Consider the following 72,089-nt stretch of genomic DNA (forward strand, 5'->3'; position numbering starts at 1 on the left):
AGTGTTAAATTATAACTTTATGATCTATCAGTGGGGGCTAAACTGGAGGACGTAGCTTCTGCGGAAACTTGCAGAATTCCAGAATTACACACACATTGCCATCCAGTCCCAGCAGCGGGCTAGGGTGGGCCCAGCTGGTCTGTTCCCAAGGCAAAGAAGGACAGAGATCAGCTGAGCATGTGCAGTTACTCTCCCAAAGTGACTGATAAGAGGTGTTCCTCCTTCACCCAGTGGCAGGGTGCTGAAGAGGTGGTTTTAGGTTCATGGCATGCATTCTTGACAGGAAGAAAATGGGTCCCCCAGAAATCCCCATTTGTTTAAATCACATTTAATAAACTTTCTCTTAAGAAGCCCAGACTTAAAGTTATTAGTAGATGGGGAGACTCTGTTATCAGCTTAGAGAGCTGAGTAAAAGATATTGTCTTACATCTTATGTCATAAATCAAAGCTAAGCAAGGTAATAAGAGACAATAGGAGAGATTTGTTACAAATAAATTATGCATGGTGTGTAGTCAAGGAAAGGCATTGGCACTTCTTAGCTAAAAATCTGAAGTTAATCATCCAGTGCAGAGAAGAGTGGCAGTTATGTCTTTGGAAAATACAGAAATCTGTGAGCAGACTGCCAAATCATGTCTGGGAGGAAGACCAGCCTCGTGCCGAGTAAACACTGTCTGATCGTGTTGAGACCTCTGTCTTGGTTGGGCTGCCAAAGAGGTACCAGGTTCTTCCGTGGGACCTGGCCCCAGAACCTTCCACATCACAGAATGCCAAGGACCTATACTTCTGAAGAATAGCCCCATCTGCCTCCACCCCTCCCACTAGTCCTCTTCCCCAAGATAGGTTCTAGAATTTCTGTATAGGAGGGCCTAGGACAGTAGTCTGGATGGAAGGTAGGGGGGCATTCTCTGCTTTTTATTTTCTTATATCACAGGTCTCTTTGGCAGGACTGGGGTTGGGAATAAGCATGAGTCATGGAAGGACTCAGTTGCCTCAAGCCACTCTTAGCACCATCTCTCTTCTTCCCCCAACAGTACAGTTAGATTCAGAGATTGCTACCCATTCAAGAAGGTTCTATCCCACATAGCAATGCATCTCTCCTCTTCTCTTAAAATAATAACAATAGTAATTCATCAGAATTATATTAACTCACACTCTGAAAGGTGGGCTGTGGAATCCTACCCATACAGTTTCTCCATGCTTCCCCAGAACTGCCCGGTCACTCAGTCAGCCTGTGGCAGGTTCTCTCACAATTCAAAGGGACAATGGTGTTTTCTAAGGATGGTGGAGGCCTGTTGTGAATTAGAAAGTCCATAACTGGCATCTTCTGCAGGCCAGGGGACAGCTAAAATCAAAGAGGTACTCAGAGAGGTTCTCCTTGGCCTACAGACTTCAGAGGAGAACTCATTTAGGGTGCCCAAGAACCAATCCTGGGGATGGACCAGAGCTACCCCTCTCTGCAAGTTCATATATAAACTGGGAATTAGGCTGCACTCGCCTCAGGGTGATAGGCTTGGAGCCCCTCTATGCACTGCAAGGGAGAGATACTCACAAACATGAACAAATAAATTAAACGACGACAGTTTCCATTAGAGACAGTAAAGCACATAGAAGGCTGGAGGAAGTTTACAAATCATTAAACTTGTTTACTCTACAAGCTTATGCAATCAATTCAGAGTAATTAATCTGAAAGAGAATATTAGTTAGAATATATTAGTTATGTGAAGAAAGCCAAGCAGCTTAAAATAACCTCCTAAAGGAAAAGAAAATAGATTTGAGATAAACAAATACATATATTCTATGGACTTGATACACTTATAAACACAAGCAGCTACATAACGTGTGGAGCTGATGCAAAAATGAAAATGTGAGCCACTGTTCAAAAGACAGGGGAAAAAGTGAAGTTCAAAGTACTAAGAAACAGACCCTTCTTATTTAGAAATATTTTATTATTAATGAACTATTATAAGAGTAATTTTATGCATGAGTAACAATGCACACTTATAAACTGCAAAAATTATTCCAGTGCAATAATTTTATATAATAAATAAATGAGTAATAACAGTGTTTCATGAATGTGATGTCTTGATTGAGCGTAGGATTTCTATGGCTGTCTTTTCTGAAAATTCATATCTTAAGTCATTAAAATGTGAACCCACAGCAACCACATCTTCTCTTTATATGATCAAAACCAACATCACTTGCTCTTGGCAAATGTAAGATCACAAGTAATATTTGATAAATTTTAATTCTGGGTAGAATCTTTCTGCTTTCTAATGAACAGTATTATATATATTATGACAACTTTGGGATACATTTCTACTCAATTATGTTGAAGTATAAGTTTTACTACATCTAAAGGTAATGATTCTTATAGAACAATTTTTCTAAAAATATTTAACTCCTCATACAAATGAAGAGTTGTGTCTGAATTTGTTTTGAAACATTTTTAAGTAGACATTATACACTATAGCAATTATAGATTCACAGCAGAATTGAACAGAATGTTCCCATATACCCAGGCCCCTGAATATGCACAGTTTCCCCTACCACTAACATTACCCCCAGAGTGGTGCGTTTATTACCATTAGTGAACCTGCACTAACACCTCATAGTCATCCAAAGTCCACACTTAACAACAGGGCTCACTATTGTATTTTCTATGGATTTGGACAAATGTATAATGATGTGTTTCTACCATTATAGTATCACACAGAATTGTTTCGTTGCCCCCAACATTTTCTATGCTCCACCTCTGTATCTGTTTCTTCCCCTGACCCTTGGAAACCACTGAGCTTTTTAATATATCTATGGTTTTGCTTTTTCCAGAATGTCATAGAGTTGAAATCTTATGGAGTGTAGCCTTTTCATGTTGGCTTCTTCCACTTAGTTAAATGCATTTAATGTTCCTCCATGTCTTTCGATGATTGATAGCTCATTTCTTTTTAGAGTCTACATTCCACTTTCTACATGGACCACAGTTCATTTATTCATTCTCCTACTGAAGGACATCTTGGTTGCTTCTAAGTCTTGGCAGTTATGAATAGAACTGCTATAAACATCCCTGTACAAGTTCTTGTGTGGACTGATTGAGTTTTAAAGGTAAATGTTCATGATCCTGTTTTAATATGTCCACCCACTCCCCCTTGGAAATGTGTGGCATTCCTCAGGCACCCCTGACGGCCATAAATGAGAAACAAATAGTGAACTTGCAGAGATCACAATCCTACAAGACAGGAATCTCCCACTATCTTGATGTTAATGGCTTGCCAAAAGACAACATTGATCAAGCCTCCAGACCTCAGGTATCCAGGCACCTTGTAGGCCCTCTTTAGCATATGAAAGCTTGAAAGCTCCCTTGAAACCTCCCTTTCCCTCACCTTCCCCCAACTACAGGGTACATAACCTGCCATCCCTCACAACCCTGGGCAGCAGCTCTTTCTGCCCACGGGTCCGGCCCCTGTGCTTTAATAAACCACCATTTTGCACCAAAAAAAAAAAAATATCTATATATATATATATAGATATAGATATATTTATATATATCTATTTTTTTTATTTTTTATTTTTTTTATTTATTTATTTTATATATATATTTATATATATTCTATATATATCTATATTTATAATATATTATAAAATATATTTATAAAATATATTTTATATATTAAATATATAGATATATATAAATATATAGATATATTATATATATCTATATCTATATCTATCTCCCCTGGCATTTCCTACAACTTGTGGATATAATACAAGAACTCAAGAGTGGATTCATGATTTGCACACAATTTAAAACTCCTGCTTTGGTAGTCCATCCCTTTATCTTTGATAAGTTGGCCATTAATTTTAAAAATTCTTCCTCAGGAATAATAGATTCATCCAAAGCTTCATGTGAATATAATGTTCTTTACCATCAAACGGGATGATCTTCAAATTTAATTTCTATTTGTAAGCTTGTGGGTATTCTCTTTGAAGATTTGGAAGAAATCCCTGATATGCTTAACACGATATCCATACAAATGCCTGCATTTCGTAATAATTTACTGGCAATCCCTCCTGCCTGAGCTCCGCCAGTTTCCGTCTCGTCTCGAGCTGGAGACTGTAGATGCTTGTAAGCAGATGCTTCAGGCAGCAGCTGCCCTGCAATCCCAGCCCGGCCCACCCCCTCCCCCCATGAGGACCTGGGATCTCCTGAAGCTGTCACCTCTGCCCCCAAAGCTGCTGCTTCTGCTGCCCCCTCATAGGCACCTGCGGTATCTTGTCTGCTCTCGTCCTTTGCTCAGCCACGTGTCACTCTCTCCCCTCTCTTCCTTTTCCAGGCAGGGTGGATTTTGTATGCCTCTGTCCAACGGCCCCCAAAGTGAAAGGTGGATTCTCAGACTCTCAGAGGGGAAATTAGATGTCACTCTCTTTGCTGGCTTTGTCTGCATAGGAAGCTCAGTTCATCAGCCCATTTCCTTGCGTGCCCCTCCGAAATCCTAGAGATCTGTGCACCAGCTCTGCCCAGTGAAGACTGTCAGGTGTGTGAACCCCATTCTCCACCCCTGCCCCTGCCCAGTGTATGCACCCAATGCTTCCAGCACACAAATCGGCTAATCAGAGGTATGTAGACTTTGAAAGAGGAGAGCAAAGGAAAGAGAGAGACATGCTTATGTTTGTGTGCACATGTAAATTCACCAGATTGGCTCATAAAGTAATAAAAATTGTTTTCTAGGTCCTCTGTCTTCTTACTTCTTTTTATTTTAACAACAGGAGGGGCAACGGAGTGTAAACACCAGATCACCAGTTTTGTGAAGGGGCAGAGATTGGTTACAAAGAAGAAGTAAAAACTACAGAGTAAGAAAACATCGTGTCTGTATCCTGCATGTTTACCGTTTCCAAACCCTCAACCCATTATAGGTGGTCTTCCCTAAGATATACAAGAAACCTTGAGTCTTTTCATTTTTACATTATTTCATGTTGCCACAAGCTCAAGGTGATCTGTGGAGAATATTTAAGGGAGTTCAGCCATTGGCAGACACTAATTCTCTTTACCAAGTAAAATGAGGAGAAATTGATGATGCTGGTAATTATCTTAGGAATACAGTTGAGCTTCTTGGAAGTTTAGAAGCCTGGGGAAAATTGGGGCCAATTTGCAAGGCTTTTTTAATTGACTAACCATCTCTCTGTCTCTTTCTCTCTCTCCTTCTCTCTCACACATACTTTTTGGTGGTTGACATCTTTACTGCTCGGGAGGTGGGACACAGGTGCTCAGGAACTCTTGGTGGGGGCAGGACGCTAGCTCCTCATCATCAGAGGCTTAACTTCCTTGATTAACGCACATGACGCTAAGTAACTCTTGTCCTCTGGGGAACTCTGATGCCCCTTCTCTCCCACCCCCTTTTCTGACTTAGAATTAAATAGAGCGGTTACATAATATAAAGATATAACCTTTCCTGATTAGAAAAGTAGCTGAGGCATGAATCAGCAAAGGACAATATTGCTGGCTTTCAGCAAAAGCTAATAAAAAGAAAGTGTGGTAAAGGATGAGGGGAGGAACACCTGGGTGGTGCGGGCTGTTAAGTGTCTGACTCTAGGTTTCAGCTCAGGTCATGAGCTCCAGGTTGGGAGATCAAGCCCCACATTAGCTCCATGCTCAGCAGGGAATCTGCTTGGGTTTCTTTCTCCTTCTTCCTCTGCCCCTTGGCCCTCTCCCCCTCTTTCTCTAAAATAAATAAATCATTTTTTTAAAAGGATGAGAGAAGACATAAACCCCACTACTGAGACATCTAAGTTACTATGAGTTACAAATTAAGGTAAAACAAAGATCCCTCTATGTCTCCTTTTAAAAGTGGAGACACAATGTTGCTGAGGCCAGCAGGTGGTGTGTTTGAGGAGGAGAGAAGTGGAAGAAGGCTTACGGGCATTTAGAGAATTATGGCTGTAGAATAATTGTTGGCGTCCTGGCTTCGCTGGCTTTTCAGCAACTCTGTCTCCTGTGAGTCCAGAAACCCATGAAGAACAGGGCAGGTGGTGCATAGATTAAAGCCTGACTTCCCCCAGGTGGCCGTTGTTGTTCACAGAGGGGCCACAAAGACATCTCTCACAGGTCTTTTGGCAACAGTTTCTTGTCTCTCCCAACCCCCATAAAAAGGTGGGATTTAATTCCATTTTATGGAGAATTGGACCTGCCCTCGAGTGCTCTCAACACCAGAGTGGGGCAGAAGTGATGTTCTGGGACTTTCAAGTGTAGGCATTAAGAATATCGGGCAACTTTCACTCATGCTCTGGGATAAGCCAGCTACCAGGCAAGATGTCCGCTTTCCTCAAGATGGCCATGCTATGTTCAACAGGGAGAGGCACACGGAGGAAAACCTAGGCTCCACCAATATCAGAAGCCAAAATCAGAACCAACTTGCTAGCCGTGTGAATAAGGCCATCTTGGAAGTAAATACTAAAGGCCAGTCAAACCAGTCAGGTGACACCACACAGAGCCGAGAACGGTTTTCCCCTCTAAGCCCAATCCATGCTGCAGAATCATCTGTAAGTAAATAGTGTTTTAAACCATTAAGGTATTGTTTTGTTTAGTTTGTTTTTTCTTATTTTTTGAGGGACAGAGGAGGAGCAGAGTTAGAGGGCGAAAGAATCTTTTTTTTTTAAGCTTTTTTTTTTTTTAAGAGTTTATTTATTTATTTGACGCAGAGAGAGAGAGAGATCACAAGTAGGCAGAGAGGCAGGCAGAGAGAGAGAAGAGGAAGCAGGGTCCCCGCTGAGCAGAGAGCCCGATGCGGGGCTCAATCCCAGGACCCTGGGATCATGACCTGAGCTGAAGGCAGAGGCTTTAGCCCACTGAGCCACCCAGGTAACCAAAAGCAAGGGGCAACTTGATGTGTTGGAACTGTAGTGGGACAGCCCAGCAGAATGTGAAGTCATGATGCTCAGGGCTTTCAGCAGGAGCTGGGGCAGTGAAGGAGATGCAGCCAGGGTTGAAAACATTGTCTAAGGCAAGAAAGGGGGTTGGGGGAGGGCAGAAATACGCTGGTGTCTCCATTCCTTCTCCTTTTCCATCTCCTGACAGTTCCTTCAGTTGGAAAAACTGAAACAGAAACCAGATGACAAGGGAACCCTGTAAACAGAAGTGTTGTTACAGAGGAGCACGAGACGGAGCAAGGGGAGAGGAGGTCTGAAAGCAAACACCTCTGCCACCAGTACAGTCCCGCGGGCATTTGTCTGCATAACATCCTCATGACACAGGCAAGCTTGCTTCCCCATCACTGTACCATTCATCAGAGAGATACATTCTTGTCTCAAAAGCCTCACAATATTTTGAGGAATAGGACTTTGTTATGGGCTGATCAGTGTCCTTCCAAAGTTCAGGTATTGAAGTCTTGACCCCCAGGACCTCAGAATGCAACAGCATTTGGAGATTGAATCTTTAAAGAGGTGATTATGTTACACTGAGGTGATCAGCATGGGACCTAAGCCACTTATGGATTAGTGATTTCATAAGGAGAGAGGATGAGGACACAGGCATGCGCCCAGGGGAGATTGTGAACACGCCAGGAGAAGACAGCTATCAACAACCCAAGGAGAGAGTTTCAGAAGAAACCAGCCCTGCCGACACCTTGATCTTGGCCTTCTAGCCTCAGAAGTGTGGACAAATAAATTTCTGTGGCTTAAATTACCCAGTTGTTAATACTTTGTTCTAGCAATAGGGGCAAAATAAGAGACTCTTTTTTTTTTTTAATTGTTTTAAATTGATTTTGTTTTCCTTACCCCCCACACCGTTGTCTGGGGACTGAGACAGCTCTGCAATGATTGTTATATGGACAGACACACCCAGGGGCCCAATGTCACACTGTGTGCAGCGTCACCATTCCCGGAGCTAAACCAAAGCTGGGGCTCTCGGTGCCCACGCAAACGAGGGTTCTCAGGAAGGGCCCCAAACATCCAAAATGCAGATTGAGTCAGTTAACCCTGTCAGGTTAGAGTGTCTGTAGGGGGCCAGGGCGAGGTGATCCTGAGAAGGGCCCAGGACTAGATTCCTCCTTGAGAACATTTGAGCCGCGTCAGGGCCGGGGGGGGGGGGGGGGGGCTGCCCTCCTATTGTTCCTCCCGCCTCACTTCTTTGCCGCCACAGGTCCTCCCCAACTCCCCTTTTTAAACTCCCTCCCTCAACTCAACTTCAAAGGATATTCCTTAAAATCTGCCTTTTCTGTCCAGCGTGTACAACTTTTTCATGTTGATTCCCAGGGCATGGATATACGTCCGTGCTGGGAAGACGGCAGATGGAGGAGAAAGAGAGTGTAACTCGACCCCAGGAGTAATTTCACAGCGGCCAGGGAGGGGAGTAGCCTCTTTGCTACATTCAGGGTTGAAGGATCTCAGCCAAGACCCTATGGTGAATGAGGAAGAGGAACGTGCCAGGAGCAGACCTTGTAAACCCTGATTCGCCAACTGCAGTTCCTAACATGGGCCTCCCTGCGGCAGATCCCTGACACTTGTATGCCCTGCCTGCATATGCACATCGCGTGTAAATATAGGTCAGTCAATGAGAAGAGCCTTCCAAGCAATTACGTCCAGTAATTGGACGTTGGTTGGGACATCAGAGTCTTCAAGGGCACATATTTCATTGTTGGCTTGTGGCAGAAGGACAAAGAGGAAAAGTTATGAATCTGAAATATAGAAATACAAAATGACAAACAATGGTTTCACTGACCTTATTAAGACAGAGTGAGTTGATTTAAAACAACGTCTGCCTCAGCCTATTTTCTGTTTCGGTGGGAAAATGGCATCGTGTCAAGAATTGTAATTTTTTCAAGATCTTGTTATGAAATTTTTCAAAAACACAGAAAACTGAAAGACATTTATGATGAATACCCACATATCACACCACCTAGATTTTATTATCATATTATTACCTCTGCTTTATCATGCATCCATACACCCATCTATCTGCACATTCATTCCTTAATCTGTTATTCTGAAGCACCTCAAAGTAAATTGTAAACATCAGCATGCAACCTTTTAAATGCTTAGGTATGCAGCCATTAATTAGATTTACATATTTGTTTACATGTGCCATGTAAAATGCATACACAGTAAAAGGCACAAATAGTAAGTGGACCACTGATGTTTTTCCCAATGTATACACTTGTAACCCAAACGGCTATCAAAATAGGAAGTGTTAACTTTACCACGGGAAGTTCCCCAACCCGCCACTTCTCCACCCAAACTGGCAACTGGTGTGTGGATTTGTTTTCCAAGATCAGCTCGGCTTGTGTAGAATTTCATGTAAATGGAACGAAACCATATATTCTACTGTGTGCACGCCTTTTTGCCCAGCATGTTTTGTGATTCATCCCTGTTCCTGCAGGTTTTCCCACATTTGTTCCTGTTTATTATAGTGTTCCGCTGCAGGAACACACCCAAGTTTGTTTACCCATTCATCTATTCAGTGATACTAGGGACGTTTTCTAGTTTATAACCATTAGAAATAAAGCTGCTATGGGCATTCTCGGGCCAGTCTTTTTGTGAACATGTTTTTATTTATCTTGAATAAATAGGATCAGAATTCTGTGTCATAGAAAAGATACGTGTTTGAGGTTCTAAGAAACTGTTAGAATGTCTTCCGTGCCCAAACATTTCAAAGTGATTGTATCACGTTGCATTCCGACAGACATTGCATGAGAATTCCAGCTGTCCCATTCCTCACCAACATTTGGTATTGGAAGTCTTTTAAAATGTAGCCATCTTTGTGGTGATTTTTGGGTGTGAGATTTTTATCAAATTATGGATTATTTTAGATTTCCCTGATGACAAAAGAGGCCGATAATTTTTAATGTGTTTATTGACCATTCATATGGATTGCTTTGTGAAATGTCTATTTAAATCTTTGATCCATTTTTTATTTATTGTGTAATAAAAGTAAGAGCTGTATCTTGTCTTGTGCCTGACCATAGTGAGAAAGCATTTAATATTTGATTATTAAATGTAATGTTAATTGAAAGGTTTTTTATATATGCCTTTTATCAAGTTGAGAATGTTCTCTTCTATTCCAATTTTGCTGAGATTTTATGGTAAATGGTGGTAGATTTTGTCTAATTACTTTAAGCATACAGTATGAGATTTTTTTTTGAGATTTTTTTGTTCTCATAAAATGCATTAATTGATTTTTAAGTCAGCTTTAGTTTTTAGAGCACTTTTAGATTTACAGAAAGTTTGAGAAGGTGTTAGAGGTCATATCCCCTGTAGCCAGTTTCTCCTATTATTAATACCTTATGTAAGTATGGTTTGTTAAAATTAATGAATCAATATTAATATTTTATTTTTAGTTAAAGCCTATATTTTATTTAGGTTCTTTTTTTTTTTTTTAAGTGATGCCTTTCTTTCCTTCTTTCTTTCTTTCTTTTTTTTTTTTTCTGTTCTAGAATTTCATCCAGATCAGCACAATGCATTCAACTGCCGTTTCTCCTTAGGCTCCTCTTGACTGTAAGAATTTCTCAGATTTTCCTTGATTTTGATGAATTTGACCATTTCAAAGAGTACTGGTGAGGTATTTTATGGAATGTCCATGTATTTGAACTTTCTGGCATTCTTCTAATGATTAAACTGGGGTTATGGATGTGGGGGAGGAAAACTACAGAGGCTAAGGGTGATTTTTATGACATCATACCAACATGGGCACATGTTACCAACATGACTTATCACTGTTGACGTTGACCGTAATCAGTGGTGGAGGTCGTGTTTGTCAGGTTTCTCCTCAGTAGAGTAGCTCTACTTTCCACTTTCCATAATGTACTCTTTGGCAGGAAGTCACTGTGCACGGCCCATGTGTAAGGAAGGACGGTCACGTTCCCCATGGAGAGTCTATATAAATTATTCAGCATTCTTCTGCAGGTAAAATTGTCCCTTTTCTCTCATTTATTTATTCGGTTATTTATTTATATTTCTATGGACCCATGAATGTTTATTTCAATTGTGAGGTTACAGTTTAATGTTATTTTATTTATTTACTTATGCTGTTAGCCAGATCGGTCCAGTGTTGGCCATCCAGTGCTCTTTGACATGGCACATGCCCCCTTCAACAGCTATGCGATATAAGCTGCAGGTTTTTTGTGGATGCTCTTTATCAGGGTGAGCAAATTCTTTCACTTCTAGGCTGTTGCTGAGATTTTTTTTTTTTAAGTCGTGAATATATACTGTATTTTCCAAATACTTTTTCTCCATCAATTGACAGGGTCACGTGGTATTTCTTTTTGAGACTATTAATTTGGTGAATTGTACTGATTGATTTTTTAAAAAAATATTAGACTAGACCTTTGCCTCAGGAATAAACCCCCACTTGATGCTAGTGAGTTTTAGATGATAGATACATGGATAGATAGATAGATTTAGATTTAACTTGCTAATATTTTGTTGAAGATTTTTGTGTTTATGTTCTTGAGGAATACTGACCTATAATTTCACTTCTTTTTAATAAAATAATGTCTTTTGTAAAGTAATGTCTTTGGTATCAAGGTTTATTGTGTTCAAAAATAATTTTAGAAGTTTTTTTTTTCTTTCTCTCTTTTTTTAGGAAGAAATTACATACAGTTATTATTTCTTCCCTAAAGTTTGGTAGGCTCTACCAGTGAAACCATCTAAAGTTGATAATTTGCTTTTTTAAAGAGGGTTTTCAACCACTAATTAAATTTTTGTTATATTAATAGAGGACTATTCAGATAATTTGCTCTGTCTTGGGCAAACTTTGCTAGTTTGTGCTATTCACAGAATTGGTCTGTTTTATGTACGTTGTCTAGTTTATGTGCATAGAACTGTTTGTAGTACTACCTCGGTATCTTTTTTAAGGTCCGTGAGATTAAGAGTAATAGTTCCTCTTCATTCCAAGTATTTGTAACTTGGGTGCTCTCTCCCTCTTCCTTGTCAGTTTTGCTAGATGTGGATCAGTGTTATTGATCCTTTCAAAGGTTTAGTTCCAGTTCACAGATTTTTCTCCACTTCTCTGTTTTCATTTTCATTGATTTCTGCTCTTACTTCTTATCTGCTTCCACCTTTCTTTTGGGTTGTTTTGTTTTTTATCTTTTTTTCGTAGTAGGTTAGGTCAGTCACTGACTTCAGATTCCTCTCCATTTCTATGAGCTTTAACTTTCCCTTCCAGCACAACTTAATTCACTTTCCACATATTTTGATATGCTGTATTTTCATCTTCCTTCCATTCAATATGCTTTTCAAATTTCCTTTGAGACTTTCCCTTTGGCACACAGATTATTAGTTGTATGTTGTTTATTTTTTGAGCATTTGCTGGTTTTCCTTTCATCTTTCTGGTACTGATATCTGACCAAGTCACATTATGATTAGAAAATGTATTTTTATGATTTCTAGTAATTTATAACCTGTTTAGGTTTGTCTTATGAAGTGTATCTTGGTGACTATCCCTTGGGCACTTGGAAGAAATACATATTTTTATTTTATTTATTTAATTTATTTTATACTTTTATTTTATTTGTTTAACAAATTGGAGAGTTCTATAAATGTCAATTTGATCCCTTTTGTCAGTGCTGGTGTTGTTCTTCTGTATACTGTCTGATACTCAGTCTAATAGTTACACACATCAGCTATGGGGGACTTATTAATGTGCCCAAATAAAATTGTGAATTCATCTATGTCTCCTTTCAGTTCTGTTGGTTTTTCCTTAATGTATTTTAAATCTCCATTGTTTGATGTATGACCTTTAAGGATGGTTACATCTTCTTAGTGAAAAGCACTTTCATTGTCATTTAATGTCCTTTCTTTCTTAGAACATTTTTTTTCTCAAAAGCCTAATTGGTCTGAACCTCAGCTTTTGTTTGATTTCTCTTTGTATGGCATTTAAAAAATTATTTTCTCTTTTTCTTACATACATCTTTACATTTGAAATGAGTTTCTTACAGATGGCATACAGTTGGGTCATTTGTTTAAGTAATTCTCACAATTTCTGTGTGCCTAAACAATTTACTTTTAATGTACTTATCAGTATGCTAGCATTTAGGTTTGTCATTTTATTATTTGTTTGGATCATTGGTGTGTATAGTTTTTGCTGGTATATCTCGAACCTATATTATGCTAATAGAATTAATGGATAATATCTTCTTCCATGGATCTTAAAATACTTATTTTAGTAACGGGACAAGTGCTTACAGTAATGAGTACATTTGGAATAAAATAGTAAGAGAGCCTGGTAGCCTACTGATGAATACAGAGCTTCTTTTGGGTTGATGAAAATATTCTAAAGTTTTGGTTTGCCTTGGCGGGTGGCTCAGTCGATTGAGAGTCTGCCTTCAGCTCAAGTCATGATCCCAGGGTCCAGGGATGGAGTCCCACATCGGGTTCCTTGCTCAGCCGGAGCCTGCTTTTCCCTCTGCCTGCTGCTCCCCTTGCTTGTGTGCTCTCTCTCTGACAAATACACTAGTAAAATCTTAAAAAAAAAAAAAAAAGAAAAAGAAATATTCCAAAGTTTGATATTAGTGATGGCTGTACAACACTGTGAATATATTAAAAACCATTTAATTGTGTATTTTAAATGAGTGAATTGTATAATATATGTAAATTATACCCTAATTATACTATTAAAATCCACAGGTAAAAAAAAAACAGAAAAGCTTTGGGAGATTATTTTGGTCGTCCCGTTTTACTAGTTTTATTACTGACAATTGACCCACCCCCCCGACACACACACAAAGTCTCACCCTATATTTGAAAACAGATATGAAAGGACTTTAATAAAATGGCAAGTTCCCTTTCAACTTCCACAAATTAATTTCACAAAAATAGCTCCAGGCAGCATTCAGCCTCAATAAAGTCTGCTTACTGGATCTTTAGTTTTGGGGTATTTTGAAAACACCCCCACTTGAATTTATCCTCTGTGTAAATAAAAGTGAGAGAACAGAGAGAATCTGATAATACAGAGAGATTAAGATATAAGAAATATGGAAACTACTACAGAGCTGAATCATATTGGATTCCCCACTGAAATGTTCTGCAGGCCCCTTAGACTGAGTATGTCCAAAACATACTCCAGAGCAATGGCCACTTCTACAACTACTCCTCCCTTCACCTGATCATGGCACCCACTTGCTCAAGCCAAAAGCTTGCATCATCCCTGAATCCTCCTTCTTTCACCCCAACAGGCGGACTGTATTTTTGAATCATCTCTTGGCCATAATCCCAGTTCATGATAACTCCATTAGCCCCTAACTACTGACCACTCTCTAGTTTGCAAAACCTTAGTCCTTCGTGCTGAGATCCACTCACACTACCGCGTCTGCACCTCAAGCCACACCACACAATCCCTTGATCACACCATGCATTTTCTACAAGCAGAATTTTCTTCTTGCCACGTGAGTTCCTATCATCCTTACAAGCTTTATTCACCTTCTCTATGAAGCTTTAGCTGGCCTGCTTGGCTCACCCAGCTTTTTGCCACTTAACATGTTTAATGTTATACTGCAATGAACCCAGCTTTCTTTTCTTTTCTTATCTTTTTTCTATTCTTTTTCCTCCCTCCTCCTCATCTTTTCCTCCCTCCTCCCCTTCCCTCTCTTCCTCCTCCTTCTTCTACATCCTCTTCCTCTTCTCCTCCTCCTTCTTCTAATTTCCCATCTCTTCCACTAAATGGTGAGGTCCTTGAGGGCATACTTCATGGCTTGTCCACCTCTGAATCCCTACTTACTCCAATTTCCAGTAACTGTTGGCCTTAATAAATGTGTTAAATGTGTTAAATGTGATTTAATTTGTTTTAGTATCCATATGTCCTTCTTGGCCATAGAATCCTTGAGGCAGGAACTTTTCCTAAACCTTGTGTATCTCCAGGACTGGTAGGCACTGTCTGATAGACAACAGTTTCCTAAAGAAAAGTTTAATGTGTATTAATACATAAATTGATTAATAAACACCAAAAAAGTATCTAAGTCAGTAGAAGGAGCACTAAATGGAAGGAGACACCTGAATTCAAGGACCATAACTGTGACATAAGTTTTTAACAAGCTACTTTTCCTTTTAGGTAGTCTAATGCATGTTAGGTGCCTAGATTCCAGAATCTAAATGTCTGTGTTTAAATCTGTGTCTTAACAGACATGTGATCTTAGAAAGTAACTTAGTGTAGTAGACATTATTACAGTTTGATAATTTCCAGTGTTCTCTATTTGAGCACACAGAAAACCACAATCCTTACCTCATGCAACTAGATGGGGACTTGAGATAAGTTCTACTCAATGGACTGCATATAGATGTTTGTCTGTTTTGGTCCCAAACATTTAAGAATTGGTGCATGACATTTAGCTCTCTTTTTTTCCACAGTGATAAGAAAGACATGAAGAAAAAAAAAATAGAGAAATTTACACAAATCATAAATGTTCAGGTTTCTGATTTATCACAAAATAAACACAACTGTATAACCATGAAGCAGATCAAGAAATAGAATATCATGAGCATCTGAAAAAAATCCTCACATAAATCTGCAATCTCACCCCCTTTCTCCACTCTGAGTTAATTATTATCCCAGCTTCTAGCACTGCGGATTCACTTTGCCTACTCGCCTCAACAGTCCATGTGTGCCCTTTCATATCTGGCCTTTTTCACTCGGCATCACATTTGTGAAATGCACCCCTGTTGCTGTACATGGCAGTCACTTGCTCATTTCCATTGATGCGGGGTGTGCCATTGTATAGAACATCAACATTTTTATATCTGTTCAGCGGTTGGTGGACATTTAAATATTTCTAATTTGAGAGATGTGCTATCCTTCAAAATTATTGTTCTCTTCAGGCTGCTGATGTGTTCAGGCCAGAGGTTACTCTGTTCCTCCTCAGGCTGTCCTCTCCATCAGCGTGAGCATGATGGAGCAGCTAGACGGGGAGCGCCAGCAAGACAGAGGTCACAGTCTTTTATAACCTAAGTTTGGAAGTGACATCCTCTGGCTTTTGCAGTGCCCTAGGTACTCAGTCCGGCCCACACTCGAGAGGACTGGATTGCCTGGTGCATGGCTACCAGAAGGTGGGGATCCCTGGGAACCATGCCAAAAGGAGCGTACCACATTATCTACACACTATAAGTCAAAGAATTTAAGAAACCACTAAGTTGAGATGTGCCGTTATTTTATGTACAACTAAGAAAGCAAAACTGCCAACAACCGTCTTCTAAGATACAATTGGTTGGACGATCACCTTAATTTTGAAATTTCAAATGTGAGGAAGTAGACATTTTAGAATCGGTAAACTATGACACCGGGGATTTTCAAGGATAACCTTGGCAGCTCAGTACGAAACAAAGGTTTAACTTCCTTACACCTTCAATGTGGCACCTTAATCACGAGTTAGAAGGATCAGTATGAAACCCCCATGATGCAGTGTAAGTTCAAAGAATTTCTTATTAAGGCTCCACCTCATACAACTGCACGTCAGTGGTAATATTAGTACTTTTTAAAAAATCACTGTGCAAGGAAACTAATTTAGATTAACATTTTCCTGATTGATCATAAAATTGGCCAAATAAAGCATCCAAAGGGTTTTGAACTTCCTGTGACACCCAACTTGATCCCTTCAACTAGGATATTAATCCTTCAGCCAAAGGAGATGGAAAATATGTGTCCGTGTGTGTGTGTGTGTATGTGTATGCATGTGTGCATGTATGTGTCATCTTTGAGAAATGAAACATAAAATTACTGTAATAATTTAAGAATGGAAAATAAAGATGGTATCCAGAGAATATCATAGAAAAAAGTAGGAATGAAAACATATTCCAGGTGAGGCACTCACGAGGGACTTCTAGTATTGCATTTTTTCAGCAACAAGTTAGAATGTGATTTTTGTCCTTTTTTTACATTTCTGAAAGTGGTGATCCAAATATGAGAAATGTGTATAGAAAAGTGAGAAACTGTTTAACTAAATTGTCCTATAGCCACATAATAGAACTCTATGCAGTCATTTAAATTACTGTTGCAAAATAATGTTTGATGGTGTAGAAAAAAATGTTCATCATGTTATATTGACTGGAAAATTTTGGCTACATAGTCTGCACAAATATTCACATTTAAAATATAAGATGTTTATATGCACATAAAGAGGAATGAAAATATCTATAAAATATTAATACTGATTTCCTAGTTTGGGAGATTATTATTAATTTTTCTTTTTTACTTTGAATATAGAAAAATTTTAATATACATTTTATGTTTATAACTTCAAAATGTGAAGTAGCTTACTAATAAGACTCATTAGCAATATCCCATGAATGATGAAGACATAGCCAAGGAGATTAAGATGTAAAAAGTAACTCAATGTTATGACTCACTTGCTGTTTTCCATTTTAAAAAAGAAAAGTATTCTCTCTTTGAAATAATGAAATGACATAGAAATTATTACAAATACATCTTACTTAAATATATCACTTGAATCCAGATATTTCCTATTAAATTCAAAATGTCATTGTGCACAAATCACATGTTTCCTGTACAGTTCAGATTTTTCTTTTTGGTTTTATTTTCATAATTTGAGGTAGACATTTTGTCATATCCAGAAATTCAATTTCACTGAGAATTCCTGGGAAAATGGATAGATAATTTATAGATGTGAAAACTTTCGTGTCTAATTAATAGACATGAAGATCTTGAACTTTAATGGGCATTGGAGACGTTCAAATTCAGTTGAGAAACAATTTCTCACCCAACATTTTGGCAGCATTTCAGATGTCTGACAATATCAGGCATTGACAAGGTGTTAGGAAATGCAAGTAGAGGTATAAATCAGTGTTGCCGAAGAGGCAAACAGTCATGATGTTTAATTTCCATGTGTGTTTTCTGTGCCCCAGCTCTGGTCTACAGTACAGAAGCTCTGCACATGGGCCCAAGAGCCCACGCATAAAGTTATTCTCTCTAGTATTGCTTGCAAAAACTCAAAAGAGAAACAGCCTGAATGTTTATTAACATTAAATTAAGACATATGTATACAGTTCTATGTTATACTGTGTTAAGATACATTGACCAGTTCTAAAGGTAGCTCCAAAGTAGATCTCAAAAATATTATTAGGAATGAAAGAGAATTGTAGATTTTCAATTAAAGGTGGCTGAATGAACAGACAAAAAAAAAAAAGGAGAAAATTAGTAGAAAGATGCTTTTAAAAAATTGCTAGGACTTGAAGATAAGAGTCTCCAAATTTAAATGCACCACTACTTGCTGAGCACAATGGCTGAAAATAAAACCATACCAGGGATAACATTGTGAATTTTCAGAACACTGAGTCTAACAAAGAGAATTTCAACAAGCTTCCATGGAGGAAAACAGCATTTTTTAAAATAAAGAATTAAACAAAAAACTAAAAGATATGAAAAGAATGCTTTCTAGGTTAAAAAAAAAAGAAAAAAGAATGCTTTCTAGGTTGTGAGGAAAAGTTATTTGCATCTTAGAAATTTTTTGTGAAGTTGGCTCTGCACCCAGCATGGAGCCCAACACAGGGCTTGAGCTCACAACCTTGAGATCAAGACCAGAGCTGAGATCAAGACCAGAGCTGAGATCAAGAGTGGGTTGCTTAATCAACTGAGCCACCCAGATACCCTACATCTTAGAATTCTGCAGCAAGTCAAGTTGTGTAATAAGTGCAAAGGTAGAATAAAGACACTTTAGACAGGCAAGTTCTCAAAGATATTATGTCCCTTGAACCTTGTCCCAGGAAGATACTAGTAAACACGGTCTACAAAATTGAGGCAGTAACCCAAGAAAATAGAAGAATGGAAAAGGAAATTCAGGAAATGGTGTGTCCACTATTAAGGGGAGGTGAAGGGGGTCCCAGGATGGGGGCCTGGATAGCACACCTGGAGAGAAAGCAGGCTAGATGGGCTGCAACCCATCAGAAGCCTGGAAGAATGCCTCTGATAGTGGCTCAGAACATACTGACAGCACATTTCTGCAATGGGAGATGAGTCTGGGGTTGAAATAGTGGTTAATGTGTAAGGAAGAAAGGAAAAGTAAATCATATGCAAGAAAGGAAACTAATTGTAATGTACTGTACAAACACCTGTGAATAGCAGGCACATAATGTGATGGAAATATTAAATTTTGATCTAAGCAAAATCATGACAGAAGCACATTGTGGGGGTTTAAAGCAAGGAGAACACATGTATACAGGAACAGAGAGGTCACTGTGAGGACATGTGCAGGACAGCCCAGCTCATCCGTCATGGTGGGCATCAACAGATTGTGACAAAAACCAACGACTAAAGAGCAGCGATAGCAGCATAATTCTTAGTGACGTGGAAACGAATGCCAGAAGAACCAATTCAAAGTGCCTCTGGGGAAGTGGGTCTGGGGTGTCCATGGTGGTGGAGAGCTCCCAGTTTACAACCAACTTTATAAGAATTATTGGACTCTTTAAGTCCAATCATTTAAATTTTGGATTTAAATATTTAAATATGTGTTTAAGTATAAACACATATTTAAATAGAAATAGAAATATAAATAAATATTTAAATATTTATATAATATTTTAAATATTTGCAATATTTTAAATATTGCAAATAATTTAAATGTTAAACATCAATAAATATAATAAAATAAATTTTAAAGATAAAATATTTTAAATACTAAATTTTAATTATTAAAATACATTGCAATATTTCAATATTAAATATTTTAGTATTTTAAGTATTAAAATCTATTTAAGATAAATATAAGTAAAAATAGAAGTAAAGGTTTTATGTGTAATTTTTAATTATTTTAATAATTTTATTATTTATTATTATTAAAATTATTATTTTATTAAAATTATTTAATAATTTTAATTATTTATAATAAATTATTAATATAACTCAGCATGCAAGTAAGCACTCACACATGGTATATCGTGAAGGAAAGACATAGCACAAAAAGCAAGGTGCACACCGGCTCTAGGAGAGTGGCTGGCTTTGTGGGGGAAGACTACTGGGATAGGGAAGAAGGGCACGTGGTATGTCTTTTCCAGAGGAGCTGGCTTTTAAAACAATTTTGTACCTCCTACCCTTGGACGGAGAGTGGATGAATCATGGTGGTGTTGGAGCCATGGCCGAGTGGCCTGTGCCTACCCACGTGGACATGATGGTTGAAGAGGATCTACCACTATCTCTAGAACAGAAATCTCCTTACACCCAAGCTAGCATGTTCACAGACACCCTTCCATGGAGTTACATCATTTCCGTAGAGTCCTTTGAGTCCTGTCTAGGAGAAATCCGTAGTCACTGGGCAAAGTTAAGAGTCTCCATCTTTGAGCATTAGTGACCTGTGCTAGACCTTCGGCCCTCTCTCTAACCTCAGGACTGCCAGCATACAGACATAGCTCAGAGGATGTTTATTTTCTATCTACCACTGCCTCTCTGAAATAGGCAAAGACCCCTTTTTCAAACCAGGGTCTTCATCCAAACTTTAACATGAAAATGTCTGAAAAATGTCCACAAACTGAATGCCTGTGAATAAGCCTCTATTATCTTATAAATAAAAATGTAGGGGGGGCGCCTGGGTGGCTCAGTGGGTTAAGCCTCTGCCTTCGGCTCAGGTCATGATCCCAGGGTCCTGGGATCGAGCCCCACATCAGGATCTCTGCTCGGCAGGGAGCCTGCTTCCTCCTCTCTCTCTCTGCCTACCTCTCTGCCTACTTGTGATCTCTGTCTGTCAAATAAATAAATAAAAAAAAAATCTTAAAAAAAAAATATAGGTTGTGTAGCCAAAATATCAAGTAACCCCTTCTATGCTTAGTGGAGCCACAGGCTTCCGGAAGGTCCATCCTTTCTTGAGAAGTTTTCTAGAATGTCCCCTGGCCCCTTGCACAGACGCCGCAGGGATAAGAACGCCAGCTTCGACAGACTGAGATTCTTGGAATGGTTCACATTTGTGCTCCCATCAGAATAGCTCCGTCTGCCGGCCAGCCCCAGTCACCAGCCTTCCTCAAACCCACAGGTTCTGGACTATTTACTGGGGATGTCGGCATCGGTGGCTATGGCTGAATCATTCACCTCCAAGATCATGGTGATAAAATTATCCTTTTAGGAAAAAAAAAAAAAAGAAAACAAAACAAATAGGACAGGTTTAGGCTAGATGCTTTTTAATATCCACCAGCAAATGGGATCTTATAAGAAAAATTCACCCTAAATCTCTGACTCAGTTTCAGGTGTTTTCTGATGGTTCTCAAGCCCCACCTTCTTGCTCTCCCTCTTGCTCCAAACCTGGGTAAGCCAATGAGAAGCCCATGACCCTCGCGCTGCTGTAGTCTTAGCTGCCCTGTCCTCAGCCCATAACCGCCGTTCATCCCAAGCCTACTATCTCTCCTGCTTTGTCAACCCATTTTAGACCTGCTTGAGGGCCTGTCCTGCCCTCCCCAGAAAATACCATTACTGTGGGTAGTAAGTCCTTGCACCTCCTCTTTGTGCATGTATAGAATCATCCATCTTGACATCTTAACCAAATTTTCTTGAGGGGGGGTGTTGGTTAGCCCTTATGCGGGTGGACACTATCTCCTTCACTGGACCCGCTCTCCAGCAGGGCAGGAATGTTGCTCTTCCCCTCTGCAGAGCCGGGGCATGGGCCAAGGAGGGGTGGAGGCACGTCTCCACCTGGCCAGGTGAGGAGGCCCTGGGCAGGCATGTCCCCCACCCAACAAGCCAGACCTGGGGAGACGGGTTCTCAGGAATCTGCAGTCTGTTTGAGTCTGACCTTTGGGAATAAGGGGACATACAAGCACTGGCGACATTTAGAGGAGGGATCTCTACTCCACTGAGCACATCTGGAGACCCTCATTTACTGACCACAAACAGCCATCAGGCAGCAGGTGCTCTGAGAAACTTCCACCCCAGACAGAATCAAATGGAGGTGGAATGCACAGCCCTTCTGGCCAAGTAGGATTGCTTGGCACCACTCCTTTGCTTTCTCTTAAAGCACAGATCACATTCGAACGGGTCATATTGCAGTTTTGCTGAAATCTAAGCAAGGGACATTCACTTTGGGGACACTAGTTACCTTGGTGTTTTTATAAGGTTTTCGAATTTCCAGTTCAGGTTAAAAAGACTGGAACAATATTCACAGCAAGCACCTTACCTCAACTACTAAATATAACGAAAGGCAAATCTATAAATAAACCTACATAAGAAAGTGTATTCCCTAAACTCAAAGAATGTTATCTTTATGTGCACACATGTACACACACACACACCCCATCATAACCAAAAAAAAAGTTCTGAAAAAATTCTGAAAAGTAGAAACACCTAGAGTGATTCCATTGCTTATTCGGAGAATATACTGACAAGTGTAAATCTCAGGAAAGACTTTCCCGCTTCTGTTCTGGGTGGAGGTTATGTCCAAGGTTAGGAGTCAGCTTTTCTGATCTGTATTTTTTTTTTCTTTAGAAAGCATCTTTTTGTTGTTGTTGTTTAAATTTCTGAGGTAGAATTTAGCGATTCATTAGTTACATATAACATCCAGTGCTCATTACTACAAGTGCCCTCCTTAATGGCCATCCCCCACCTATCCCCCTAAATTCATATCCTTCAATAATTACTCTGAGTGTAAATGGACTAAATGCTCCAAACAAAAGACACAGGGTATCAGACCGGATAGAAGAAATAAGACCTATCGATATACTGTCTATGAGAGACTCACTTTATTTATTTATTTTTTAAAGATTCTATTTATTTATTTGACAGAGAGAGAGATCACAAGTAGACAGAAAGGCAGGCAGAGAGAGAGGGGGAAGCAGGCTCCCCGCTGAGCAGAGAGCCCGATGCGGGGCTTGATCCCAGGACCCCGAGATCATGACCTGAGCTGAAGGCAGAGGCTTAACCCACTGAGCCACCCAGGCGCCCCAGACAAACTAGATTTTAAACCAAAGACTTTAATAAGAAATGAAGAAGGACACTATTATCATAATACAAGAGTCTATCCAACTAGAAGATCTAACAATTGTAAATACGTATGCCCCTAACTTGGGAACAGCGAAGTATGTAAACCAACTAATAACAAAATTAAAGAAACACAAAGATAATAGTACAATAATAGTAGGGGACTTTAACACCCCACTGACCGCAATGGTCAGATCATTTCAGCAGAAGATCAACAACGGAACAAGGGCTTTGAATGACGCACTGGACCAGATGGGCTTCGTGGATGTAGTCAGAAGCATTTCATCCCAGAGCAGCAGAATACACATTCTTCTCAAGCGTCCACGGAATATTCTCCAGAACAGATCACATACTGGGTCACAAATCACGTCTCAACTGGTACAAAAAGACTGAGATTACACCATGCATATTTTCAGACCACAGTGCTTTACAACTTGAACTCCATCACGTTTTCCAAATTGTAAGAATGGCTTCATAGTCTTGGCTTCACCCACTGGAGGTGGGATCAACCATAGCCCGTGTGATTACAGTCTCTCCTCACCGAGATGTCTAGAATGGTGATATATTTTGCCTTCAATTGAAATTATACTCTCCTATTTTACTAACACAAAATTTCCCTACTGATACCAATAAATTAAGCTTTTCACTGATCATAAAACAATATGAGAGTATTTTAAATATAACAGGAATGAAAAACAACAAAATTGTTTTTGACAATTAACAAAAAATACATATTAAAAAGACAATGGAGCTCAACAAATGAAAAAAAAAGTTAAAAAAAAACCCCGCCCATGCCGCAGTTGATATGAATGGAATTATATGATTTACCAAGCCAGGGAGGTTTAATTAAATAAAAGATAAAAGTGATGGGATGGTGCATGCCTTCTAAATTCTATTTTTATTGCAGCTTATTAAAGAAACATATGGACAATCCAAATGCAGAATATGAATTTTTAAAATTTCATAATAAGGTTGCAAATCAAAATGATGTATTTAATAAAATTTCCCATTAAATTTTCAGTTTTCCAAAGAACTCCTTTCTTTTGTAATACAGTTATTGTCAGTTCAATTAATTACACTTCAGCAGAACATCTAAAATAATTTTTTTAGGATTAGTGTTGAAATGGCATGACTCCCCCACAGTATGTCGCACAGGGACTCAACCTGTCTATTTTGGTGCCCAACACAGGCACGCCCCTGGCTGGTTAGACCCTGAGTCTGACATGTAGGGGTATATCTGATGATCAATATATTCCTGAACTTCTCAAGTGCACGCAAGCTTTTATACAGGCATTCAGTGGAGTAGCTGAGATTAATTTGTCAGTAGCGGTACACTGCAAAAAGGTTTTGTTCTTTCCTCAAATTTCATGGATTTTAAAACTTAAGAAATAAATCAGAGTGAAAGCCCCTGACATAATAAATTCAAAATGGCCCCAAATGGCACAAAATATTACAGAATAACTTACTTTGCAATGGTAATAGAACACACCTTCACTCTGAGACTGGCCTTGTGGAAAAGACACTTGGTTTCCATACAAAAGGGGAGACCCAAGACATCATGATTTTGGACAACTTTTAAATCTATTAAAATTATATATACTCTAACATATAAAAATGTTTGTATAAATTCATAATAAAATCTTAAAATAAGAATTATACATATTTAAGGTGTACAGCATGATAGTTTGATATACACAATGATATTACAGTGTAATAAGTAAAATAGTGACTACAGTGAAGCTCGTTAACATATCCACCCACCAGCAGAGTTACCGTGTGTGTGCGTTTGTGTGCGTGTGTGTGTGTGTGTGTGTGTGTGTGTGTGTGGTGAGAGTACCCAACCAATGTCTACTCTTTATTTTTTTTAAGATTTTATTTATTTATTTGACAGAGAGGGAGCACAAACAGGGGGACTGGTAGGCAGAGGGAGAGGGAGAAGCAGGTTCTCCACTGAGCAAGGAACCTGATATGGGGCTTGATCCCAGGACCCTGGAATCATGACCTGAAGTGAAGGCAGACGCTTAACTGACTGAGCCACCCAGGCATCCTCAAAGTCTACTCTTGACAGTGGATTAAGACCAGGGTCCCTTTGAGGATGTATAGCACCTCCTACATGATTGGACATCACAGTGCGTAGTGGTCTTGGGTTTTTCTCTTGCATGTTAGCCTGTCCTTCCAAAATCTTAGTTTTCCTAATGTCATTTAGCAAGCTTTATTGACTACATCCATTAGCGATGGTTCCTGCAATCATCCTACAGATATAAGCCATTTTGCACAGATCGGGGAAGAACGTTCACCCTTTTGAATTGCCTGCATCTGACCATACAACTCTCTGCTTCATAAATACGTTCATTCTGTGTCATAAGACTGGGTTCGTCATTTGAATGGAAAACAAGTAAATTGTAACTTATTATACCATGGGGATCCTCACATATCCAGCCTAAATAAGACCCTGTATTCAAACACCAAAGTGCTCTTCTAGTAGCTTAGCTGTAGAAAAAGTTCTTATAAAAGCAAATCTAGTGGTAGAACATATGAAAACCTGTCACTGTTAGCACCCACCAGAGTCACAGCTCAGAGATGGCTAGAGCACAAGACTAAGCCTAAATATGGCACATGGGCTTTAGTGCTGACGGAAGATTCTAGATTTTATGGTGGACTCCAGAAACTGGAGTGAATAGGATTTGAGTTAATGTTTCCTTCTGTCATAAAGCTAAAGGTTAAAATACGTTTCACATGGGCTTTCAGTGGCTAAATTACATACAAAATCATTCTGTTTGTGAAAATTTGTGTAATAATGACACCTCTACAGTTTTATATTCAAATCTATTATTGCCTAGGCTTCAATCCTAATATCTTCAAAATAGAGTTTTTTCCATCTGAAATTTGATGTTTTATGAATGATGTTAATAAAGACATTTATTTTCAAAATTATATCTAAATTATGCTTCCTTCCTTGTGATTTTAAAAAAATGGAAATTTACAAACTATGGGAAAATGTCTTTCTTTTTTAAAAAAAAAATTTATTTATGTATTTGTCAGAGACAGAGAGAGAGCGAGAGCGAGAGAGAAAGAGAGAGAGAGAGGCAGACAGAGGGAGAAGCAGGCTCCCTGCTGAGGAAGGAGCCTGATGCAGGACTTAATTCCAGGACACTGAGATCATGACCTGAGTCAAAGGCAGACACTTAACTGGCTGAGCCACCCAGGTGCCCCATAGGAAAATATTTTTCTTGAGTCAATTTTTTTCCTTCTAAACAAAATTGTACTTCTATATGGAATATTGGTTCCTTGGATTAAGAGAGGAAATGTGAATTTATCCTTGTTCTTTTGTCATTGTGTCAGTAATTAAGACCTCAATCTTTTGAGTAGAGAAGAAGTCAATCGGCAGGGAAAAAACAAACAAACAAACAAATACCCAACACACGGGAGAATCTAAGGGAACTTTAGGATCTGCTGGTATTTCCTGAAAGCCATCTTAAAGTCCCTGCTAGCTAGGCTCTGGGTGCCCCACAAAGAAAGTCATGCCTTGTTGCTGCCGACCAACTGGCACAGGACACAGAATATGGCAGAAGCACCACAACGTTGAATAAATAAATTCATGGACTGAGAAATGAACATTAATGATCATTCTCGCATATCAAATGAATAAGTTTCAGTCAGTTCTTAGAAAAAGACTCCTCTTCTAAACCAAAAATCACAAAAGAAAATGCATCTTCACACAGTATTTTAGTCCATCAAGTTTTAAAAATGTGAACTTGGATTAATTTAGGGTAGTTGGAACGTATGTTAGGCTCTCAATAAATGCACTTAATTTTTAATTTCATTAAGCATGTCACATATGCTGTTTTCGCTCTTTTATCAAATTGGAAGGCAGGTAAAAGGCCATTTTGCATATATATGTTTGTAAACTCTCGCTGTCGCCCAGATAATGGCAGCCACTGCTGTCACAGCCCGAGCCCCTTGAAACTCTCTTCTGATCGGCTGCAGGAGGACTGGGGTGGGGCAGGGTGTGTGAGGTGGGCAGAGCAGCCGGCCAGTTTGCTGCTCCCTTGGGAGAGGACCTTGCACCGTGACACGGGGCTCCGGTGTTTCTAACTCAGCAGGCCTCAGGCACTCCACGTGGTTTCGGAATCAGGGTCCAGACGCCCAGCGTCCTGCTCCGGCTCCGAAACCCTGGTGTTCTCCGATGTCTGCGGTGACCTTGCAGCTTGGCGTGTTGATCCGACGACTTGAGCAATTGCTCTTACTTACGTCTCAGAGGCCAGACTGCAGGTCGCCACGGGTTTTGCGTGCCTCTATGTTCATTAGTCTGTGCTTTTTCAAAGCGGATCTCCCCTCTGCTTCAGCTTCCCAGAGGGGATGCGTGGGACAGAATCTGGCTGCACAGCGCCCAGGGAGGCTGGGGAAATGTCCAGGAGTCTTGACCTTGTTGGCAGGGCTTAGGAGTGGGTGCTTCATCTGGATTCAGAAAAGACGTCCCAGATCAGTGAGGCGGGATCAAAGCCGTTTGGTCAGACGGGACATGGCAGGACCACAGATCTTAACTCCAAGACGGGGAAGCCTGGATGCACGGCTCTGCTTTCCAGAAGGCTGTGGGCTGTGCAGGGGGCAGGAAGCCCAGAGATGCCACCGGTCTCCCTCCTTCTTGCTGCAGACCCAGCACTCCGGGCCTGGGGGGGATGGGGGAGGTGCAGCTTCCTTCCCAACATGTCCTAATTTCTCCGTGGCTTCTCTGTCTCATAAACAAGAACTGGGTAATAATCAATGTCTGGAAGAAGGTGGGGAGTTTGGGATCTCTCTATTTTTACTCTTGTTTCTGTGAAGCTGAGAAGATTGGTATTTCTTTAAATCTTTGAAACTATACCAAAAGAAGACTCAAAAATGATGCGGAACAGGTTATGTCACCGTACCGAACTCTCTGCACTCATGTACTGCAGGGATTAAGAAGCAAAGTATGTCTTGATGATTCACTAGGTGATGCTGTTGTGTATTTCGGATTTACTCCCTCTTTCCCGGGAGTCTACACCCTAGGTGCTGTCAGGATTGACCCGGATTCAGTCCACTCCGGTCCACGTTTTGTAGGAATGAATGACGGTAAAACAACTGTGTTCCCCAGTTCTATAACTGCATAGATGGTGGTGAGCCTGACCACGTTTGTGAGTGGAATAAAACCCACCCAACTGTACACTACAGGAGGGCAATTTTGTGATATACGAACTATACCTCAGTTCTAAAAGGATATTAAATTGCTCTCACAGTTGTGTAAAAAAAAAAAAAACCCTTTTTAAAATTCTTAAATAAACTGTAATATATTAGAACATGATGGGGGTGAGGGAGAAAAGACGAAAAGTTCCAGAAATATCAAACCCTTAACAGATAGGAAATGAGGGAGGGAATCATTAAAAATCATAAATAAGGGAGCCTAGTGATTATATATAATGTTACCATGACAAACATTAGTCCACGAGCTCCTTTCCAATCCCAGTCTTGTCAACCAGAGGGCTAAAATTGTTGAATTCATGTCCCCTTAGTCTGTGTTGGATTAAAATGATCTCTCTCGTGCCCCACTTCTCAGTGGAGAGGTGATCCCCAGAGTAAAGAATGCAAAATCATGGGGTTTTTTGAACAATGTGATGATTTTCAATGAGTTACTCCCTCTCGTTCTTCATATCTGTTTTCTTTATGCCTTGAAATGTCTCCCAGGGCATCACTGTGCAGATACTAATATTCTTGTCGTGAAGAAGGTGTCGGTGTGGCCTTGGGCTTTACAGTAACAGACAAATTAGAAAAGCAAGAAGCCCTTAGAAGTGTGAATTATAAATGCGTCAGGTCCGGTTCTATGGTATTTTCCTTCTCACATAAGTGGCTTGAAAATGGAAAGGCTTGAAAACGGAATATGGGCAGGAGGCAGGGCCATGCTGCTCGAGAGAGAGCAGGTGTCGGCAACACCTGGGGGCTTGTTAATACAGATCCCTGAGAGACTCTCCTGAGCATCTCATCCAAATGGCCTGGGGCAGAGGCACAGAGTACGCATTTCGGATACATTCCCAAGTGATGTTGTTCTGGGGACTGCACACCAGAAACACTAATTTAGCGAATGAAGGCATAAAATGATATGTTGTTCCTCTCAAGAGACATGCTTAAAAGAGATATGTTGTTCATTCCAAGAGGGCGCCTGGGTGGGTCAATTGGTTAAGCAACTGCCTTCGGCTCAGGTCATGATCCTGGGGTCCTGGGATCGAGTCCCGCATCGGGCTTCCTGCTCAGCAGGGACTCTGCTTCTCCCTTTGACCATCCCTCTTTTCATGCTCTCTCTCTCTCTCAAATAAATTAATAAAATCATTTAAAAAAACAGAGAGAGACATGGAGAAAGAGAATTGCTATTTATTAAAGGACAGCATCATGCTTTGCTCTGTAGATTTGTTTCATTAGTTCATGGTTTACAGAGATGATGAAAGCATCCCTCATGATAAGGGTATCATTTGCTTGCTAATCTGGACAACAGCTAGGAAGAAATAGCACTTAGGGAATGCTGTCTCACTTCTCTTTTGGAATTGCTTCATCTTTAGCTTTCAGTAAAACCACTAAATCGCCATTTGGAGGTTGCATTATTCTTATTCTATTACTATTACTGAAGAGGGAAAAATCAATGTCTTGTTTTTTTTCTTTCCTTTTTATTTATTTATTTATTTTTTCCTGTGGCTATCTGCTGTGTGCTGGCCTCAGCCTATCAATTACCAGTGTTCTGGTTGGACCAGCCCCTGTGGTTCCTATTATGAGTGCAAGATGCCCCCAGGAACAAGCACCAGGAAACTTTGACAAAATAGCCGTATATTACTTACAAGACCTGGAAATTATCTGGCATGCTTGGGGCCACACAGTGAGGTCACAGGGGAAGACAGGGGGCATGGGCCTGGGATTCTGCTTTTATTGGGGTCTACAGTGGGGGGCGGAGGATCTCACTCTTTCCTGGTGAATTTAAAACAGAAGAGCGGGATGGAATGTGCTGGAAGAGAAAAAAAAGCGAGTAGTCCGAATGGTCAGTTATTAAAATCAACCAAGACCTTCCAAACAAAGGGGCCTCAGTAGCGGGAGGCTGTGCTTGTTGGGGACAGTTGGGGACAGCCCTGTTTGGAATAGTTGCCTTCGGCCTCAAAGCTTAAGTCAGTCGCTGGCATTACAAAAAGCAAATACAACACAACACAGCACAAAACAAAACAAAACAAAAAAAAAAACTGTCAGGACTGAAACTACACCATCTAAGTGTTCCTATGAAGAGAACGCTGCGGCCTACCTAAAATCCTCCCTCCGCCTCGCCCAGCCGAGCGGCATCTAGTTTCCTTTTCAAGCGCTCCATTGGGGATGCGCTCTCCCTGCAGAGCAGCACCGCCCCCCCCCCCACCCATGCTATTTGCTCTGAGTCGCTTTATCCAACCCACCAGGCCGTCTCCACAGGCAGAAAGGAGTCTTTATTGAGTCCCAGAGCCCAGGTTGGAACACGTTCAAAGTCAGCTATGAAAATGAATGCTCGCGGGTTTGTCTGGGTCTTCTGAGGAGGCCGCTCCTGGCGTTCGGGAAGATAACAGCACCTTATAAATGGATGCACAGTCGCCACTTCTGCAGAAACCACCGAGGACTGCCTGCAAGTACACAGTCAGCCCCATTTATATCAGGCCAATAGTAGGTGGATGCCAGTGAAGAATCTTTGAGAAACATAATGGACGATTGGGATCATCTAGGGTCTGAGAAGGCTCGGTGACCCTGAAGACGGAGACGGAAACGAGGCGGAAGTCTGCCCCCTGCTGGGCGGCCGCGGAAGAGCACCCATGAAGAGCGCTCTCCTACACCCTAGTGAGGTTGGACATTTGACTCCTCTCTTCCCCACCGGCCTTGTAACTCACAATTCCTCTCCTTTTTTTCCTCCTGATTTTGTCTTTGCTCTCTCTGCTTCCATGTTCCTTTTATTTCCTTCTCCCCACTGTTACCGGCGCATATTCTCTTGAACTCATTAAAGTCAAATATTTTCTGAGAATATCAAAAAAAGGGAAAATGACAACGTTCAGATGGAAAATCCCAGGAAAGCAACTATAAAAATCTAAAAGAAACAACTACTTTTCCTCACCAGAATCCCATTCCGATGTACCCTCTGGTTGTCTTTTCAAAGTCATTTCCAGGCTCAGGGTTGCTCTCAATGTCCTCCTGTGATCAGCCCTTACTTGGCTGGGGAGTGGAATCTAATTTGACAATATAAGTATAATTTTCTAGTCATACAGATGGAACAAAGAACACATTTTTTTTTTATTTCTCTCCCTCCCCCCACTCCCTGACTGTGCCTTTGTACTCAGAAAACAGGCTCAGTGTTTCTGTGGAAAATCAGGTAAGCTCTAGCGTCACCTCCCAGCTACCTCCACACCCCACAGTTACTTCATCAACTTGTGACACTTGCCCTATACTTTCTCCAAACCCTCAAACCCAGGAAATATATTCTACTCACCTGTGAATGGGATCACAATGAAAGAATGAATGTCAGCTTACAAATCCTCTGCTTGGGAATAAGATGTCCGGATAACATGGTGGCATGGGTGGCTCACCTCCTATCTACCTTTTTTTATCTTAGGGCACTGGCGTGGTACCTCATTTTACCCCCATGTCTCAATGTTCCTTGTTCCCCACCTTTTGATGCTTCCTTTGCTGTTGGAAGAACTCTGTAAATAGTTCTCGTCGATGGAATATACCCTGTCCAGGCTGAGATGTTTAAAAACAGCCTATTCTCATATGCTTTCACTTATATGCGGAATATAAGAAAAAACACAGAAGATCATAGGGAAAGGGAGGGAAAACTGAATGGGAAATCATCAGAGAGGGAGAAAAACCATGGGAGAGACTCTTAACTCTAGAAACAAACTGAGGGTTACTGGAGGGGAGGTGGGTGGGGGAAGAGGGTAACTGAGTGATGGGCATTAAGGAGGGCATGTGGTGTGATAGGCACTGGGTGTTCTACGTAACTGATAAATTATTGAACACTATATCTGAAAAAATTGATGTACTGTAAGTTGGCTAATTGAATTTAAACTAATTTTTTTTAATAATTAAAAAAAAAGTAGACTATTCTCTCCATGCTCTCTTTCCCCAGCTAGGATGACAGTGCCCAGTGGGGCCTTAGAAACCACATATTAAAGAGGCAGAGTCTCCAAAAGCCCACATGCCTAAACCCCACCTCCTTCCCCAAAGACCATTTATCATTCTATGGCTGACATGTGGGGACTATCTGTTACCACAGCCAGCACTACCTTACCTAACGTGGATTTCAGTTCAAGTCCTCATTAATTGAGACATGCATCCTTGAATGCTCTACTCAGCGACTTTAGGACTCACTGAGTAGACAAAAGAGGAGTTACAGGAGAGAGAACAAGAAAGGAGAGAGAAGGTCCATCCAGTGTTTCTGGACTTACCCTGCTCCTCCCCACAGGAAACGTGGTGTTTAATAGATGGTTCTGGGCTTCCGTTTTTTATCTTTATCTGGAAGTGGTGGGCATGTTATCCAATCGACCCTTTCTTTCCTTTTCCCCCTATCCAGATGCATCTTGGAGGATGGAAGGAGGGGGGGGCGTTTGATGGAGAAGTTTGGAAGTAGAAGTCTGTGATTTGTCAGTCTCTTCCTGAGGAATGAGTTGTGCCAACGGAGGCATACTTTGCCTTTCCCACACTACATCTGCCTCAAAGAAATGTATTTCCGTCCTGAAGGCACATAAAGTAGATTGTGTGAATGTATCATGGTACAGAAGCAAAATCTGATTCCCTCCAAGGCTATCCAGGAAGATGTAATCTGTCTCTCACACATGGCATATTTCTTTCTAACTTGCTGCACCCTCTTTACTGATGTCTATATCATCATTCATGCCAGACTTTTCATAAACTCATGGAAAATACAGTCTGTATCACCTGTACCATGTTCTGAGGACTCTCAAGGTCATATATCCCCAGCAATCTCTCGCCTTAGCCCCAGATTTGCAAATAGAATCACCTGCTCGACTCTCCTCCTGGACAGCTGAGACAGAAAAAGTTCTAAATGTGGCTCTCAGTCTTCCCCAGCAAACCTCCCCCGCTCCGGTCCTCCTGGGTCTATGAAGGACCATTCCACTCTTCCGTTCTTTAGCCATCACAAATACTTGGTGTCATCCTACAACTCAGATTTTTCTCAGATTGGACATTCCAACTGTTACCCAATCCTGCCAGCACTGTCTTCCAAACACATCTCGAATCTCACCCCTTCTCACTGCCTCCACTACTGCCACACTGGTCCAAGCCACCAGCATCTCTCACTGGGTTATAACCACACCTTTTCAGGATGATTGGCGTCTCTGCTTCAATGCTTCCACCCCGCCCCCAGTCCATCCCCGACAAAACTAAGACTCACCCACTGTTTCCACCTCAATCTGAATAAAACAAGGCCTGATAATGGTCTCAGAGGGCCCCTTCACTTTGGAGTTATACTCTTCTCACTCTTTCTCTACTGAGCTAGATGCACTCCTGATTCATGGCCCTGGTCCTGGCTGCTCCCTCCATCTGGAATATTCTTCCTCTGGACATCCACACATCACTCCTCTTCCTCCTTCAAGTCTTTGTTCCAATGCTGACTTCATGGGTCATACTTTCTGACCACCTTCTGTGGGTCTCATCTTCCTACCCAAACACACACAGTCCCAACCCCTGCCCCACTTCATCTTCTTCCTTATAGCTACCATCCCACGTACAACATATTTCATGTTTCTATCTTTCTTTTCTTTTACCTTTTGCACACTATCTGGCAATGCAAGTTGTGTGGTGGCAGGAATTTTTACCTGTGTGGTTACTGATGTATCTCTAGGGCTGGAAACGATGCCTGGAACAAAGTATATGCTCAGTAACTAACTGAATAAGCATGACTTTACTCACAAAAGGGATGTTAGCAGTATCAGTCTCAAGCTTAGGAACATTTCAAATTAATAGTAGTGATAGAAGAGTCAGCTTTGTATACTTTATATTTAAAATATCTCTCTCTAGTTCCCTTAGACCAAAGGATAAGCTGCCCTTTTTTTTTTTTTTTTTTTTTTTTTTGATGAAGACACTGAGTCTGGGTAAGGTTGGGTTTGCTCCAAGGTTTCATTGAAAACTGATGGCTGCTGTCACCAATCAACATGGATTACTGTGCTGCTCTCTTTTCTGAAGAAGTCTGAAAACTTAGAAAACACATATTTTGAAGTCCTATCTTTTCTCCTGTTTCTCATCTTGGATGTGTTTGGTCCTGTTCTCTCAGTCATTGGATTTGTTGGTCATCTTTCCACATCAGCCACTGTGCAGGACCCAGATGGAATTAACAGTAGACTCCAGGGCTGACATGATCCCTGGACTCGGTGAAATTCTGATTGGAGAAAATACCTTGTAGACATGTCCCAGGAAGGGCAGAGGCAGAAAGCAAATAGATCCTTCTCTGGGAATACTGATCAACACATAGCTCCCCATACGTTAGTCAGCAGTCTTCCGAAACTGGGTCATGAGGTGGTGGCAGGCGTGGGATGAAATTTCATTTCTGTCAACAAGTCAGTGACTCTCAAGTTAAGAACTAGGTAGATGATAAAGGGAAAATCCATTCCAGGAGCCCCCACCTGAATGTGTAATCACTAGTATCGATTTATTAAATAGATTAATTATTTACCAGATTATTCAGGAAATAACTGTCATCTCGTGGGGTGAAAACCCAAGACACATGTTAGCTTTTATTTATTTATTTTTCAAAACAAAAACAAAACAGGTGAAAAATCCTGGAGGGCAAAGAATTCCTAGACTGGCTCTCTAAGTCTGTGGAAGCAGAGAGGGAACAATTTGCTCAGAGAATAAGGTAACTGTGAAAGTAACTTATCCATGTGCCCCCACCTGAGGAATTTTCTGAGCTGCCTCAGGGAGGAGGACCACCTCTGAAGGTAACTTTTAGGAAGTAGAAAGCTCATCTCTCCACCAGCCTAGGGACTAATTTACAATTGTCCTCAGGTGTAATTCTAACATCTTGGGGTTTTTCAGCTTTATTGGGGTATAATTGACAGATAAAATTGCAAGATAGGTAAAGTGTCTGACATGACGATGGGATGTATGTATTCACTGTGAAAGAATCCCACCCAAGTTACTGAACACACTCATCACCTTGCCTGTTTAGCATTTCATATGTGAGAACGTTTAGAAAATTTCAATTATATAATACAGTGGTATCAACTATCGTCACCAAGTTTTACATTAGATTCTTGAATTCATTCCCTTTCACCAGCCTCTCCCTAACTCCACCACCCTCGTCCAGCAACCACTTTGTGCTCTCCGTTTCCATGAGTCTGACTTTGTCTTAGACATAGAAGTGGTACCCGGCAGAATTTGTCTTTTTCTGTCTGGCTTACTTCATTTCACATAACACCCTCCAGGTCTAGCCACATCACCACAAACAGCAGCATTTTCTTCATTTTTAGGGCTCACCAATATCTCATTACATGTATCCCACATCATCTTGGATGGACACTTTAGTCGTTTTCAAGTCTTGGCCATCCTGAGTGGGGCTGCTATGTTTGCCCTTAGGCAGGAGGGGTCATTTGTGAAGAGTCAAACCAAATCTGTTGACTGGTCATTGTGTGGCGGTGGAGTCAAAGACATGGCTTCCACCTCTCCTCCAACTCTGGTCCTGCCCAGAAAGCAAACGCGGAGGGCTCTCCTCCCTGAGGCAGCTCAGCTGAGGTTGCTGCCACCTAGGGCATGAATACAATGTGCCCTCACCAAGGATATGAAGTGGGACAAGAACGTATATATGATATTTACTAAGTGTCTCATGCATGTGAGAGTCTGTTAATGCAGACGGAGCAATCAAAGAAAAACAGTACTGATGCCATGTAACTATAAAAAATAAAGACCTCTGTTCCTATTTTTTTCCAATTTTGAGTCATGGAATATTTAAAACCATCTTAACAAAGAGGAGTGAAGTGGGAGGAATCAGCCTGCCTGATTTCAAGACTTCTTATAGAGCTATAGCAGTCAACAGCATGGTATGGGTTGAAGGAAGACACGTAGATCAGTGGAACAGAATAGAGAACACAAGAACACAAGAACAGATCCCCACAGATCTGCTGATCATCGATTTTTTTTTTTTTAAATCATGGTTTAAAAAAAACACATAAATTTATCATCTTAACCATTTCTTTTTTTACAAGATTTATTTATTTGAGAGAGAGAGAGAGAGCAGGGGGAGGGGCAGAAGGCGAGGGAGAAACTCAAGCAGACTCCCCACTGTGCGTGGAGCCTGATGCAGGGCTGGATCTCATGACCCTGACATCATGACCCATGCTGAAGTCAAAAGTCAGGTGCTCATCTCGCTGAGCCACCCAGGTGCTACTTTCTTAACCATTTGTAAGTGTACAAGTGGATAATGTTAAGGATTCACATTCTTGTGCAACCAACCTCCAGAACTTTTTCATCTTGCAGAACTGAAACCCCACACCCCTTAAACAAGAACTGCCTATTTCCCCATCCTCAGCTTCTGACAACCACTGTGTTAGGTCCTGTTTCTATGGAGCTGACTACGGAGTAGATTCCTCATCTGGGTGGAGTCCTACAGTCTTTGTCTTTCTCTGACATGCTTCTTTCGCTTAACATGCTGCCCTCGAGGTTCCATGTTTGAAATGGCAAAATTCTAGATAGAGAGAGATCAGTGACGGTCACAGATTAGGGACAGCGGTGTGGGGATTATTAGAGGCAGCCCTAGAGCTCCTTAGGAGAGTGGAACTGTTTAGAATCTTGACTACAGTACTAACTATGCACATGATTAAATTGTATAGAGATAAAATAAACATGCACATGCACATATGTACACACACATACACACACACATACTCATACACGAGTACATATAAAATTGAGAAAATCTGAATAAGATCAGTGACTTATATCAGTGTTAATACATGATATGCCTGGATGTATTTTGTGAATCACATACATCTCTTTGCATCTCTTTCTCATGGTTACTGGTACACACTATGATACTCACTGACGCTTTGTCTTTGTAGGAAAATAAAGCTTTACTCATATTTAAAGATTTCTTGATTGATTAGAGAGAGAGAATGAGCAAGGGGGAGCGACAAAGAGAGAGGGAGAGACTCTCAAGCAGACTCTGTGCTGAGCGTGGGGCCTGACACAGGGCTCAATCCCTTGACCCCGAGATCATGGCCTGAGCTGATATCGAGAGTCGAGCACTTAACCAACTGAGCCACACAGGTGCCCCGCAGGTTTCTAAAGTAGGTTCCACACCCAGCATGGGGCCCCTGCAGGGCTCGAACTCATGACCTTGAGATCAAGGCCTGAACTGCAATCAAGAGTCTGATGCTTAATGGACTGAGCCACCCAGACACTCCAAGCCCTACTCATTTTTAATTCAGAAAGTATTGTTGTTACTCAAGTTTCGATCATTTTTGGCTACTCTGTATGGTAAATAGAAACACACAGGTTTCTGCTGAAAACGAAAGTGAACGGACAGATTAAAAATTAGAAACAACAGAGCTCTAATCTTTTTTAAATCCCCAGTAGCTTGTTCACTGGGTTTCCAGATTGACTTTGTTCATGTGGAGCTCTAAAGATTGCCTCTGGGGCATAAGCATCACAAAGAATACAGTAGGCCCCACACGTGGCCCTTTGCAATTCAGTGTAGTCATCTGGAGGACATCTACCGCAGTGGTCTGAACCATTTGTTTCCTCCCTGGAAGGCAAATCTTACATTCATTGGTATTGATTTCTCTATCGAGAAAGGGCAGCCACTAATTTTAATCACTGCTTGACATGTAGCTTTTTGCAACCCACAGCTGCCTTTCTCTGGGTCCACTGCCCTGAGAATGTCATTACCATTAGGCATCAGCACACCCTGACATACATTACTTTCCTTTGTATGGAAAGCAGTGTTCCTTAATTTGACTTTGATCCTGGCTTATTTGCCTGATTTGCTATGATTTTAGGTTCTCCTGGTCTAGACGTCTTACATCCAAAGGGGAAAACGATTCCAACAGGAGACACAAAAAGCAAGCCCCTTGGACTGGAAGTTGAGACTGTCTCCTGGGTATTTTGAGCTCTCCTTTTGCCTCTGAATCAAGTGGCAAAGAAGGGAGTCGTGCTGCACTGGCTGGGGTGATGTCCTGACGGGGAAGCAGAAGGTAGGTGGGTTATTAACACGTGAGGCAGGGAGGGAGGAGAAGGTCTGGGATGCTGATCGTCCAGGCATCTTCCAGTAGTCTCGTGCACTGTGAACAAAATCCACAGAAAACTGTGACCACCTGTTCAAGTGGGGCTGTTGGATGGCTCGGACCCTTCTGGAATCAGGCTTGGGTGACTCCGCCAGGCAGGCAATCACGACAAGCTCAGCAGGGAATGTAGAGTGTCCCCAAACCACTCCCAAATGGTTCCAAAAGATATATAAATATAAATATGTATATATATATGTAATACATATGAGAGAGAGACTGAAAGGGAGGGAAAGCAAATGGGGAAAAGCAGACAATTCCTGGATTTGAACGGAAGTTCCTTGCGTGAATCTTGAAAATTTTCCCTAAATTCGAAATCATAGCAGAATAAAAAGTTACACAAATAAAATGATAAAATCAGTGGCTTGAAATGGGTTTGAAGAGCTTTTCAGACTCCTCGAAACAACATTGTTTTCTGTGGGAAATTGCTTGATAACGCTTTTAGTAGCTATAAATGTGTGACCATAAAAGCTAACTATGACTGTGCACACGCAGGCTTTTATTAGATCTAGCCTTCCCGGGACACTATGGCTGTTACGGCCTTTCCCTCCTGATTACCGCACAACTATTATTTCTGATCACATCCTTCTCGTCATGGTTTACACTTCAGAGATCTACCCAGATGGCAGTCACAGGCAGCGGCTGTGAGGCACGTGACAAGTTTCATTTCCTCCCGTTAGTTGAACGCACAATCCCCTCCACAGACCTGCTCTAGAACCAACAGCGTGAGGGTAGGCCGCACCCCACTCCTTCATCAGTGGTTCTCACCTTATTTTTGTTTTCTTTTCCACTCTGGTTGTGTCTGTACTGTCAGATTACATTGGTTCAGGTTCATGGAAGAGAAAATCTCATTGGTAACTCTAGAGGAGAGGTATGCTAGGCGTAAAATGGGGAATAGTGAGAACTCGAGGAAAAGAGAGTTTTTAGCAGAAGTCACCAGGATCTCTGAGGAGGAGGTCCAGGAAACAGGATGAAGAGTGTGGGGCTCCCCCCTGACTTGGGAAGCAGCTTCCAGACAGAAGAAGGCCAAGTGCAGGCCCCCCGCTCCCGATCCCTCTGCCACATGTCCTAACCCTCTCCCTTGATTTAAGAACTCCAAGGAAGACCCAGTCGGTTGCAACCCTAAGAATTTGTTGCATTCTCTTCTTCTATCCCTTACATGGTTTACATGTAAAGTAGACAATTTTGGGAAAAAAAAATTACAGTCTTTTGATGAATAATATTTTGTTATCTCTGAAGTTTAATTGCAAGACTTTAGCATTTGCATTTTCTCATAATTTCTTCCAACAACCCAATAAAATTTTCTCCTGTGTATTTAAGCCACTGTGAAACTTAGGTGCATGCAGTCAAACCTAACCTCTATTAACTTGCAGATAGAGACCAGGAAGAAAAACATCTTTTCCTACCTTTCAGTGTAGCAGCATGAGAACCTGATCCCAAGAGAGGTGGCAGACATTTTGTAGCCATGAGGAGTCACACCTGAAATGGCGGTATCCTCACTGAAAAAGGTAAAGAGGACATAGCCCATGAAAGAGTTACACAGCCAAGAGCAGCAAATGCCAGTTATCCCAGGCACTCCTGGGAAACATTTTTATGCCAGCTGTTGTAGTCTCAGAAACAGTATCTATGTATCTAACATAGTGCTGTCTCTGAGGTCAGGGCTTATTTAAAGTACATTTCTAACATCCAGCCCTCCTTGCAATCAGTCTTGGAACTAGCAATGGCCATTGCAATTTGAGCAGGTGTGTCATGCTTCCTGAGTGCATACCGAGGAGCCTGTGCTGAGTCTGGTCTCCACTCTCTCCTTCTGCCGTCAGGATGAGAGGGCCACGTGGTCAGAGGGCAGCCCCTCTACGGTGAGGGTCAAGACCTCCTGCCAATCCACAAGGAATATTGTCTGTGAAAAAAGTGAAATACACTTTTGCACTATGACACCCTTGAGAAGTAAGGGCTGTATCAGCATAATGAACACCTGGATGGGTATATTAAGTAACCATACTGCTGTTAATAAAAAACTTTACCCATGCTAATAATCACAATTCTAAATAGCTCAAAAAACTGTAGTTTATAAAATAAAGCCCCATGTTAAATCTCTTCCTACAATTAACCACTGCCAGGTTTCTAATGCCTCCCCCCAGAAAAATAGTTCACGGAAAATCAAATCTATGTTTGTTTTTTTTTTTCTTTTCAAAATGGTTTCAAAGGTAGACTCAAACTCCTCATACTTTTGCATTTTTTTCTGTGTGTTCCAATCCATACCTCAGAGCAGCAGCCCAATACCTGCCAGGGGATCTGGCCCTGAAATGAGTGTCTCTACAGGCTTTGGAATCAATTATTTTAAATTATTTTTCTTAGCTCCTGGCAAATGTTTAAACAGGTTTTTGTATTAATCTTAAGCATTAAAAATTAATCACTATAATTGAAGGACTCATTACTAGAACTGAAGTAGACTATTTTGTCAGGAATCAGACAATCTGAGATGATTGTACAGAATTGTAAGTGTCAAGGCAAGAACATGGGGTTTCTTTGGGAGGTGCCCATTTTCTGCACCGTATTTAAATGTAGGGGCATGGAGATGATGTGTTACTACCTTGTATATTATGATCTGAACCTGCGGAAAATATTCTTTGGTTCAGATTTCCTTTCCTAAACCATTGACATCATCTGGACAGAATATGCTTCCTCCCAAGTTAATATAAATAGGTCATAACTAGAAACCAGGGCAGACGGGAGCTCTTCCTCAAGGCCAGTGCTGAAAAGGGAATATGTCTTGACCAAGATGCAACAGCCACGTGGGTATGCTATAAGAAGCAAACTGAAGGGGTGCCTGGGTGGTTCAGTGGGTTAAGCCTCTGCCTTCGGCTCAGGTCATGATCCCATGGTCCAGGGATCAAGCCCCACATCGGGTTCTCTGCTCAGCGGGGAGCCTGCTTCCCCCTCTCTCTGCCTGCCTCTCTGCCTACCTGTGATCTCTGTCAAATAAATAAATAAAATCTTAAAAAAAAAAAAAGAAGCAAACTGAAAATAACTTCTAGTCCCAGGTACAAGTTCCAAGGCAAGCACATCTGTCCCAAGCAATACAGAACCTTAGGGATGCATGAGCATTTTCAGAGGGTGCGTCTGCAGAATGTGAGAGACTCTACCAAGCATCCCAGAGAGATGCCCAAAGCCACATTCACAGACAGATGAATGAGGATGGAGAGCCGATGCTTCCTCTCCCCTCGAATATGAAAGGGACAACTTTTTACCCAGAAACCAAGAGAAAGGAGAGACAGAGGGGTTGACTAGAAGAGATGAGAAACTGAGTCAGAGCAGAAGCAGCATGGGGAGGAGTCCTAAATAGGCAGAGGAGGAGACACCAGCACTTTTCAGAAGCCAGAGCTCCTCTCCTGATTTCTTCCTAAAGTCTGTGTATCCATCGACTCCCTTCTGTGTCTGCAGAGTAGCCTGGTCATGGAGCATTTTATTTTTTTATTTTAAGTAGTCCAGGAGCTCACTACATGCCAGGTGAGCTGAGCCTGTGGGCAGGAGGAACAGAGATCAAGGGACAAAGAGCCCAGTGAGGAAGCGGTACTGATCCAGTGGGTATGTGCTAAATGTCTTGTCAGTTACCACTGTGGGTCACACGTTTTGCTCCTAACAAAATACCATGGGACATCTGAAGTTCCAGAAGTCGTCCCCATCAGTCACAGGTCTCTCCAGGGGAGATGTCACCGTCTCAGCTAGCAATCCCATTCCGGAGACTCTTCTGTCTGAGTGCCACCCTTCCAGATCATGCCACCCAAGGGAGGTAGAAATCCAGAGAAAGGAAGACATGAGTTCCGGAGGGAAAGCCACTGAGAAACTCATCCCTTCTTTAAAAATTGTTAAGACTCAAGCCAGCTACGACAGAACATTAAACCAGCTCGGGGTCCTTCTGCGTTTGAAGAAACATAGATACAAAACAAGAGAAGGCCTCATGAGTAGCTTTAATGTTTTACGTAGATTGAGCAGAGGCTGATCTCCGCCAGCAGCCCTGCATTTCCTGCCCTAAAGTGAAAGCTGATGGAGGACATTAATGCCAAGGAGGAGAGTGAATTGCTTCTTACAATACCAGTAATCTCCAAGGGCAGAGTATCTCATTAACCTGGTTGCTTAAGGATGCTAAACTAGAGGAGCCCTTAAGAAAAGGGGCAAAGAAATTAAGTAATTAAATAACTACACCTAATAGCATTTGGACCTTAGTAAGCCACAGGGACATGGCCCTTTTATAGGCTACATACACGGGAGGGAAGGAGTTCTAAACAAGCTCTCAACATCCCAAAGAGCAGATGTGATCCCCTACAGAATATTTAAAGCAAAAGGCACAAAACTGTAACAAAGACACAATTTCTGAATGGGAAGAGTCTGATTTTATCACTGCAAATGGTATAATTATGTCATTTTAGTCATTTAGGCTTCTCCAGTATAACTGTATAAACAACCCTCCAACCTGTGGGTTCCTCCAGGGTTCTTGCAGCAAGTGGCTTACGCAGAGATGCCTTGTATCTAATTCACCTACTTGTATACAACAGAACTCAGAAAAATAAATCAATCAATTAACAATTGGGTTGATTTCATAGTCTTTCGCATCTAAAAGGAAAGTTATTATCATCTCTTGGCATTATTCTCTTTAGCCTTACAAATCTTCTGTATTTTCCAATAACATTGGCCAAGATGGTTGATAGAAACATACCTTCTCCGTTAGAAAATCAACAAAATGGCAGCAAGCAAGCTTAAATGTGAATCTTGAACTAATGACACTCAATTTTACATTGTAAAGTTAGCATTGCTCTTTGTTACAGAGACACACGACACTGGCTTTCAGAGGCTGCTGGTGGTGGTATTTCCCCAGGAGGCCCATGGAGTACCATCTGGAAGTGGAGGAAGAATAAAAATACACTGTTTTTTCTCCTGATGAATCCTCAGCTTGCAAGATGGGCCACCCTTCAGCATCATGGGACTCTTAGGAGGAGGATCCTTTTCTTTGCCATGGTCAGTTCTCATGCTGCATCTGAGTTTGTCCATAGAAAATATGGCTGTTTTACCACCAATGACCCTCTGGACACTGGGCTCCAAATGGGCCATGCCTGCTACTCTTGTGGGCAAGAAGAGCTCCGTGGGGTCTGGTGTGTGCCAACCTGGAATGTCCAGGAGTTTCAGTGTCCAATTTAAAGAGACCACATCACACAAGGGAGATTGAGATTTGAAGATTGCATGACCTGTCATGAGGATGGTGGCCCACAGCCTTTCAAAGAGGGTTGGGGCCAGCCATGGAACAGATACTTGAGGTACTGCAGTCAACAGGGTGGCTTGAAAGCAGATGGGAGACAGCCTCCTCTCCCAAATGCCACAGTAAGTTGTAAGTCAAGACGGGAAGGCAGGTCCCATGGAATAAAGGAGACAGAGCAGCCAACTGTGTGGTATGGAGTTGAGAAACTACAAGTAAAGCAGTGCAGGACAGAAGAGTAAATGGATTTTGACTCATTCCCTGAGGCAGGTGGCTGGTAAAGGCCATCTTCTCAGTAGAGGCGTTAAGGGAAGTGAATACTCGTACACTCATTCATTCTTCAATATGGCTGGAGCTCTTCTAGGTCCCAGAGCTCCTACCATATGTGGGGAAACAGTGGTGAAAAGGTCACTGATGATGGGGCCCAAGTCTAGTGGAAAGAAGGTTCATTAAACACGTAGCTACGTGTGATTCAGTCATGGAGGCACAATACCCACTCGCTCCTCGGGTCCTCAGCTCCCCGTACTCAGTTAGACCCATGTGTGGGGAAGCACAGTGACTCAAGAGTGAGCCTTTGGCAATTATTTCACTTGTCTCTTTCTGTAAAATGGATCCACGCATACTTTCTTCACTGAACTCTGGTGAACATAAAACATACGGAAAGTGCCCGGAACACTGTCTGACACAGGGTCCGCATTGAAAAAGTTTCTGCTGATAGTATCCACAGCACTTTGGTTTCATTCTGTTATTTTATCCACCATGTCTGCCAAGCTGACCAGACCTGCTTTCCCTGAGGGACATGAAGAGATAATGAGAAGAAAGGGATCCGGTACCAGACATATTTGCTTAAGTCATTTACCAGTAAGGTTCCCTACCAGCCAAGTCTGGAGAGGGGCACTGTCTGTCCTTCAGGAAGAACCTGAGAGCTCGCCTATTTTGTGTGTGTCTCTATCATCAGGGGGATGGGTATTAATTATACTGCATGACTGTAAATGGAAACCCGAAGCGATTCAGGCCTAGTAAGCATTTAAAGATGTTTCCAGAATCAGGACACTCGTTCAGATCTGGCTGCTGATGCCTCCTATCCTACTGTCTGTGCTGCAGGAGAGAAAAGTGTATTCCTGGCCGTGCTGCCTGCATCAGGAGCTACTCATGGACCTGAATGCATGTTTAGTAAAACTGTCCCCAACCTCCTTATTTGGAGAAATCCTGCCTAAGGAAGCATGGCTTTACAGCCTTCCTTACAAACTCATGAAACGAGCAAAGGATGACACATGAGCCACAAATCAAGAACTGAGTAAAAATCCGGGAGTTTGGCCTGATAATTTATGAAGAGGTGACACTCCACAGGGAACAGATGGTATTTTCTTTCCCATTAAGGTGGTCTCTTTTTCTTTCCAATCTCCTTCTTAACACTCACATACTTCAGTATGTACTGAAATTTTTTAAATATATCAACTTATGTTTAAAAAGTGTTTTGAATTTTGTATGCTTTTGTAAACTGTAGATTCTTCTAGAAGTGTTAGCAAAAACATCAACCACCTAAACCCCCAAGAAACAATTATAAGAGAAATTGCAGAAAACTTAAAATACAGTCTTATATGGTTATATATTTTAAATATTTAAATATTAAATATATATTTTTAAATATTTATTTAAAATATTCATTTTGTATGGATGATATGATTTTGAGCAATGCCTCTTTTACTCTTGTTCCATCATGAGCATTGTCAATTTTTATTATTTTCTAGATAGACAAAGAAACACAGAAAAACATTTTATACTTACTGGACATCAAGCTCATATAGACCCACAGGCTGTGGGAATTTTACCTGTAGGCTGAGCCCAAACCAAATGTGCATCAACCCTGACCAAGGTTCTGGAAATCCTTGGGTTCCTGAACCAAAGGCACTTGACATGACGCCGGAAAGATCCTTGCATCCCAGTGGCCACAGAACCGTGCTTTCCCTCTCCATTGGTCAGTTTGCAAGGTCCTTGGGAGTTTCCTGAATGAAATCTGAAACTGGGCTAGAGACTTCAGACAGAGGCAGGTCAGTCCAGGTTGGAAGGCGGCAGTTTTAATAAGCAAAGGGAACTGACCTACAAGACTTGTCTTGGGAAGCAGGAAGAATGTGGACCCCTACACCCACCCACCAAACCCTAAAAGTTTATGAGGAAGACTTAACTGGATTCAGTCACGTATACAGTGTTGGTGTTTTCAGCACCCCATCGATGTCTTCAGGCTGTGTCCTTGGAGCCACCTCTGGGAGCAGGAAAGCAAGCAGAACCCACATTCCAAGGATGGGGAAGGGGGCAGCGGAGCCTCCAAGTGCCCAGGTCCTACTCACCAGTCAATCAGAAGTTGTGTCTTTTCAGTGACCTTCCTCAGACTGTCTCTGAGATGTTTCCCAATTCAACCAGTGGAGCTACCGGGTTTTGATTGATTTTCTCTGCTGAGCACACAATGGCCTTGTGTTAGTCAGCTAGATGCCTTGGTCTGCCTGGGCTGCTTTACCAAAATACCTTTATCTTGGGGCTTGTAAACAACAGAAAATTATTTCTCACATTTCTGGAGGATGGACTTTCAAGTTCAAAAGATGCCAGCAGATTTGGTGTCTGGTGATGAATGGATTCCTGGTTCAGGAACGGCTTTCTTTTCACCATGTCTTGACATGGCAACAGGCAAGGGGGCTCGCTGGGGTCTGCTTTATAAGGGCATTAATTCTATTCATGGTCTAATCACCTCCCAAAGGCCTCACCTCCAAATAACTGTGCATTGGGTATTGGGCTTCAACATATGAATTTTGGGAGAAGACAAAAATATTCAATCTACAAGCTCTAGGGCTGCCAATGCAGTGTATCAGAGATGGAATTGCTTAAACAATAGACATTTACATCCTCACCATTCTGGAGGCTGGAAGTCTGCGATCAGGGTGTTGACAAGGTTGGTTTTTTCTGGGGCCTCTCAACTTGGCTTAGCTGTGTCCTCAACATGCTCTTTTTATGTGTGTGTATGTGTTCTAATCTTCTCTTACAAGGACGCCAGTCAGATTGAGCTTTGGTGTACTCTAGTGACCTCATTTTACCCTAATGGCCTCTCTAAGGGCTTTACCCCCAAATAGAGTCATATTTTGAGGGTATTCAACCTATGAGTTTGAAGTAAATACAATTCAGCCACAGCAGCCTCCACAGTGAACAAAGGAACCTGGCCAAATCCAGTCCCTCATCCCTACACAGCCAACCCCTCACCAGCTCTTCCCTAGTGCCTATGGTGGAAGCATCAACCACACAGTTAACTGCCCTTTCTCCTTCATCTCTCTCAGTTAATAGATCTCCAATCCTGTGTTTCTACCTCAGAAATCACTGGGCTCTGAACTGTGTCTCTCTCCACATGAATGCTGTGGGGACCCCAGCACTTATGTCTCTCACTTGTGCCTCCTCAGACCCACAACCAACGTGACTGGCCCTCTTCTGAATTGTCCAAAGTGGTCTTCTCTGAAAAATCTAATCAAGCTCTGATTCTGAACCAAACATGAAAACATTTTCGGTAATCCATTAAAATGAAAACTCTTCCAAATGAAACACCAAAAACCAAAAACCACCACCACCACCACCAACAACAACAACAACAAAAACACCTCACACTTAGTTCCTGTTGCCTTCATCACCCACCCACCTATTCCATGCTGTGCTCCATGACAGTTAGGATTAGGCTACTCTGCCAGGAAGATAGACCCAAACTAAACAGCTTTAAAAAGACAGCAATTTTTCTCAGATATAAATCCCCCAAAGCAGGTGATCCTGGGCTGGTGGAACAACTCTGACCTATAAAGTCCTCAGGTTCCTTCACATCCGATGCCCTACAGCCCAAAGGTTGGATTCCAAGCCTCATGATCCAAGATGGCGACAAGAGCCCCAGCCTTGATGTTTGCCTTCCGCAAAGCGGGGTGGTTGGGAAGCCATTGTTCTGGAGAGAAGGGGTTGTCTTCCTGACAGTTACATCAGAACCACTTTTCAGGAGATGAATGGGCACAGACGTGGAGCTAGGCAAAAGGATGAGAAAATAAATAACAGACTCTTTGCTCATAAGAGATCTCAGCTGGTCGACACAGAATTTGATCATTTGCAGAACAGCAGGACAAGCACTGAAGACTCATCAGAGAAGAAGTGACTCACACAGAAGCAATGTGACATGCTGGCTCTGTGATCTCAGGCCCCTTACTTAAGTTCTTTGTGTCTAAGCTCTGACACCTGTAAAATGATGACAATGACAGCGCTCACTTTACGGACATGGCGTGGCAATAATACCAATCTCTTATCAAAAGAATACAAGTGGAAATGTGTGTGGCAGCTTCTAGTGGTCTGCTTTGGGTTTCTGTCTGCTTTTCCCTGGACCCCAGACCCCTTATCCTCCTGGGCATGCCATCCCTCTGGCCCTAGTCCTCCACATGGGGCAGCAGAATGTTGGTCCCCAAAATAACCAGGTCCTACCCTCAGAACCAGTAACTATGACTTTACATTTTAAATGGAGCAGATGCGATTTAGTGAAGAATCTTGAGGTACAGAGATCCGTTTAGGTTCCCCAGATGGGCCCAACATAATCGTAAGGCTCCTTTTCAAAGGGAGACAAGTAGGTCAGAAAATAAAGAAAGAGACTTGGTGACTGAACAAGAGGTTGGAGCGAGGGGCAAAGAGCTCATAAGACAACACGGTCGCCTAAGCTGAGCAGTCTGGGAAATGGATTTCCCCTGGAGCCTCCAGAAGAAACGGGCCCTCCGGACACGCTGACTCAGCCCACTGCAGCGGGCCTCGGACTTCTGGCCTCCGCACAGCAACGTGCGTTGTTTTAAGCCACTAAGTTCTGGTAATTGACTCCAACAGCCACGGACATACCGATGCGCACACTTGGTCAAGGCACGGAGCATTCGGGAGATAATACGCTTGTGAGGAAACGTATCACAACACAAGAGTCTTGGCAGAAGCTGTCCCTACTCATCCTTCTGCCACTGATGGCGGTGGCCAAGTGCAGCGGGTCACAAGTGACCGGGATGTGGTTTCCATCTTGGACAGACACACGTCGTCACATCCTTGCCAGAAAACAAGAATAGAGCACACAAGCAAGCGCCACAATGAGGAAGCAGAAGTAGCCACACGAAGAAAAACATGTGCGGAGTGAGAAGGCGGGCGTTTCTGTCCAGAATAGCAAGGGCATCCCTCCAAGAGGTGACATAAGACGCGACCTGTGAAGTAAGGTTCAGAGCCTTTGCTCCCATGAAACGAAATCTCCCCTAATAAATATGACAGACAGAAGGTGAGGAATGGCAGTGGGTGAGGCCGCTCAGGGAATAAACCCAGAATTTACCACAGAAAGGTGGTAAGCCGGTAGGCAGCCCGCGGCTGGCCTGGCCTCACAGTCGTCAGCGGTGAAAGGAGAGACTCCAGAGTCACGTCGGGCCACTGCCCCTGGGACGATTCCCCTCAGTGGGGAAACGTGGTTTGTCCCTGGTGCCACCCGCCGAGCAGACACTGGGAACAGTCCCCAGGTCTGCCTTGGGCCCCACACCACCTGTTGCCAGGGTGGTGGCCTCACCATGGTCGCTCATCTCGCAGGTGGTAAACAGCTGAGCATTCCCAAAGCCGGAGTTAGGATATTATTCTCCGAAAAGTGGAAATGCCCGTTGGACACAGGGGAATGGCAGTTTCCCACCTGCGATGGGAAGGGTTTTCCGTAGTCACAGTGGGCATTATTCCAGGACCCAAGACAACGGGACAGACGGACGATGATGGGTGATAGGAAGTGGGGGATGGTGACACCAACTAGCCTGGAGCATGATGGGAAGTAAACCTGAAATTCGTATTGGAGCCAAAGTGTGGGAAAGAATGCCAATGCCAGAGACAAAGAGGCGATTTAATCTGGTAGACAGGGGAGGCCATTTACGGTATTTGATAAACTTTGCTCTTGAGTTATTTTGGTAGATTTTTGCAGTATCATGTGAAGGCAGGAAGAACGGGTGAGGGTGACCTCTGAAGACGGTGACACTTGTCTCGGAAAGAAGTAATGAAGTCCTAAGGCTGTGGAAATGAGGGCGCTCGAAATGAATTTCTTCACGAAGAAGAAAATAAAAGTTTTCTCCTCCCCAAATATGGTGCGTCTAATCCGTTGTCCCATTCCCAGGCTGCGCAGTTCAGCCGGCCGGGCCGTGCACACCGGGAGCCGAGGCTCCACACCGGGCACGCGGGCCGGGGAGGTGGACAGAGACGGAGTCCCTAGGACACGAGACCTCATTCATACAAGATCAAAGTTTCTTCAACAAGCATAAAGGAAACCAGGAAATATGGGAGCCGGAAACCATCCTCACACGCCCTTCGGAAGAAAGATTGTGTCCCCTGAGGGTGATGGAGCAGGAGGCACCCACAGGAGAAGAGATGCTTGTAGGGGCAGAGCAGCGGCCGAAAATGGGAGTCAGAAGCCCTCAGACAAAATGAGTGACGTGGCCCAATTATGACTCAGGCTTAGAATATGCTTTTTCAAAAAGGCAAAAGAGAAAATGAAATTTAGTCTTCTCAAATATACAAAAACCAAGTTTCTTACATCTGGTTTAAACAAAAGGGAAAAAAATCATGTTCATCTACTATTTATAGTATTTCAATGCACATTGTTAGAGCATATATATTTGTGTCTATATATACACACACATATATGTAAACTGCCTCCGCACTAGTGTTAGCTGTGAGGATTAAATCATATATGTGCATATTGTATACACACATAGCATCTTAAAAAATTAAAAGATCATAACACTGCATCAAAAACTAATGATGTATTTTGTGGTGACTAACATAACACAATTAAAAAAAAAAAGAAAAAAAATTAGAGTATCTCTGTTCATCACCAACTATAAACAGGACATGTTACTGACGTTAATACACTTATTCACAAAACGTCTATAAAAGAGACCATCGTCTGCACATAGGGGTCTGGACATCCCGTCCTGCCCTCCTGGTCTGGCTTTGCCCACTTCTGACTGACCGGCAGCCTCCTGCAGTCCCCATTCCCTCAAAGGAGGCCTCCTTGCTGTTTGCCGAAGGTGGCAAGTTCCTCCTCTGTGGAGTGCCTTGCTCCTTCCTTTCCACTTCTGCTCCCCTCTGCTTGACGAGTGCTCTTTGTCCCCGTTACCTGTTTTTTCTCCCTGACCCTGGGCAGCTTCTCCCCCGTACCTTTCCTCTGGGCCCTCACACTACTAAGCTTCTCTGTGCTTCTGACACCGAGGTCATCAGGGGGTACACCACATCTGTGTCCCCGCCTCTGAATGAGTACAGGACGTGGGACCCACGTTCCTAGCTGACTTGTGGAGTGGACAGATGAATTCACCACTATTGATGAACGGGCATGTTGTTCTCCAAATATAAAGGGGTTTCCGTCACACCAGCCCTGGTCCTTGGAAGAAAAAGAGGCCGGGCTATCAGATCAGAATGGGGTCCTCCCGTCTTTTCATTAGGACAGAACACAATCGAGACCCTGGCAACAGAACTAATTTTGAACTTGTTATCACAGGGTCTAAATGAAACCTCATCATTTTTTCGGAAATAATCCCCAATAAATTTGTCCCAAAGTGAAATCACAGCACTAAAACAGGGCTTCGGTAAGGACAGATTTGTACGCAACATTGCCAAGAAGTTAACTTTGAGCTGGGGCAGGCCTGTGACCATTTTCCTATTATTTGTAAGGCACTGAAGCCCTTAATAACATCTCTCAGAAGTCTGAGTGCAGAGTCACCAAGATTTCATAAAGGATTCAGACTTTTTCAGTTGAGATTCGATGGGAAAATCAGAACCAGATGAGTCTATAAAGGTAGGAGAGTTCCAAACAGCCTTCCTCTTCTAACGGTATGTACACTAGGATTTATTATGACCCTGGTGTTTTGAAAGCCAAATGATAGATAATTGGATTCTCTGGCTAAAGTATTTCTTCCTCACTGACTACACATTTCAGAACAACCCTCATCTGTGAATTGATGATATGTGAAACTTAAACCAAGGAGAAACAGATGATTTTTATTTAGTATTTTAATAGAGCACATTAGCGACTAGTGCCAGACATTGTTCCAGAAATTTCCATCTCTGGAAGAATGGGGCTCAGCGTGGGGTGAGTAGTTTTTCTTTAAGTAGTCTCCATCTGACAGTCTCAGAGTGGTCAGCATCTGCTTTAATAATTGAGTCTGACTTAAAATGTTTCAAAGCAGACACGAGTTCTTTAAAATTGGATCCAAAAGAGGAGCTATCACATTGTTGACTTCTGTGAGAAGAAACAGAAAGAAAACAAATCTATTTGGTATAGAATAAAGGAAAATAGTCTCTCACTGGGGTTAATGCCTGTGCTTGCTTTTCCAAGACTTCCTATAATAATGACTTGTAAGATTTTTCTCCCTTCCATTCTTGGTGAGACAAACCCCTGTCGGACACAACTTAATACACCCAGGTTATCTGGTGGGGGATATTTCCCCTCCAAGATCAGGAATTGCCCTTATCCTGAAGGTGCACACTGAACACTCCTGTTGGGATTTCCCACGGAACAGAAGAGGGGATACATTTGCCAAAATAACTGTTGAAGAAAAAAAAAAACAAAAAACAAAAAACTTGGGCTTCTCTGTTTTGTCTTTCTTAGTATTATTACTGTCATTGAAGACAAATGGGAATATTGTGTTGCGTGGAAGAAAAAGGTTAACAAATTAAAAAAAAACCAAGTAGATAAAATCACACGAATTTAACTCATTCTTTGTGGTTCTGGTAACTGTGCTCCGTTCTAGTGTTCCAGAAATGGAGAGAAGGAGCGAATCTTGCCACCAGTGTCCGGTAGAGATCAGGATAAGTCAAGGCCGCATGTGTGTATTTTCCAGGTGGGATACACACTTTTCCTTATTGTCACTGTCTTTATCCCTGTCATATGGGCATGAGGGAAAATAAAGGTCACCACTCCAGGATTATAGGGACCCAGTACTAGAGCGCCTGCCTTCCTTATTCCCCAGGTTGGTTGCAGGATATTTCTTTCGTTCCTCCTTCCCTCTCTCCCTCCTTTCTTTCTTTCTTTCTTTCTTTCTTTCTTTCTTTCTTTCTTTCCTTCCTTCCTTCCTTCCTTCCTTCCTACCTTCTTTCTGCCCTCTTTCCTTCCTTCTTTCTTTCTTTCTTAAAAAATATTTATTTATTTTAAAAAGAGAGAGAGAGAGAGCAGGGGAGGTACAGAAGGAGAGAGAGTGTTAAGTAGACTCCCTGCTGAGCATAGAGCCCTACACAGAGCTTGATCTTAGAACCCTGAGATCAGGACCCGAGCTGAAACCAAGAGTCAGATGCTTAACCAACTACAGCACCCAGGCGTCCCTGTGGCAGGCTATTTCTGTGGGGAATGTGTAATTGTATGTGAAGGGTAGTGGGGAGAGTCATGGGGTGAGTATTATTGTTAATGTCAGGAGAACATAAGGAAACACAAGATCTCCTCCCAACCCATGTAAATACCCCCTCCAGAAAGGTTGTAGAATAAAAAGTTCTATTATTGAATTAGCATTAAACCAGAACGTGGTGTACGTCACAGGCAATCTCTTAACAGACTGCCTGTAAATAAATAATCTCATCTATTTATGTCGCTAAGCAGATACAACCCATTACACACTTGTTCTCAACATAAAGAGTAACTAGTCTCAAATGGACAGTATTATTTGTCACATAAAATTCATCCTAAATACACTTGGTAATGGGGGTGACCATCTATTTTAGTTTATTGGCTTTATCTAGCGGTAAAATAAATTTCTCATTTCTTTAGGACAGGAGGCAATTTTGTAACTTGCAGTCAGGTGCTCACCAGTGCGGGTCCTACCCTAGTGCGGAAAACTGGGAGGTAGGCACCTACCTTTTAGATGATTGCATCCAAGAGATGGCTCCCAAGTCCTTGAAAAAGACAGTCCAGGGTCGGAAAACTGTTTAAGAAACTTACTCAGCTTTTAAAAAGATTTACATACATTTCAAAGAGACAGACAAAGGGCTAGCAGTCCCATGTTTTCTTAAGTAAATGATCTAAGAAAAGAGGGAGACGTCTCTTTCTTTATTTCCAACAAGAAGAATTGAACTTCTTAAGTTTCATTTGTATCATCCTTACATTGAGGATGGGGTAGGGACCATGCTTCAACAGAGATATTTCAAGGATGTTTGAAAGTTAAATTATAATTAAAATTTTTTTATACATGTTACCTATTTAACATACAAGGTTTGCTCTTGCAGAAGTTTCAAAAATAAATAGCCTGTAATTTACTTGTTTCCAGGGTCTAAAACTAATGACAATGGATAGTACCAGAGTAATGTAGCACTTAAATCTCATGCCATTTGTGTTGGGGCCATTCTTGGAACCAGTCATTTCTACATGACCGATAAAATATTATACTATAAAAAGCATTTAAAAGAACACTTAAACCATTTTTCTTTTAAGCAGATAAAGCTCGCTATAATTCAAGCTCAAAACCATGAAGCAGAATTCAGTTAGGGTTAGGGTTAGGGTCAGTGTTAGATAAACTTCCAAGTTTAGGTGATCCATGAAAGTGTTTAAATACCAGAGAACTCAGTAAGTTCCATGCCTGCTCTTGAGTTTCTATTGTGAATACTTATTCCCTCCTGGCCTTTTGAAATGAACCACTGGAAAGTCTGATTAATTATTCAGAAAGCCAGAAATGCCCTTTGCCTGTTATCTTTATGAAATGCAAATTACAGATTCTGAAAAAGTAAATGGGGACTCAAAATAAAGTATAGGACAACGGTTACTGTTAATGGAAATGCGTTAAAAGTCAGGACATCCAGGAAGAATAGGGATGGGGAGGACTTTTTCTTTTAAAATTAAACTTTCTCACTGCTAAGCCCCTGATGGAACTTTTTTTTCCCCTTCATTTAAAGGAATAATTTCTTAATCAATAGTACTTGCATGAAAGCAGCTTTGAGCTTTCCAAAGAGAACAGAACTGTTTCAAAGCAGGGCCTGCTGCTCCGAAATACAATATTGCCTCATTAAAATGAGAATCTCCAGCTGGGCAGGGGCGGTAGCCAAGGTCAGAAAGAAGAGTGAGCGTTCATTAAGATTTTCTCACTAAATACCCACTTTCAAATCATTCTCTTAAAAATCTTATCTAAATTGGGGAACTCTGATTGTCTACTCTTGAAAAGCCCAAAGGTCCACTTCACCTTGTCTGGGGGTGAAGAGAATGGCAAAACAGTTTTTCTCTTCCAAAGGTGGGGTGGGTGAGGGCTTTCGGAAATCTGTAGGAGGTCTTCTGAGGTTGCGGAGGGTCTGGGTGGAAAGCTGTGGAGTTTAATTAGGTCATAACAAACGGGTTTGTTTTTTTTTTTTTTTTTTTTTTGGTTTTGTTTTCTGAATTTCAAATCTCAGTGTAGATAATTAAGAACACTTCATGGAATACAATTCATGTATTGTACCTTTTGTACTAGTTATATTTACATTAACATTGTTTAGCAGTATGTAACAAAAGATATTTCCTGCCCCCCCCATTAAAGTTGCACTTTAAAATATGATTCTTATGTATTTGCCTCTTTGCATATCAGCACAGATTAATTAGCCTTAACAAAACAAAATGTTTCCACGCTTATGAGCCAGAATAAGTAACAAGCAGAACAGATACTAAGCACTGTATAATACCATCTGTTAATTCCACAGAACGGTGTGCAAAAACCACTCTCCTCCAAAATGCTTTGAAAATTTTCATGATTTTTTGTCAAAAATATACAAAATGCTTAAAACTGTGTCTATTCACTCAAAGCAATAACAAAAGTTAGTGTTGAATTGGATGTTGTCTCCCAAGAACTGAAGACAAGTTCTCTCATTTTCTTCCTTGTATCTTTGTAAAAACAAACCAATGTTTTAAAATGCGTTTCCGCCAGAGGGTAGAACAGTGCCTGGCACGTAGTAACACCTGTGTTAACGGACCGTAACACCCAACGAAGTGAAGATTTTGTGGAACATCTTCACTAGGTTTGCGTGCAGAGAATGTGAGCATCTCAAGGCATATAGCATGTTTCAGAGTATATAGTATGTATCAGCGTATATAGTATATATCTGAGTATATGCCTTCAAAAGTCTCTGTAATTGTAAATATCATCAATGCTACACAACTCACAGCACAGAGCACCACTATGAGGCCCTGCCCTGCCTTAAGGTCTTGACAAGGCTCACTCTGACTCTAACCTTTGCTCAAAGGGCATCTGTTCAGAGAAGTCTTTCCTGACAATGCTATTTAAAATAAACTCCATGTGGTAACTGGGTGATGGACATTAAGGAGGGCGTGAGATGTAATGAGTGCTGGGTATTATATAAGACTAATGAATCACAGACCTGTATGCATAAAACCAATAATACATTACATGTTAGTTAAAAAAAAAATGTAAACCAGTTAAAAAATAAAAAAAATTTAAAAAATAAAATAAACTCCAAACTCATCTTCCCCAGACTTTCTTTCTCTCATCTGTTTTTATATTATACACACAAGTTGTTTACTTGCTAACACGTTTTTCTGACTAAAATGTAAATTTGCAGGAATATGGGGACTTTGTGTTTTTATTCCCCCCCTTAGCTGCATAATATGTGGCAGACAAGATCTTCATGGGCATGACTTTTGCTTGAGTAAGTGAATGAATGGATATAGCAAAGAAAAAAAAAAAAAGTCAGAGTTAAAGGCAAGTCCCTGAAATTAACCTAGGTTTATATCCTATCTCTGCCCTTACTGTTTTATAACCCAGGGCACTGGGATAAGATTAATGCCCATCTCAAAGAGTTGATTTGGAGAGGAGGTTAATCCATGAAATGTCTTTAACATAGTGCAGTACATGATAAATGTTCAGCAAATGAGAGTTACTATGTTATAGGCAAGAACCGGGTCAAACATTCATTTCTAAATCAGTCTCTCATCGGGGTAGTTGAATTGCTACAACTGACCCGTACTAATCACATCTCACTCTGGCATGAGAATCTGGTCTTTTGAGGCATGTAGAGTGATTGTTGTTAAGACCAAAGACAGCATCCAACACCTGGTCAGCCTGCACTGGTTGGGGGTCAATACCAGAAACATACTGCACCCTTGTTCTGTGTTACTTGCAGTTTTCTGTGTGTATAATTATGTAAATTATTAATAAGCAGTTTATTACATCATTTGATGTGCAGGTTAAGTCCTTTCCAGCTAGCTTTTTGTTATATTAATGAAGGGGCACACATCATTGAGGGAAGCAGGATCGGGTAATAGAAAGTGTTTTTTTCCTGTTTTTAGCTGATACTCTGAACTCTCCTTCCTTGCTAAAATAATCTACACCCTAGATAAAATATATTTTTTAATGATCTGCTGGGTTTATCAGCCAGGTATGTGCACAACTGCAGTATTTAACAAACCATCCCAATTTCAATGGCTGGAAAGAATTCTCTTTTCTCATGTTCATGGACTCATGAATTGGTTACCCCTTGGCCAGGGAAGACTGGACTCCAGGTTCTGGGTCCTAAGATCCAAGCAGAGGTACGGGTCAACTTTACTGCACTTATTACTTACCTTCCTTGGACCAGCTTCTGCTCACAGCATCTGACCTAAGACGTGACTCTCACTGAAGGGACAGTGGCTGCCAAGGGTGTGGACTCTTCTCACGGAGGATCACCAAAGCTCAAGAGGGCCAGTGTGGTCACACAAGCATCATCTAACCTCTACTGTCTCAGGGCTACTACTATCCCATTGACCAAAGCAAGTCACCTGGCCAAGACCAAAGTCAAGGAGACTGGAAATGTACCCTGCATATTGTGAGGATGTTCTCCAGGGCAAAGAATCGGGACCCAAAATTCAATCTCCCACACTAATTCGGGAAAGGAAAAAGGGAAAGCCTAAACTTCAGAAGAGTATGTATATGAGGAGGTGACAGGAGAGAGGTAATTCAGTGTTTCCCTGAGGGCCAACCCAGTGTCAGTGATCCTCTTGGGAGATAAAGTTCTGGGCACAGACAAACTACAGAGATTTAAAAGAATACACTATTACAGTGGGAAATAAACACGTATTTTAATCACTTATAGATTAAGTAGTCCAAAAATCAGACAAATTACAGATTTCATAAATGTAATTAATATTTGACTTAATGGGTCTATACAGAACTGTCCCCTGACTAATGAAGAATATTCATAAAAACACTTAGAATTTGAAAAAAGATTGACAATAAACTAGATTACAGAAAATTTCAGAGAACTGGTATTATATACATTATATTCTCTAAAATTTGTGTAAATCAAATCAGAGGTTATAACATAAAACATACAAAAAATATCTCATATATATTGACACTAGAACATATACTTCTAAATATTTCCTGGGTCCTGGAAAAAATAGTAATGTGGACTTTAATAACTCAACAATAATAATACACAAATCAAACTGGTAGAAAACATTAAAAGAAACACTGAGAAGCAAATGTATAGTTTAAAATCCTCATGTTAGAAAAGGAAAGTCTGACAATTAATGAGTTGAGCTTAAGTCTTTAAGTTAGATAAACAAACAACAACAAAAAACCGGAAGAATTAAGCCAAAGAAAAGGGAAGAAAATGGAAAATATGAGCAAAGAACAATGAAACAGGAGACAAAGACACCATAACAAGGACAAAGGAAACCCGAAGAAGTTTCTTTAAAGAAACTGAAGAAATAAGGGGCGCCTGGGTGGCTCAGTGGGTTGAAGCCTCTGCCTTCAGCTCAGGTCGTGATCCCAGGGTCCTGGGATCGAGCTCCGCATTGGGCTCTCTGCTCAGCAGGGAGCCCGCTTCCTCCTCTCTCTCCTGCCTGCCTCTCTGCCTGCTTGTGATCTCTGTCAAATAAATAAATAAAATCTTTAAAAAAAAAAAAAAGAAACTGAAGAAATGATCAAGCTGTTGTAGACTAATTAAGGAACAAAACAAAACAAGCCCAAATCAATAACTTCAAATAAAAACATTTAATGTTTTTAGTAAATGTTTTTAATAAAACATTCAGAAAAACCCATTTAATACAAAAGAACAACATTTTTATATAAGGAGGAATTAAAAAAATCACATATGAGAGTTATGAACACTCACACAGTAGTAAATGAGAAACTGTAGATTAAATGGAAAGGTTTCTAGGAAGATATTACTGTTCTGGGGACCCCAATACCCCCCTCAGGGTTGACGGTTTGCTAGAAGGACTCACAGGCCTCAGCATACAGCTCTACTCCTGGCTAGGTTTTATTTCAGCAAAATCAGCAGAAGGAAGAGGCCTGTACAGTGAAGTCGGGAGGCGGGCAGACGTAGGCTCCTAAGAGTCCTCCCCCAGAAGAGCCACACAGGCCACGGTTCTAGGAACGAGCTCTGACAACACAGGTGGAGTGTTGCCCACCAGATCAGCTCAGGAGAGACCCTGTACCCAAGGTTTGCAATGGTGCTTGTCACATTAGCACGCTGCCTAGCATGTACCAAAAATTCCAAACTCCCCGAAGGAGGGCAGTGTGCGACGGAAACCACCGTTTCTACAAACAGCATAGCCACAATGAGCCACTCTGAAGTTTGTGGAATCATGAAATCCCTCCCCAAATCCATGTTTCAGATGCTAGCCAAGGATCAGTCTTTCAGGGAAGACTTTCTTTATTAGGATAACAATCTCAGGCCTGCTGTGGTAAATTTTCCACATAATTACATTCCAAAACTAACTCAAAAAGAAACAGAAAGCCCGGATGGCTATGTAACCATTAAAAACAAAAAAAAAAAAACAAAACAAAAGCAAAACACAACTAGATCCGTGGTTCCAAGTATTTCCATAAGTAAAATAATTCTAGGCAGAGATAGTTTCATGGTGAGTCCTAGCAAAATTTCAAAGAATAGATCATTCAAATAGCATGCAAACTCTTCCAAAAATTTAAATAACAGATTGCACTCCCCGAATCAGCTCATATACTAGGCAATAAACTTGATACTAGACAAGAACAGTATAAGAAAAAAAATACAGGTCAATCTCATTTTTTTTAATAAAGATATAAACATTCAATACAAAACTTATCAAAATAAGTTCTAGAATCTATTACCGAAAAAAATAAGAACTAAACTGATTTTTTTTTTACTTGGAATGCAAATTTGTAACTAGAAATATCTATAAATGTCATTTCCACATGAACTGATTTAAAGGGAAAAAGAACAAGATTATTTCAACAGATTGAAAAACAGCAATTTATACCTGTTCATGACTTATTAAGATACATAATTCTAGAAGTCCGGGAATCGATTAGAATCTACTTACCTGATAAAATTCATCAAGCATTTATTGAAAACATCATTCTTGATAGTATAACATTAGAAACATTTCAAATCAGAAATAAGATATGCATACCCACCATTACCATTTACATCCATTGTTACTAGAGCTATACACAATGCTGTAACATTACAAACAAATTAGAGAAATGTAATATATATGAATACTGGTAAGCAAGAAATATATCTCATATTTACATACAGTATTTTTCTATGAGTTGAGCCTAAATAATCTATAGTTGGAGTTTTAGAAATGATGAGCAAGTTTGCTACATATACAAGACTAATTCAGAAAAGTCAATCATATTTGTATATACCCATATTTATGATTTAGAAGACATGACTTTTCCCAAAAGACACAATTTTAAAAGATTTATTTATTTATTTGAGAGTGAGATAGAGTGAGCCCATGAGCAGAAGGAGGGGCAGAGGGAGAGGGAGAGAGAGAGAAAGAAGGATATTCCCTGCTAAGCTCGGAGCATGCATGAGGGCTTGAACTCACACCCTGAAACCAGTACCTGAGCTGAAATCAAGAGCTGGACACTTAACTGACTGAGCCACCCAGGTACCCCTTAAAAGACAAAATTTTAAAAAGTGGGCGGAGGGGAGATTTTAAATCTAAAAATAATAATAAAACATGTGAAAAACCCATATAAAAAATAGAAAATTTTACTGGGAGACACTAAAACCCTATATAAATGGAGAGTTATAACCTGTTGAAGGACAGAAATCTACAAGATGATAAAGATTCCATTCTCCCAAAATTGATTCATTGATTCAATATAATAACAATCAAAAAACCAAAAGTGTTTCTTGAGACACTTGACACGAGAATTCAAGATATAATTATATTGAATTCAAAGACCCAAGAATAGCCGAGATACTCTTTAAAAAACAAAAATAAGATTTTCCCATCATAATATTGAAAAGATGCTTACATATGGACGTATTGCCACCTCAGAATACATACAGCAGGACAAATCATCTAAATAACTATTACAATCAACAGGATAGAAGAATATTGAGGAGAGGAAGATGAACTTGCAGGGAAACCTGTGTGAGGAGTCCTTGCTTGGAAACCATCCATGCCTGCTGCAGGAAGATGGAGCCCAAATAGGGTGAGAAGAGTGTCCTTGACAAGAAGCTTGGTTCAGTGTATCAGTGCTCTGGGTGGGTAGAGAGATGTGCACTCAGGGAAGGGTCAACCAGATGAGAAGTGTCAAGGGTTGAGCAGACAGGAATATGTTCAAGGGCATGATGACATGGCGTGGGATGCCAGGACCCAAGGGGGAAGTGGGCATAGATGGGTTTGGGATGTCAAAACCTGAACATCATGAGGGATAGTCTATATGCCTAGCTCTGGTCATTGTAATCATCTTGGAATAGTGGCAGCCCAAGAGTAGATCCTGGCTTAGAATATCATTCTCTGCTAAAAGAAACTGGGGTTCCCTAGAGAAATGGCTAGTACCTAGATTGGGGTAGGGAATCAGTACAAGATAGGTTTGGAACATCCTGGGCCCCAAAGCAAAGAAGGGCCAAAACGATAATGGTGATACATGCATAGTTTCAGAGAACTTCATACAAAACATTTCTTTGTTACCAAGGAAAACAAGTAACTTTACAGTGGAGAAGCCTGATCACTCGCTCTAAAGAACTTGAACTTAATCTCCAGGGAACCTCCGACTGAACTTGAACAAAGGTCCAAATAACTGGTCTGCCATCTTCAAAATCATCCTCATGAAAGTCAAGGAAAGATCATGGAAATATGCTAGACCAAAGGAGACTAAAGAGCCATGACAACCAAGAGCAATGTAAGATTCTGAACTGGTCCCTTTCACTATTAAGGGCATTACTGGAACAATTTATGAAGATTGAATGGAGATTGAAGATGAGAAGGTAGTACAGTGCCAATGTTAATTTCATGACTTTGATGGTTGCATGGCAGTTAGGCAGGAGAGCTTTCTTGTTCATAAGAAATACACACTGTTGGTGACATTCTCAAATGATTCAGAAGAAAGTTTTTTGTGTCGTGCCTGCAGCTTTTCCATAAACCTTGAAAGCCTTTCAAGGTTTTCAAAATAAAGAAAAAAAGAAAAGAGGGAAGATAATGATAAACATAATACTCAGGTTACTGGTTTCCTGTGGAGTAAAGGAGGGAGATGGGGTAAAAAGAGCCTCAAAATAGCCACAGTGATAGATCTAACAGTCCTCCCTGTTCTGAGGCTGGGTCGTGACCTCATGGGTGCTCATTCTATTATGTGCCATAAGGCACATATAGATAGCATTTAATATTTCGCATTTATAAAATATTATACATTATAATAATTTCAAATCTTGTGTTTTAAAGACCGTAGGATTAGGAGCAAAGCAGATCTAATTTTGAAGCCTGGCTATGTTGTTTAGTATCCACACGAACTTGATCAAGATACTTAAGCTTTCTGAGCTGAAGATTCCTTATCCGGAGAATGAAAATAATAACTAATCACAGAACTGCTGTAAAGATTCAGTAGATAATGTGTTGTGATGAGCACTGTGTGTTGTATGTAACTAATGAATCATTGAACACTACATCAAAAACTAATGATGTACTACTATATGTTGGCTAATGGAATATAATAAAAATAAAAAAGATTCAGTAGATAATATACACTGTCAATGTCCTTTAGCCAAAGCCCACCAGAAATACACTTGTATGTTAACAGTTTGAATTTATTACTCCAGGTAATGAAGCAGAAAGCACATCACAGGGAGTTATGGGAATCTCCCAATAAGAGGGTCTAAGAAGGAACTTACTAGAGGACTGGAGCTTTGGTTGGGATGTTTGGTGGAACATTTAGGGAAGTGCAGTTTGTCCTAGATTGGAAGGTGTCACAAAGGTTTGGTGTCACAAATCTATAACTGGGTATCTCAACAAATCTTACCTATAGGGAGGGTACATTCGTGGGAAGAAAAGCTATAAGTGGCAGAGTCCTTGGCACCCTTTCAGTAAGTGAAAGCAGTGTTTGGTGACTCGTTTCACACAGTGACCTCGTTGATACTCTCTGTGGTCGTCCATGTCTAAGGCAAGAACACCACAGTCAAGACTTGGGCATCACACTAGCTTGTAACAACACTGAGGTCTAATTATGAACTTCAGATCAGTTCCTGACATCAGGAGCTGTTTTGGTTAGTTTTCAACATAAACATTTGGCAGAGTGTTTTAGCTCCCTTGATCGGGGGCACTGATGAACACCATGGACCAGGCACACTTCAGCAGCTGCGCCCCCTTCCGGAATCTGACCTGGGTCTTTTCTTCTCTGGCTTTGCCACTGATCATACTAATGAGATTGCACTGTTGCAATGCTAAAGATAGATTGGTCAGACAAAAATTCATCTACTTCAACATTGTCTTGCTCTGACAAATTCTTTTAAAATATTTCCAATCCCAAGAAAACCCATCAAATCCTCTAGCCATGAAAGTCTATGAGATGTCCAAGACAGTATTTGGATAATGCTAACATTAAATAAATATGGCTACAAACCTGGGATTGATTTCGCACCTGCATATATTTGCTATTGGACTTTTATAAGCATTTGTGTGAATGTTCCTATTTGAGTGGACATTTTACCATATGAGTCAAAGTATTTTAAGCTCATTTACATCATTTGTTTTTAGGGTTCTGAGGTAATAAGCTACTTTGGTGTGTATGTTCACATGTCCCAGAGCCTATGGTTTTAACCATCATGCATTGCTGCCCCTCCCAGGAGCTGTGGTTCCTAAGTCTTCTGACTCCAGACCACAGGACTTTTCCTGTGTATCATGAAGATGTAGAGATGGGGCCAATAAGCCATATCAAACAATGTATCTTCTTCCAGATACAAAAAAAAAAAAAAAAAAAAATCTTGTATCTATAGTGACTCCCCCCCCTTTTTTTTAAGATTTTATTTATTTATTTGACAGACAGAGATCACAAGTAGGCAGAGAGGCAGGCAGAGAGAGAGGAGGAAGCAGGCTCCCCGCTGAGCAGTGAGCCCGATGTGGGGCTCGATCCCAGGATGCTGGGACCATGACCTGAGCTGAAGGCAGAGGCTTTAAGCCACTGAGCCACCCAGGCGCCCCAGTGACATCCCCCTTTTTGATTATGCTTATTGCTCCTCTTTTTCTTCAAGGTCTTCATCAATCATTTCAAAGAACACAGATTTGTGTTGTATTGATTAACCACAATTTTTTTTTTCTACTCTCATTGCCTGTTTTTCCTCATTATTTCCTTCCTTCTACTTGCTGTATTTCATTATTCTTTAATCAAGCTCTATTTCTTCATTCCCAGGGTCTTGAACTTGACTTCCTGCACTCAAGCCTACAGGAGTGACATAGAGCACTGAGGGACCCCCATTCTCCCACTGCATCCCTTTTAAAACCTCTCCAGTCCGGCTCTGTGCCCGCCCCTCCATGGAAACTGCTCCTCAGCCCCTGTGACCCACAGATTGTTAAGTCCCACAGATACCCCCCTGTGTGCATCCTACTTTACCTATCAACAGTGATGGACCTACTGCCATCTACATTCCCTTTGAAATACTACATTGTTCTCCGGTGTGCCATGTTCTTCAATCTACCTGCCCATCTTTTTTTTTTTTTTTTTTTTTTTTTTTTTTTTTTTTTTAATAAACATATAATGTATTTTTATCCCCAGGGGTACAGGTCTGTGAATCGTCAGGTTTACACATTTCACAGCACTCATCATAGCCCTCCCCAATGTCCATTTCCCCACCACCCTCTCCCGTCCCCCCTCCCCCCCCGCAACCCTCAGTCTGTTTCTTGAGATTGAGTCTTTTATGGTTTGTCTCCCTCCCAATCCCATCTTTTCATTTTTTCTTTTCCTACCTCCCCCTAACCCCCCCCCCCGCCTTGCATCTCCACTTCCTCATATCAAAGAGATCATATGATAGTTGTCTTTCTCCGATTGACTTATTTCACTAAGCATGATACCCTCTAGTTCCATCCACGTCGTCGCAAATGGCAAGATTTCATGTCTTTTGATGGCTGCATAGTATTCCATTGTGTATATATACCACATCTTCTTTATCCATTCATCTGTTGATGGACATCTAGGCTCTTTCCACAGTTTGGCTATTGTGGACATTGCTGCTATAAACATTCGGGTGCACGTGCCCCTGCGGAGCACCACGTTTGTATCTTTAGGATATATACCCAGGAGTGCAATTGCTGGGTCGTAGGGTAGCTCTATTTTCAGTTTTTTGAGGAACCTCCACACCGTTTTCCAGAGTGGTTGCACCAGCTTGCATTCCCACCAGCAGTGTAGGAGGGTTCCCCTCTCTCCGCATCCTCGCCAGCATCTGTCATTTCTTGACTTGTTAATTTTAGCCATTCTGACTGGTGTGAGGTGGTATCTCATTGGGGTTTTGATTTGTATTTCCCTGATGCCGAGTGATGTGGAGCATTTTTTCATGTGTCTGTTGGCCATCTGGATGTCTTCTTTGCAGAAATGTCTGTTCATGTCCTCTGCCCATTTCTTGACTGGATTATTTGTTCTTTGGGTATTGAGTTTGATAAGCTCTTTATAGATTTTGGATACTAGCCCTTTATCTGATATGTCGTTTGCAAATATCTTCTCCCATTCTGTCAGTTGTCTTTTGGTTTTGTTAACTGTTTCCTTTGCTGTGCAAAAGCTTTTGATCTTGATGAAATCCCAATAGTTCATTTTTGCCCTTGCTTCTGTTGCCTTTGGCGATGTTCCTAGGAAGAAGTTGCTGCGGTTGAGGTCAAAGAGGTTGCTGCCTGCATTGTCCTCAAGGATTTTGATAGATTCCTTTCGCACATTGAGGTCCTTCATCCATTTTGAGTTTATTTTCGTGTGTGGTGTAAGGAAATGGTCCAATTTCATTTTTCTACATGTGGCTGTCCAATTTTCCCAGCACCATTTGTTGAAGAGGCTGTCTTTTTTCCATTGGATATTCTTTCCTGCTTTGTCGAAGATTAGTTGACCGTAGAGTTGAGGGTCTATTTCTGGGCTCTCTATTCTGTTCCATTGGTCTATATGTCTGTTTTTGTGCCAGTACCATACTGTCTTGATGATGACAGCTTTGTAATAGAGCTTGAAGTCTGGAATTGTGATACCACCGACTTTGGCTTTCTTTTTCAATATTCCTTTGGCTATTCGAGGTCTTTTCTGGTTCCATATAAATTTTAGGATTATTTGTTCTATTTCTTTAAAAAAAATGGATGGGATTTTGATAGGGATTGCATTAAATGTGTAGATTGCTTTAGGTAGAATAGACATTTTCACAATATTTGTTCTTCCAATCCATGGCATGGAATATTTTTCCATTTCTTTGTGTCTTCCTCAATTTCTTTCATGAGTACTTTATAGTTTTCTGAGCATAAATTCTTTGCCTCTTTGGTTAGATTTATTCCTAGGTATCTTATGGTTTTGGGTACGATTGTAAATGGGACTGACTCCTCAATTTCTCTTTCTTCTGTCTTGTTGTTAGTGTAAAGAAATGCGACTGATTTCTGTGCATTGACTTTATATCCTGACACTTTACTGAATTCCTGTATAAGTTCTAGCAGTTTTGGAGTGGAGCCTTTTGGGTTTTCCACATATAGTATCATATCATCTGCAAAGAGTGATAGTTTGACTTCTTCTTTGCCGATTTGGATGCCTTTAATTTCTTTTTGTTGTCTGATTGCTGAGGCTAGGACTTCTAGTACTATATTGAACAGCAGTGGTGATAACGGACATCCCTGCCGTGTTCCTGACCTTAGCGGAAAAGCTTTCAGTTTTTCTCCATTGAGAATGATGTTTGCGGTGGGTTTTTCATAGATGGCTTTGATAATATTGAGGTATGTGCCTTCTATCCCTACACTTTGAAGAGTTTTAATCAGGAAGGGATGCTGCACTTTGTCAAATGCTTTTTCAGCATCTATTGAGAGTATCATATGGTTCTTACTCTTTCTTTTATTAATGTATTGTATCACATTGATGGATTTGCGGATGTTGAACCAACCTTGCAGCCCTGGAATAAATCCCACTTGGTCGTGGTGAATAATCCTTTTAATGTACTGTTGGATCCTATTGGCCAGTATTTTGGTGAGAATTTTTGCATCTGTGTTCATCAAGGATATTGGTCTGTAATTCTCTTTTTTGGTCGGATCCTTGTCTGGTTTTGGGATCAAGGTGATGCTGGCCTCATAGAATGAGTTTGGAAGTTTTCCTTCCATTTCTATTTTTTGGAACAGTTTCAGGAGAATAGGAATTAATTCTTCTTTAAATGTTTGGTAGAATTCCCCTGGGAAGCCGTCTGGTCCTGGACTTTTGTTTGTTTGGAGATTTTTGATGACTGTTTCAATCTCCTTACTGGTTATGGGTCTGTTCAGGTTATCTATTTCTTCCTGGTTCAGTTGTGGTAGTTTATACATCTCTAGAAATGTATCCATTTCTTCCAGATTGTCAAATTTGTTGCCATAGAGTTGCTCGTAGTATGTTCTTATAATTGTTTGTATTTCTTTGGTGTTGGTTGTGATCTCTCCTCTTTCAATCATGATTTTATTTATCTGTGTCCTTTCTCTTTTCTTTTTGATAAGTCTGGCCAGGGGCTTATCAATCTTATTAATTCTTTCAAAGAACCAGCTCCTAGTTTTGTTGATTTGTTCTATTGTTTTTTTAGTTTCTATTTCATTGATTTCTGCTCTGATCTTTATGATTTCTCTTCTCCTGCTGGGTTTAGGCTTTCTTTGTTGTTCTCTCTCCAGCTCCTTTAGGTGTAGGGTTAGGTTGTGTATTTGAGACCTTTCTTGTTTCTTGAGAAAGGCTTGCACTGCTATATATTTTCCTCTCAGGACTGCCTTTGTTGTGTCCCACAGATTTTGAACTGTTGTGTTTTCATTATCATTTGTTTCCATGAATTTTTTCAATTCTTCTTTAATTTCCTGGTTGACCCATTCATTTTTTAGAAGGATGCTGTTTAGTCTCCATGTATTTGCGTTCTTTCCAAATTTCCTCTTCTGATTGAGTTCGAGCTTCAGAGCATTGTGGTCTGAAAATATGCAGGGAATGATCTCGATCTTTTGGTACTGATTGAGACCTGATTTATGACCCAGGATGTGGTCTATTCTGGAGAATGTTCCATGTGCACTAGAGAAGAATGTATATTCAGTTGCTTTGGGATGGAATGTTCTGAATATATCTGTGATGTCCATCTGGTCCAGTGTGTCATTTAAGGCCTTTATTTCCTTGTTGATCTTTTGCTTAGATGATCTGTCCATTTCAGTGAGGGGAGTGTTAAAGTCCCCTGCTATTATTGTATTACTGTCGATGTATTTCTTTGATTTTGTTATTAATTCGTTTATATAGTTGGCTGCTCCCATGTTAGGGGCATAGATATTTAAGATTGTTAGATCTTCTTGTTGGACAGACCCTTTGAGTATGATATAGTGTCCTTCCTCATCTCTTATTATAGTCTTTGGCTTAAAATCTAATTGATCTGATATAAGGATTGCCACCCCAGCTTTCTTCTGATGTCCATTAGCATGGTACATTGTTTTCCACCCCCTCACTTTAAATCTGGAGGTGTCTTCGGGTCTAAAATGAGTTTCTTGTAGGCAGCATATTGATAGGTTTTGTTTTTTTATCCATTCTGATACCCTGTGTCTTTTGATTGGGGCATTTAGCCCATTAACATTCAGGGTAACTATTGAGAGATATGAATTTAGTGCCATTGTATTGCCTGTAAGGTGACTGTTACTGTATATTGTCTCTGTTTCTTTCTGATCTACTACTTTTAGGGTCTCTCTTTGCTTAGAGGACCCCTTTCAATATTTCCTGTAGAGCTGGTTTGGTGTTTGCAAATTCTTTCAGCTTTTGTTTGTCCTGGAAGCTCTTTATCTCTCCTTCTATTTTCAATGATAGCCTAGCCGGATATAGTATTCTTGGCTGCATGTTTTTCTCGTTTAGTGCTCTGAATATATCATGCCAGTTCTTTCTGGCCTGCCAGGTCTCTGTGGATAGGTCCGCTGCCAATCTAATGTTTTTACCCTTGTATGTTACAGACTTCTTTTCCCGGGCTGCTTTCAGGATTTTCTCTTTGTCGCTAAGACTTGTAAATTTTACTATCAGGTGACAAGGTGTGGACCTATTTTTATTGATTTTGAGGGGCGTTCTTAGCATTTCCTGGATTTTGATGTTTGTTCCCTTTGCCATATTAGGGAAATTCTCTCCAATAATTGTCTCCAATATACCTTCTGCTCCCCTCTCTCTTTCTTCTTCTTCTGGAATCCCAATTATTCTAATGTTGTGTCGTCTTATGGTGTCACTTATCTCTCGAATTCTCTCCTCGTGGTCCAGTATTTGTTTGTCTCTCTTTTGCTCAGCTTCTTTATTCTCTATCATTTGGTCTTCTATGTCACTAATTCTTTCTTCTGCCTCATTTATCCTGGCAGTGAGAGCTTCCATTTTTGATTGCACCTCATGAATAGCTTTTTTGATTTCAACTTGGTTAGATTTTAGTTCTTTTATTTCTCCAGAAAGGGCTTTTATCTCTCCGGAGAGGGTTTCTCTAATATCTTCTATGCCTTTTTCGAGCCCGGCTAGAACCTTGAGAATCGTCATTCTGAACTCTAGATCTGTCATGTTACCTATGTCCGTATTGATTAGGTCTCCAGCCTTCGGTACGGCCTCTTCTTTTTTTTGTGGTGAGTTTTTCCGCCTTGTCATTTGGTCCAGATAAGATTTGCTTTCTCCTGCTGTGGAATTCCGCTGTTCTTGGTGAGCGAAGTTGGTTTTGGCTGGGTTTCTTGTTGATCTTCTGGGGGAGGGGCCTGTTGTAGTGATTCTCAAGTGTCTTTGCCGCAGGCGGAATTGCACCGCCCTTGCCAGGGGCCGGGCTAAGGAATCTGCCCGGGTTTGCTTTCGGGAGCTTTTGTTCCCTGAGCGCTTTCCGTAGAGTCCGGAGGACGGGAATGAAGATGGCGGCCGCCCAGTCTCCGGCCCGGAGGAGCCGAGAGCTTGGGGTTCCGCTCCTCAGTGCGCTCTCAGAGCAAAGCGCCCAACCGCCCCGCCTCCCTGGCCTGCGGTCGCGCCTTGAGGAAAGCAGTCAATTGCTGGAGTTGGAGAAAAGCGCCGGGTCGCTTCAGTCTCCGCAGCCTCCAGCCGCACTCCGAACCCACCCAGCCTGCGACCGGCACAAGGTAACCCCGGGCTTAGAGCTCACTCCTCGGCTTTGTCGCTGTAGCCGGCTTCCCCGCTCTAATACCTGCGAGCTCTGCGGCACTCAGACACCCCCGGTCCTTCTGTGACCCCGCGGGACCTGGGGTTATGCTGACCCCGCCTGGGTTTCCCCCCGGTTTAGCCTCTGGAGCGATGTCTCCCAGTGGAGCCGACTTTTAAAAGTCCTGATTTTGTGCTCCCGTCGCTCCGCCGCTTGCCGGGTGCCGGCCCCTCCCCCCGGGGTCTATCTTCCCGTCGCTTTGGATTCACTTCTCCGCAGGTCCTACCTTTCAGAAAGTGATCGATTTTCTGTTTCTGGGATTGTTGCTCTTCTTCTCTTTGATTTCCCGTTGGATTTGTAGGTGTTCACAATGGTTAGATAAGCTATCTAGCTGATCTCCTGCTACCCGGTGTCGTCTCAGCCTGCTACTTCTCCGCCATCTTGACTCCTCCCCCCTACCTGCCCATCTTGAGGCTCACTTGCAACTCCCTCCTTCCGCAAACCTCTTAACCAAAAATATCTCAGATTTGGTCCCCAGAGCATGTCATTTAAAACCTCTTTCAATATACAAGAGTATAAAATTATGTAATAATTGGTAATAATCATGAAATAATCATTATTTTGATTCATTCACCAGTGTTCAAAATAACAAAAAGGAAAAAGTTTCAATTTCAAGTCTTTATTCAAATTCAGAAAAATATTTCTTTTTTTTTAGACAAACATTTCAAGGGGTGAATGAAAATTTGTACTTTCCAAACAAAAATTTACAACTTGTAGTTCATACTGTCTTCAAACTTCAACAAAAATGTTGTCACATAGAAAGACAGAAAAAAGCCCTTGCTGTCAGCTTTCTTTGTCCATGGTTGCTGGGCTCCCAACACATGCACCGTTCAGTCAGGGAGCTTCATCCCTCTCAAGACCAGTAGACCTTAGACCATGGCCACCTGCAAAATCTTCCAGTAGGATGCTATTGAGATGGCCACGGGAAGGCATAAAAATGTAAGTGCTCGGTTATCATTTAATACTGTTTCCTTGGGCATTTTCAGCTTCAAATGAGGCTCACTTTGCCTTCATTTCCTTCCCCTCCATCCTGCTATACATAAATCTCTTACCCTGAAAGTCCTGGTAGAAGGGACTAGAGGTAACTTCCAGTTAGGGGAGGGCCAATGAGAGCGGGTGGGGGAAGTAACACCTGGAACAGCTCTTAAGCAGAAAAAGAAATCCCATTTTCACATCTCTGCAGGAAGCTCCCTTAGAGTCCTCAGAGGTCAGTGTCTGGCCAGAGCACAATCCTGTGCCAATTTTCACACATGTTGCTACAGACGTGCCACAAACTCAAGGATGTAATACCTTATGTCCATCATCTTAAAACATACAGAGCCAGTTTTCAGAAGTATAAACTCACTCCAAATGAGATTTGTCAACACACAGATAAAACTCGAAGCGGTATTTCCTTGTTTCTGTTAAAATTGCAAAGAGGAGTGGTCGCTGTATTCCTGCAATGCTGATTTTGGCGCAGCCAGGAGCTGTGAACTGCAGGTGTCATGTGCGGTTATGGGGGTGGGGGGAGGTGATGCAGGAAGACTGGGGAACAGGTGTCGGTGGTAATGAGCACAGTGGGGGAAACTGCAGCAGGGAAAGGGACAGGCAGGCATGGGGCGGGGCGGGGCGCTCACTCACACACAACTGTGTGCCAGCTGGGGTTGGGCATGGGGTGTGGGCGATGAACTCCCAAGCTCAGTGGCTTAGCAGGACAGAAGTTTCTTTCTTATTCACACTATCTGTCCACCACAGGTCAGCCATGGTGGGACAGTGGGACCTCTGCTCCACGGAGGCATTCAGGGACACAGATAATGGAGGCTATACCCCCTGGGGCAGGATATCTCCATGGTCTCTCCACAGCTGTTATGGTGGGGGACACCAACTGGAGGGTCACATGTGGCCCTTAAGGGTTCATGTCCAACTGGCCGGGATAGTGTCGAGGTCCCTCCTGCCACAAGAGGTCTGAGAACCTGAGGGGCACAGGTGTTCCATGAGCCATCAACATCTCCATCGCTGGTGTTCATGGGAATCTTCTCTGACACAGTGACATCGACCGGAAATTTAATAAGGAAAGAAGCCATATGGATATTTGGAGATG

The sequence above is a fragment of the Martes martes genome (assembly GCF_963455335.1).
Source record: "Martes martes genome assembly, chromosome: 5".
Classification (NCBI taxonomy): Eukaryota; Metazoa; Chordata; class Mammalia; order Carnivora; family Mustelidae; genus Martes; species Martes martes.